Source organism: Accipiter gentilis, chromosome 10, assembly GCF_929443795.1.
Source record: "Accipiter gentilis chromosome 10, bAccGen1.1, whole genome shotgun sequence".
Lineage (NCBI taxonomy): Eukaryota > Metazoa > Chordata > Aves > Accipitriformes > Accipitridae > Astur > Astur gentilis.
Window position 1 is genome coordinate 6,166,802 of NC_064889.1, and position 72,089 is coordinate 6,238,890.

At 41.3% G+C, this 72,089-nt stretch overlaps 1 protein-coding gene across 27 annotated transcripts; it reads right to left on the reverse strand.

Annotated features, from left to right (window-relative positions):
- Positions 1-5,973: 5,973 nt before the first annotated feature.
- TPM1 (tropomyosin 1) lies at positions 5,974-26,556 on the reverse strand. Of its 27 annotated transcripts, none has more exons than XM_049812976.1 (10): positions 26,221-26,542; positions 25,441-25,566; positions 25,135-25,260; positions 18,588-18,721; positions 17,224-17,341; positions 16,704-16,774; positions 15,820-15,895; positions 15,194-15,256; positions 14,865-14,934; positions 5,974-6,918 (listed from the first exon to the last, which is right to left on the reverse strand). In XM_049812976.1, the coding sequence occupies exons 1-10, from the start codon at positions 26,332-26,334 to the stop codon at positions 6,836-6,838; spliced, it is 981 nt and encodes a 326-aa protein (XP_049668933.1). In that variant the 5' UTR covers positions 26,335-26,542; the 3' UTR covers positions 5,974-6,835. The 27 variants fall into 27 exon arrangements, with proteins under 27 accessions (XP_049668933.1, XP_049668913.1, XP_049668915.1 ...); XM_049812964.1 differs by lacking the exons at positions 5,974-6,918; positions 25,441-25,566 and adding exons at positions 11,904-12,024; positions 13,509-13,587 and having other exon boundaries at positions 26,221-26,541; XM_049812978.1 differs by lacking the exon at positions 5,974-6,918 and adding an exon at positions 12,031-13,587 and having other exon boundaries at positions 26,221-26,551.
- Positions 26,557-72,089: the final 45,533 nt, after the last annotated feature.

Consider the following 72,089-nt stretch of genomic DNA (forward strand, 5'->3'; position numbering starts at 1 on the left):
TGTAGATTCTTAAACAGGAAAATAAAATATAAAATAAAATCCCCATGCTGTCCGAGAAATGCATCTATAACTGAAACAAAGTGACACACTTAGTTTTGCCGTTCACAGTGTAGTAATTTCTTCATTATTGCTTCAAAGGCAAAACAGACATAGGAAAAAGAGGAACAGGGAAAAGAGATTTCAGAACTTTCTGGGTTTACTGTAGTTTAAATAGGGATTTTGCAATCTCCCATCTTTAATACAGTATGTGGGTGTCCTACTCAGATCAAGAAGAACTGCTCAGCATCTTTGAACATCAATCTCTTCAGAAAATGAAATATAGCATTGCAATCCTTACTGCGGACAGCCGTTTGTTTTTTAAACCTACATACCAAATGCCACATTAGCTAAAGACCCAGCAGCTTTGATGCAAGAGAGAACTACTCATTGTGCAATGACTCCATACAGCTTGATTCTACAACACTGAGACTTTGCTCTAATGGAACTGCTTGTTTGACTAAGGCTTAGTCAAACAGGCAGGCCTTAGCTGTACATACTCTACATATCCATATGGCCAAAGTTGTATATGCACTTGTGTGGTTTGGTAAAATGACCTTTAAAACAACTTAGCTAAAATGACACAAACCCCTATATAATCTGCACACAATTTAAACTTAGATTTTATTGTTTTTCCTTAATTAACTCCAAACTGTTAATAGCAAGTGATTCACAAAAATAATGGATCCAGAGGAAACCCCTCCTATCAGTTCTTTTGCTAGCTGTAGCGTTCCTAATGCTAGCAGCACATACACTGATGGGGAAGCAGATGGAGGAGTCAATAACTTAATTGCTCAAAATGGCAATAAACTCTACTTCTCCTCCACAGAGACATATAGGCACACATACTTTTTATTTCAATTTACAACAGTAATTCTCAGCACAGAGCGCCTCGCATGGATTAACAACCAGTTTGTGTCCCTTGGGCTGCCTCTTGTATCCACAATCCTTCCCACCCAGCTGTTAATCTCCAGGAAATGCCTTGCACTCAGACATGGCTGCATGTGAGTGTAATAAAAGCAAACACACATTTGCTGCATGTTTGCTAACTGCTGAAAAGCAGCAAAAAATGGTGGTTTTGTCTTTTTTTTTTTTTTTTTTTTTAAGTGTCATGATTTCCTGGTTAAGGTAATTGAAAATAAAGTTCTAGCAAAGAGGAAATTTAACCCAGATTCTGCTGATGTGGCAAGAACCACTGAGAGAAAGGATTGTTATTGATTTTTACGGGAAAAGCTCCTGCATATTGTACTTTAAACCCAGATGTGGGGTAACAAAGAATTTGCTCCTACCTGGACTTTGCCAGCCACCTTCCTCTGCGGCAGAGGAATGCAGTGGCTGCAGGAACACAAGCAGAGGCTACAGGAGCAGGACAAGGCATAACTACACAGTAGCATTTAGAGGGGGAGGATTCATTCTTCTGTAGATCACCTTCATGCTATCTATACCCTCCTGACTGGCCTCTAGCCCCCACGCACAATTCTACCTCATCATTTCCCTTTTAGCTGCTTTCTTGCCTAGTTCATCTTCTAGATATGTTCTTTTTTCTGGACAGCCTGCACAAATTACATCATCTCTTTAGTCTATTTTATAGTCTATATGTGTACAATAAATAGGGAAGTAGTACAGCAATCCAGATTACATGGAAAGAAATCTGGCAGGGTCCTCTTTGCTGGCTACAGAAAACCATAATCCAAGAAAGATTTCGAAGCTTTTTCCCAGGCTATTTCTCTAACTAGTATTCTTGTCAAGACAAACATGCAAACTACTGGTGGACCTGCAAAAAAATGCTCTATTTTTAAACTGGAAACTCACACAGATTTCCATGTTAATATCAATACCCATGTATCCTAAGCAAGTTATAACAACTTACCAGAGCCTTGCAGTTTCACCTTCCTGGTTATTCTTTCACAAATTCTGCTGTAGGAACACCAGGCCTGCATCATTTTCCTCAGTGGCATTAACAACTATCACTAAGTGTTAGGCCTTTGCAGGTTTTATCCAAAGAAACACCATTTGCCATGAGCTTTGACTGAGACAAGATCACACGGACACTTCCTTGACATTCCTGTTTGAATCTCAGGGCAAAAAATGAAAACAACATTGATGAAAGGAATAATCCCAAGAAGCAGATCATGGTCAGGCCCTGGAACAGAAGGCATTCAAAATACTTGGCAGGATCCTATACCCCAAACATACTTCATCCCTTTATACCCATGATCCATATACGCTTGCTGTACACAAATGAGAGAAATGTTCCCACAGCCATGCACGCCAGTATGTTATGATGTGGTACTATCAACTACAGCTAGGTCTGCAGGACTTTTTTTTTGGTGTTGGCTCTATTTCTTTTTTTTTTTTTTAATTAAAAAGATGCTGTTTAATCTTTATCCAGCCATTCCTCAAACCAGTAAAGAGATAGGAAGAAACCAGTGCTGAGGTGCCCTTAAAGGCCATAATATTCAAATCCAAAATACTACGTAATGTCCTTTCATTTCAGTGCGTTATGAGTCAAGAAATAATGAATGTGAAGGAATAGGTTTTTATGTGTCTGTAAGACTTTTATCTGCTGCTGTTTCCCATTGTTTCTGCTCTCACATAAATTAACTAACTGGGATATCTAGATTGCTCACTAAGCTGCTGTCATTGTGAGGGGTATCCTGCATTTATGCAATTCTCAGCAACTGCTTACAAATTGGCAGGGATATGACTTACAGAAAACTAGATAGGTTCACAATTGAAGCCAAGAAGATTACGCAAACTTGTACAGATTTTCCATACCTTGGAAAGAATACTACACACACTGAAGAAACCAAGTTACACAGCTTCCCTCTATTCCAAGGAACTATTCCTGTGTGCATTTTCAAAAGAACTCCATGAAGATAAAAAGCATTACCCTCTTCTCTACTGCTTTGACCTTTTTGCTGCAATTCCCACTTAATCTTTCACTGATGCTCCTGTGTTATTATTAAAAAACTCAGAAATTAAAAAAAAAAACCCAAACCCAAAACACCAAAATGAACATGAGGAAAAAATACTGTATTTTCCCAAGTGCTGAGCTATGTAAAAAGTATTCCCCCCCCCCCCCCCCCCCTTGTTTTTAAATGTTTTAGTTGGCTAATCACTTTCTTCTTTTGCTGCCACTAACAGACATTACAGCAGTTATAGACAGCCCAGTGTAACAGATATTCCTAAAATATTAACAGTATAGCAAAGTTTGCCAACTTAATCCAGATTTTGAGTAGCATCAATGACAGCAGAAATTGGTTAATATGCATAATAACTTACAGATTCAGATTTCTCACTCAAGTGCTAGAGCTCTGAGAGGCAGAGCTCTATAGGTGCAGGCTACTGCTGTAGCCTTGTTTCTTAAAGAAAAGGGACTTACATGTCATTCTTACCTCTGTGTCTCAACCCATTCAACAACTCTTGAACTGATTGACTAGTTTTGACCACACAGAAATCCAAAAGAAAAATTATGTTTCTTCAAGTTTTGTCAACGTAAGGAACCATTTAACATAGAAAGAGCATGCTTATGAGCATCCTGATGGAAAGGCAGGCAGGGCTTGCATATTATTAGACATCAGAGAAGTCCCATAAGGGAGCAAGAGACAACACAAATATCTCAGTATCTGGAAGAAAATTCATTGCAAGGTTACAACCAACCATGAGACATGAATCTGCAAGAAGGCAGGTTTTGCCAGTTCTGGTGCTCTCAGAACTACTCATTTCACTGAGAAAGGACAACTCACAAAACAACCAAGATGATTACATAGCACGGCTGCATGATAATGGTATATTTCAAACTGCCAAATGTGTTTCTGCATTGAAGAAAAGGGCAAATAGCTCTCCAAACCAAGACACGCATCTTGAGGAATGCTAAGTGATGCAGGGTTCTGTAATTTAACACATTTTTGGAGTTAACATTTTGGGCAAAGTAGCTGCAAGAGGGAGAAATTCCCATTTGTTCAGAATGGGGTTAAATCAGAGCCCAATTTATTTATTTTTACAAGCCAATGCCTTCTAGCTTCACTGAGTTTTGTCTGATTAGGCACTGCATGCTAAGAACCCATAAGGGGTAGTGGCTTATGGTATGTGGTAGAAACAGATTTTCCTGCTGCAGCAAATACATCCATATGCTTATTTATATGTCTGTTGTTAGTCAGCAAAAAAAAAGACACTTGATGTGATTCACCATTATGTTCACTGCTCCCTTCAGCTCTCCTTGGAACTGGAAAACTTTTATTTACCTATTATGAAGCTTTATGGATTCATCTACAACAGTGCACTTTGGGGAAGTCCATACTACAGGCAGATTTTTTTCAGATTAATTCTTATCTCCTTGCTTGCACATTCTTGCGCTATTAATGGTGACATGATCTCATTAAGAGACATGAAAACCACAGCCTCCTCCTTACCCTTACAGACAGTAAGGGGTGAATTCAGATCCCCCAAACCACAAAACAGTTTGTGGTCTCCTGGAAAGCAAGCAATTTTAAGCAGCAAACAAAAAGCCTGACCTCACTCAGACACATTGTTTAGGACCCAAGCACAGACCATGGGCCGGTCAAAGCAATCCAGTGGAGCAAGCAGCACACTCAGCTGTATAAAACTCATGGCCAAGTGCTAGGAACTCCTCTGTTCGGCTCCCAGCACAGCCTCCAACTCTCTGGGTAGCCTTGAGCCCTACCCTACAGACTACGACCCAGCACGGCACTTCCTACTGGAAGCAGCCCTAGTGACTCCAGCTGTAAGCACCACTCAAAGCCAGCAGCATAGGAAGGCTTGAACTCTTAGAGCCCCATTACCTGACATTTCATCCTTGTGATAAGCAAGGAGAAAAAGATGATAACTTACCTCTGCACAACTGTTACTTGGAATTTTAGACTGTCGGCCTCCAGTACAAGCTTAAGGCACTGTAGGAGCCTTGTAACGTATATTTTACTTCCCCAAAACACTTAAAGGGACAGGTGAAACCAGGGATCTCATCCTTTCCATTCAGGATGACTCGGCAGCATCATGCAAAAGCTTGTAATGTTACTAAGTTGTCCGCTTTATAACACAACCAAAAAAAGCCAGAGACTCACACCAGTACATCTTCCCTCTATGACTCCCATTTAACCTGAAATTTTTATGTATCACTTTACTCTTTCACCACTACACCAGCTGCTGAGAAAGTCACTTGTTTTCAGTTGCTTGCTAAGGGTCAACTAACGGAGATTCTTTGACGATCTGGAAGGTTATCTATACCTGTCTCCTACTGAGCTCCTTGCTGCTAGAAGGATGGACAGCATCCACTTCCAGCAACGTACTATAGAAAAAGGAGGAGTAAGAATTATTTCTGAAGTTCTGAAGTTGCTCTTTGACAGACCTCATAATTCAAATAAAGATACCTGGATGTAGAAATTAGCAACCAGCAGTGAAAAGCTGGGTGAAAGGATCTCTCCTGAACTTGACACATCATTTTGGAAGGTTTATCACTGTACTGAAGTAAATTAACACATATTAATAGGCAAGATATACAAATACACAGTAGCATTTCCAAGAGCATGGCCTTTAGGGCTCACTTCCTACAGAAGTCTATGTGAGCTCTGCAATGATCTTACTGAAAACAGTTTTGATCAACAATGAATACTTTTGGGAAGCTCTGTCATCCATTAGGTGATAGTTACATTCTGCACCCGTCTGGGAATACAATCAAGTGACAGGGACAGGTTTCTGCAATATAACCCTCAAAGGGCCCCTCTTAGCTGCAGATCCACATCAGTCCAAACCACTACATTTCACTGCCTTTTTATACATTAGCCTAACAGCACAGAAAAGACTGAAAGCCAATGTGTTAACAGTGTATCCCAGTGAGAGAGACAGTACATATGCATATTTTACACAGCCATACACAGAAAGGTAACGTGATGAAAAACAAATCACAGGAGAGCAAAATTTAAAAAATGTCCTAAAATGTGCATTTTATTCCATATCATTATACAATGTTTACATACAGGTATAGTTTTAAAACTGCTCAAAGAAAGTGTGAAAAAAAGTGAGGCGAATATCAGTTTATAAATTCCTCCCCCTCCCCCAAATCCACACAAATAAAATACATTTTAAAACAATCTCTTCCAAATTTATGTTTTCTCCTGAATTTATTGAATCTTTCATTTCAACATGAAAAATACAATCGAATGAATACTCAAGGTGAAATGCTGACCTACACTTCTGTATTGAGTTGCAAGAACACAATTTAAAACCTCCAGAAGCCTTCACTTTTCTCTGTTACTTACATACCTTCATTTTATTGAATTAGAAGGCACAGAAAGTCCAAATCCCCACAGATCAATAACATTCTGATAAAAATAAATTACCGTGCTGGACAACTTCCGACTTGTCTGATATCAAACAAAAGAATTCAGTAGAATGTTTTGTTCAAAATAGCACCATTTCCACCTGATCTCTTCTGAATATGAATCATGCTTGCTGTTAAAAATTGTAGTTGGCACTTGAGGTGGGACACTTTCTGCCACAGCTAGGATTCTTCAAAAGACTAAGCATACTGAATTGCTGAACTCTCTACAAAGTGTAGGTAACATTTTTATTGGGAAATGGCACATTTAAACCATAATGTAATGTAGCTTAACCCGCATATGGCTTGCCCATTTTGTTGTTTCCCTGACCCCTGCCTGATAATTTAGCAGATGTTCTTGTGACTGTGGTGAAACTAAAATAAAGACATGTTTATGGGGTTTCACGGCAAGCAGGTGTAAAAATAATAAAACAAATAATGTGGTTGCTGCTAAGAAGGTTTTCACATGTTGTTTAACTCCAGTAAAGTTTGATCCAGCATCTGATGCATACTAAGGTTTTCTTCTTTGGCATGCGCCACTTTCTCTGTTGTGGAATTAGAAAATTAAAACATGAATAGCAGTTCTTTGGAGGCACTGATTCTCAGAATATGAAGGCATGCAATCATCACTTCTATTGAAGGGTTTAGACAGTTAAGAAATGTGCATGCTCATAAATACCATGTCCCCAGACAACACAACTAGAGAGAATTCCAAATCAATAAAACAAGTGGCAAGTAATGCAAGTTTAGAACTGTTTACAGCTGCATTTGTTAAGAAAATGCACTGCCAACAGGGACACAATTCTTGCATGTTCTGGAAACTCTTTGCTTATAGGAATGTGGGACAGTGAATGGTGCTTTTTTTTTTTTTAGTAGGGTAATAAAATAATCAAGTTCTTTGCATACTTCAAGTTTCATGTAATTCAGAACTTGCAAAGAACAAAAAAATTAAAACTAATGTGTTCTTCAGTGAAGTGACCTTTAAGAAATTTATTTCTTCTAGAAAATAAATAAAACTGAAGTTAGTAGCTTTATATTGCATGCACACTTTTATAGGACAGTCATTTAACACGCTTATTTGATACAATAAATGAGCACAATGTTCTAGAGCTGCATCCTACCAGAATCCAGTAATAGTAACTTCATACTAATGCAAGCATACCTTTAAACTGATGGGGTATTTTCAGATGGAGATCCCATTCTTAGGGTGTTTTGTTTTGTTGGGTTTTTGGGGGTGTTTTTGGTTTTGTTTTTGTAAGTCAAATACAAGCCCAATTCATAGTAACGCAAAATTATTGCATTAAAGACTCCAGAAAACAAAACGGCTATAAGTATCCTTTATGTAGGTTTTGTAATACGGCAATATGAACCCTGTGAACATTTTTCTCTCATCCATGTTCCAGTAAAAATCTCAGGGCCAATTATGATGTCAGGTAAACTGTCTCTCTACAAGGCAGGCTGTTACTTTCTGGATACTGCTAGCTAAATGCTGTAGCTGTTCACTGAAGTAGAGAGGAGCTATTGCACAGCCAAAGAGCTTACTGCTCCTCCAAAGCAGATATGCATACAAATAATGAAAAGCCTCATCCAGAAGAAGCTTTTTCATATTTTTCCAACAGAAACTGAGAACTTCCTCCATTAATTTACCACAGAATCAACAGCCTGAAAAAAACCCAATTTCTAGGTTTCTTGCTTATTTCTACATTTACCGATTCATTCTTAATGAAATTTGGAAGAAGCAGTTTTTAAACAAGTTAATAATATAGTCACACTAAAGTTTAATCCTCATTCAATGCCAGCTTTAGTTCATTAGTTAGGCGACTGTTTTGCTCAAGTTGCTGGTAGAGTTGGTCTGTACAGGCAGCAAGCAGGTTAGAAGGGAAAAAAAGAGGCAGAATGAAGACAGATTAGAGAAAACAGGTAAGTAAGAGTTAATAAAGAAACTGGTCACACCACAGACAGTTCAGTAACATACAGAGAAACATTTTACCTTTGTTTCTAGAATACTAGTAATTAAATAGCCACTCCAAGAAACACCTATTATAACCTACAAAGAACTGGCTAAGACTCCTGTTGTGGGGAACAGCTGTGAGACAGGTGAGAACAGAAGCGTAAGAACTGCAGCTATATTCCAAAAAGAACCAAGTTCTGCTTTAATCTCTACGTACAGTGTGGGGGAGATTTGAGTGACATTTTTCTCTGTAAACTATTTAAGATGTGGTGGAACCTCATCTGCCAGTGGAGGGAAAGCAACTGCGTCACAACCAGGGTAAGTAACAGCAGGAGAGATGTTGATAGCCAACTACCACTAGGTCTGACTCAGCCTGTACTCCTTTCCTGGGGAATCTGACAGCTGAAATGGTATTTTTGGTAGGGAAACACACTTCTGTTACTGGTATCAGCACGCTTCAAGACCTTTAAATTGTCCAGTAGTACTTTGTAAGAAAACAAACCCAAACATTCGGTGAACATGAAATGGAAGAATGAAAACCTGTGTTGTTCACATACAGCCGAGAGGACAGTTCACAGTCAAAGAGAACAGCCACAGCTATGTTGTGGCAGTGCATTTAGCGAGAGTTGTTCTGCAGAGTGAAAGAACGTTCCATGACGGTTTTTGACCATCTTGTTTTCTCAAATTGTCCATATTATTCCCAATAGTGTAGATTCAAACTGCACTCCTGACCTCTTGATCCCAGATTATTCCCCTACAGGAAATGACTCTTTCTGATTCTTTTCCACAAGCTTCCTAACAGCTTCCACAGAAATCCTGCTCCGCTGCAGGCTCTGGACACAGCAACAGCAAAGCTGTGCAGTGAGCTGCTCTGTAGGACATACTTGTGCGGTGAGTGGCAACGCCTCACAGCTTCCTCCCCAGCCCAAACTCCAACAGCCAGCTCAGTAAAACCATGGCACATTTCAGAGCTCTGATCCTGCACTGGTAACAACAGGGTCTTGTCTCTCTTATCAGGATAATTTCACATATACGTGGAAAAAAACATTGAAACCTCAGAGTAACTAAAATTGCACTTTGTTTGGCAAAGCGTATTTAGTTGTTACTGAAACATGACAACATTATTTGAACTAAGAACTTGATGCTTACCTTCATCACAGAAAATTCCTCTCTTTAATTGAGGCAGAGATTTACAGTATTTCTCAACATCCAGAATGAGACTAAAACCCCCAGGTAAAGCATGGAAAGCTACCCACATGTAGTCTGTCTAGGTTGCGATTTATCACAGAGAGAAGAGCCAAGGGCTGGATCTGTAGGCAACCACCTTAGGCCAAGCAGGGAGTTCAAGCTCTAGTGCAGACCCAGTGAGGCTCGGCCTCAAGCACAGCAGATGAGACATCAGGCATCAGAGCCAGCCTTGCACTCCTGTCAACAAGCCTCATGTACATGACTAGCTACACATGGCCAGACCTTGTGGGATGTACAACATAATGCACAGGTCAGGTCCGACGGTGACAAGACTGCTGAAACACACTGCAGTGAGAAATCACAACAGCTCTGTGCAGCAGATCAGTGCAGCAGGGCCAGCTAGGAATTCTGTACACAGCTACCTGCATTGGATTGCCCATTTCCAGTACTCTGTCCAGCAATTCATCACCCTACAGTGCAGAGAGATGATTATGTGTGTTTGAAGGAAAAGGGAAAATTTAAATACTGATGTTCAAAATTACTGTGTTGAAAATTACCAGGTTCCTACGTTGGATTTTGCTTTTTTTACTTTTCTTAAGAAACAACAGTACTGCAAGGAATTGAGGGGAAAAACAACACCGCTGCCACAATAGACCAAAACACACAGTAGATTAAGGGGTCGGAGTTGCTGTAGCGTAGAGTTATCCTGGCTCAGCTGACAAGTGACAGCTGACCACATTCCCCATAACTCTTGCATTTGTGAAGTTAACCACATTAGCTTCAGTCATTTTACAAATACTCTTCCCATTACATTTGGTTAATCTTCACACTAAACATTTTACTTCTCAATTGCAATATATACAGTGTGTAAACCCACTTATTGTATCTCAATTGCTGATTAGTAAGTCATTGAACTTTATTATCTGGACTACCTGTGACTGCTTATAGACATACTGTACTTGGACTTCTCCCCATAGCCAGTAACATTAGGACATGTATCATGGGTTAAAAAACTGGGATGAGAAGTTATCTGAGGATGGCAGGGGGAAGATAATAGATCCATTTGCAAAAGCCTTATTTGGAAAACAGGTTTTGGGGAGAGGAGGAAATCTAGGCTACACTGCGCTGCTGAATAATCCTGAAGTTGAATAAGAAATCCACATTTACATTATTCTACAAGCTAAAAACTAAAACTCAGCTATGTTATGATGAGTTTATTTAGCTGCTGTGACTTAGGAATTTACCAATACATACAGTGACAGGCATAATCAGAAATTAATCCAGTTTAAACTGATTCACTTTAACGTGAACTGGAAAATAATTTCCTTCATTGTGAAGAAAATGAAGTTAAAGTAATGCAATAAACTCTCCAGTTGCAAATAACAGTACAAAAAAGCAAGGGTCAGTATTTAATGCTTCATCCTGAATCAGGCACTGCCAAATCAGCTGAAAGCCAACGTTTACACTTTCAAACCTGAAATCTCTATGTTCTACTTGGCAGCAGAATCATTTCATTAGTAGTGTAATCATGAGTTTTCCTACTCCAGTTCTGAAACATTTCTCATGAGTCTGCAATTCAAACTCACAAGTCTGAGCTAAGCAAAAGCGTGGAAAGCTATGGAAATCTCCCTCCTAAAATTCCAATTCTATCATACCACTCGAGCAGTATATTGTGTTTAAAAAAAAAAAGTCAGCAAGCAATGTCTTTGCTGAGCAATCGATGTATGAGAAAGGGGGACTTTTTTGAAATACATTTAAAGGACTGATTTGGGGTGAAAAAAAATAATTTAAAGGTTTTGATATTGTCCCTTTAAATCTGTCTCAAACATTTAAGTTAATACACACACATTTATATAAAAGACAGGAAGTCTTCCACATCAAGCTAGGAGAAAATTTCAGACTTTAAAGTGACAAATCTGGTGTCAAGGACTTAATTTGCTCTCTCAACCATGCTCCTATGACCGAGTGACCCCAAGGAAGTAGTGTCCTTGCAGATGTTCGCTTAACAACAACTGAAAAAATTTCCATTTCATCTATTTGTCATTTTATCTGCATCAGATTTTGAGAAAGACTATGATCATAACTGGTCAGTTTTGACCTCAAAATACCAAGAGTAGTATCCTCATCCCATATACTGCTATCACTGGCTTTGCATTGTCAACACTCAGGCAAAACTGTTTGCAGAAAAAAAAAATGGAAACACAAAAAAAATTTAAACCCCTAATGGCAAAAAAAGCAATTTTTTATTAATAACTGAAATAGTTATTTAAATAAATAAAAGGCAAGGGAATAGCAAAAGGGATACAGCTGGGATGTTTATTTTACACTGAGAGATGTAGAGTTTCTGTACAGCAGAGCACAAAGAGAGCATGTTCTGAGACAGGTGCTAGAGGAATAGAGTCAACTAAGCTAGAAGACAGGACAGTGAACCCATGAAACATCCAAAGCTTGGAAAGATGTTTTATCCAACCTGATGAAGATGTCTTTGGAGAAGTGAAGCAAAGAAAATTATCTGCATGAAAAGAAAAAGTGAGATAAGGTAGGAAATAAAAAAGGTGCAGTAAAGACTTCCAAAAAGGCAGCAACAGCGCAACAGAGCCCAGCATGCCACAATGACTACTAGAGAAACACCACACCATGCTGGGACTGCATTGTTACAGTAATGTCCTCATGTACCAGTAGAGTACATTTGAAAGTTTGTTTTCCATTTAGAAACATCCCAGATTGAAGAAATACTGTAATCTCTGTACACAGGAGAAAAAAAGAAATTCATTTGCTTGATAAGCCACTGAGCAAAAGCAGGGGAGAAGGGGGAGTGAGCGGGCAGATATTTAAAAAAAAAAAAAAAAAAAAAAATCGAAGCATACAAAGCAGAGTACATTAGACCCTTACTAAAAAGTTGGGAGAGAGAGGAAGGGAAGTAATGAACAGATACAGGGATGAAAAAAAAGGGCAAAACATGGGTGCATGCAAAATACATTTCAAGCTCTGAGCAAAGCTTATACCTTGCTGAAAGCATGCTAGCTTCCAAAAAGATATGCTGGGACTAAACATCGCACCTCACAAGCACTTGAGAGCCACAACTCTTCCTCTTTCCCATGTCAACTGCACTGGGTTCATGCAAGTGAAAGGCATGAGCATGGGAAGGTGGATTTAGCACAGTTGACCTCTGTTCAGAGTTTTAGGTTGATGGAAGAAGAGTTAGTTTGTATCAAACACTGCAGGGATTAGTCACACCTTACAATTGATCACTCTCCTGCTTTCCTGCTGCCTAATACACTATTTTTCTCCTTATGACTAAAGTTGATGTTACTGCATTTTCGGTATATGCAAACTAAATTACTACTACCCTCCACAAAATATGCAGAAGCAACCTACAGTTGCCACTTTTATGGGTTTAAATGACAAAGTATTTTAAAGCAATTTCCACACTTGTAATTTAGTGATAATTTAGTAATTTAGTTGAAATTTTCATAGTAGTTAAGGAAATTCAGATAGACACTTTCCACTGTCATTAATAAAGAATACAGCTAAATCTAAATTTCTTTGAAACTTTTGTAGGAACTCTGCCAGAGAAGAACTGTGACAGCGGAAGAATACACTCTGAATGCAACTCATACCGAGGCAATTTTCTTTGGTAAACTGAACACGATGGGCCTGGCAGACAATGCTTGAACAGAGGTGAACTGAAAGGATAAATGCAGCGCTACAAACAAACGGCAACCACAAGACACAAGGATTGCAGATGCAGAATGAAACAGTAAATACGAGCTTATTAAGCAGCTTACAAAATAACCATGAGTATTTACCAGGCTAGGCACAACACTCACCCACACTTTGCCACGGTAAAGGAATTGTTCATGGTATTTTGTACACCTAGTCTCGCTAAAGGAATGCATCTCCCGCTACAGAGGGAGCATAATTTCACAGGGCCGGAACCGTGCAATCAATGAGGGCAGGGAAGCGGGTGCAGGCACAAGCTGGGAAGACATTTACATGGAAGTCATATCATTGAGAGCGTGGTCCAGCTCCTCACTGATGGCTTTGTACTTCAGTTTCTGAGCATATAGCTCATCTAACATTTCCCCAAGGGAAGGCAGAGGTGTGCAAGGAAATGGAGCGTAGTCACGGGATGGAAGGTGAAAGTGGTGGCATGGGATACCATCCAGAAGCCATAGAAAAGAGGAAGAGCGCACAGAAAGAGGTGTTGTGACAGACAAAACAAAACAAAAATTACAAAATTAGAGAAGAATGAAAAAAAAAAATGAACAGCAAATAGTTTTATGTGACAAGTTCACTAACTACACTGCCATGGGACAATGTGTGATATAGAGAAAACAAAGGAAAGAAAGTGTACAGGGAAGCAAAATTCATGTTTCACTGCCCTGGATTTTTGTTTTAACGCACATTAGGAGGGCGCCCAGGAGCTAGGGAGAAAAGATCCAAAAATGGGGCTCCAGGAAGATGCTACCATTTATTCTCTACCAACTTTTTTTTTTTAAAAAAAAACCCACTCTGGTTTGTGTGATGTCATAAACTCAGTTTCTTACAGCAATTTTTGTTCTTTCTAAACACTTACCTTTCTTCTCTGCTTCCTTCCTGAGACAGTGATCATAAATTTTCAGCAGCTTCCTAGATATTTCATACCCTTTATGCAGAAGTCAGACTGCCATGCCAAGCAATTAAGCTTCTTAAAATCCTAAACTTAGAGTAATGCATCTAAATAGTAAACTCCACGTAACTTTTAATTACAAAGCACTACTGAATTATTTTCTCCAGAGGGAGAAATCACATTCTACTACTCTACTGCAGTTCTAGAATATTATCAAAACCTTAAAAGAAACTCACTGAAGTTAAATAAGCTGTCCTGATTATGTATACAAACCACTGGCTTTACTAAAAACAGCAACTGGTCTATGTCACAGAATGCCTGCCCTGACCCACACTTATCACAGTAATAAATTAGGTTAGCTTGCTACATTCCTAATTATTATAAACATAACACAGCTCTTCATCAGCTTTTTAGTAAGATAATAATAATATTTATCATCTGATCATTTACCCTATACATTTACATACCTCCAAGTAGAAGAGTATAAAGCAAAAAAAATGAAAGGAGTCTTGAGAACGTGAGAGAAAAAGGAACAGGCAAGAGCAAAACCTGAAGCATTTAAGTTATTAATACATTTCAACTGGAAAACATTTTGCATATTGTACTCTTTAGGCAGACCTATTTATATAAGCAGGACAAGTTAGGTGAGTAGAATTGGGTACTAAAAAAAAAAAAGAAAAAAAAAGGAGAGTAAAGAATCTGTATTTCTGTAGTAAGTGAGAAAAAATAAACCCCCTTACCTTCTAGGTCATCAATGCTCTTCTCCAGCTTGGTTACTGACCTCTCAGCAAATTCAGCACGGGTCTCAGCCTGAAGTTGAGACAAATACAGACTACTTTAGGAAACACACACATAGTACTTAAGAACAGAGGAGCAACAATTCAAATGAGGAAAAAAGTACAATGACAGGAGGCAAATAAGAGGGCAATATTAATTTTTAAGAGAAACATTTAACACTAAATTGTCTCCAAAATGGCACGTTCATCCTTAAAGCATCAAAGTAGTGTTTACAGTAAAAGAATCAAAGCTGCATTGGAAGATCCGTTGTAAAGAACAGCTCTAATTTTACCTCCTTCAGTTTGTCAGTCAGGACTTTAATCTCCTCTTCATATTTGTCTTCCTTCTGTGAGTACTGTAATTAGAAAGACGATGACCGATATTAGACCAGGTATTCTAAATATAGGAAAAAATACCACATTCGAGACTCTCTTCTAATAGATCAACTGTATACAAGAAACTAACATTGGTAGAACTAAATTAATTCCACTTACCAGACTGCGGTAATACACAGTTTATTACAAGATCAAAACCTCCCTTGAGTTATATTCCAGTGGTATATGGTGGGAACTTTGAGTAGAAATTAGTACTACAGTTTTAAAGAGGAGTGGTATTTGAAGAAATTTAATACTAGCACACAAGTGCCATTTTGAGGGACATTCTATAAGTAATATTTAATTCTCTCAGACTACTTAACAGAATGTGGTCAAATAATACTGACCTATTTGGAACTAGAAGGAATGCTAGATTCCAATAAAAGCCAAATATGAATTGAGTTGCAAGTCCAAATGCTTCTACTGACAATGGCCTTGCTGAAATGCTGCAAAGTGATCAGCATGTAAAGAAAACCCCACGGGCCAATCCAGATGACAAAGTGACAACGTAAGGGACACATTCTCACGTAAGTCTCTAGCCTACCTTCTCAGCCTGAGCCTCCAGCGACTTCAGGTTGTTGGTCACAGTTTTCAACTCCTCTTCAAGCTCAGCACATTTGCTGTTATTTCGGAAGGAAGGCAGGAAAGGGGCGGATGGAAGATTCAGTCAAGCAAAAGAAACAGGAGGAAATAGGGGGAAAAGATAGAGAAAAATGAAAACAATTACAGAGCAAAAGAACGGCCTCAAAAGCAGCTGAATCCATCACAGATTGAAAGCAACTCTTTACAATGCCAAATTCCATTTCAAGTGTACATTACGATGACAACCAGACAGAAGTTATCTACAGCCCTTGGCTTACACAGAAATATTTACATAGCCTTTACACGTGAGACAGTTCAGCTTCTTTTTGGCTGCACAAGAGATCAGTTTTAAAAGTAAAAATGAATAAACAAAAAAGAGACCAAAGAAAACCACAAAAGCAAGATGCAAAGAGAGTAGAGAGCGTAGCGAGGACATAATTTGTTACTACTGAGTGAGCTAACCGGCTATGGAAGCTGAAAGACTTGGGTTGCAGTTAAACCTAAAAACTATTTATTAGTATCAGTACCTTATCCTCTGCAGCCATTAATGCTTTCAAGGTTTGATCCATTATTCTTAACTGTTCTTCCAGCTGTCGGACTTGGCTGTTAGTGAACACATGAAATGCACAAAAGCCATTCACAAAATCAGTGTGCAGGTACAGCATGCAGTGACAAAACACACGCGCACACACATATGAACACATTTACTTTGGTGTTGACCATTTATTTCAACCATTAGAGTAAATGAGGAAAACATAGCTTTGAGCTGAACACACAGTGTACTGCCAATGTCTCATGCTGTTACAGTTGTCTTGTAGCACCTCACACACATCTCGGGGCACTTACCTTTCTGACAGTTCAGCACGTTCCTCAGCCCGCTCCAGGTCACTCTCAATGATCACAAGCTTACGAGCCACCTACAGAAAAAGGCAAATGACAATCAGGGATATTATGCTGGTGCAGCACACATTACCTGTTTCTAGAACCTACAAAGCAGGCAGTTGGGCCTCTTCCCATTTTCTGGTCAACCCATGAGTTTTGATTATGTGACATCTTCATTATTCATTTGAGTCTTTGTTGTCTGACATTTTCAAGACCTCTCTTTCATTCACCGAAAAGCAACTTAAAAATATTTTTTTCCTTAAGAGACCAGGGAATACTCTCAACCACTTTCATGCAGAGATCTGAGCGCAGATCTCCTGCCACCTTGTTCCCTGAGGTATCCGGGTGCTCACTTTTCCTTCCACAGCTGCAAAGAGTGGTGTTTGTGACCTTTTGAACTTAAAAGGCAAAGGGGAAAAACCCAAGAATTACAGGCACAGCCTAAAAGGCTTTAGAAACAGATGACCTGCACTCAAGAACTGACCTCTTCATACTTGCGGTCAGCCTCCTCAGCAATGTGCTTAGCTTCTTTAAGCTGGATCTCTTGGATTTCCATCTTCTCTTCATCCTTCTGGGCTCTATTTTCAATGACCTTCATTCCTCTGAAAGACGTGAGAAACAGGAAATGCAAGGTTCAGGGCTTGCCAGTTTATCTCCAGCTCTACTACTACTGGAGTGCTACTTTCAGACAGGTGTATTAAGGTGAACAAAGCACATCAGATACTTGGTTCTTCACACCATAGACCTAGTCCTCTGCATTCACACTTCAGAAGTTCAAAGGAAAGAAGCATGTCTTAGGAAGAAAGAAAATTTAATTTGTTTAGCTCTTACCACAGTTCAGCTGTACTATTCTTTTTCATTTTAAATTGAAAGAAAACCGATCTTATAGAAAGGTAAATAAAGGGTCTTGCTTCTGAAGACCTATTAAGATGGCAAAAGACATCTGTCCTTTTACACTTATTGTGAAGCAGCATGTTACAACCCCTGCAGGACTGACAGGCATTATGTTTATGGGCCAGACAGATTCCTCTGAGTTTTGCCACGTCAGAGCCCTAGAGCACTGAAGCTCTCCGTGCTCTGCATAAGCAAAATTTAACTCCTTCATAACAGGAAACATTGTGTATTGCCCCTTCCATGCATGTTTGTCCCTAATGCTCTTAACTATTTCACAAAAGTCTCAGGCACTCTTCAACAGGCTGCGTTGTTAGTGAGGTAGAAATACATATGCAGAACATAAAAGGATTCTTTCCCAATAAAAGGCACTATCACAGATATAAAACACAATTTGTAGAAGTAAGAAAGAAGATCTTCCAAAGCCACAAATCTTGAGTTCCTAACTTATATTAAGTACTTCTGGAAATCACAGCCTAAATCTGAAGGAATTATGCTCTCACTCCTTTGCTCACCTTCATGTACCAACCTCACCAACAGAAGAACCAATACCTCTTCCAGCACTTTACTATTCTCCAGGTGAGATTTTTCTACCCACAATGAAATCAAGAATCACCCAACAACACAAAAGTACAGATCACCCTCAAAAAGTTGTCTTCCAAATACAGAAGGATGGGCTGGGCCAAGCAGTTTTTCCAGGACGTGGCATGATACACCAAAAGCCCTAACCCACTTAAATCCTATCTTTACAATTGAGACACAAAAGAGGACTCAAGCCTACACATTTTGGACATCCCTACAGACAAGATGTAACTCAAGTCCATGTAGGCAAAGGAAGAGTGGATTACACATGTTCAGAAACATAGGAGTGGTTTAATTTACTTCCCCAACCCACACCCTGGCAATTATCATCTTTGTCATAAGGGTAACAATCCATTCAAGAGTGGCCCCACCCACCTTTCACTCTCATCTGCAGCCTTCTCGGCCTCCTCCAGCTTCTGCAAGGCAGTAGCCAAGCGCTCCTGAGCCCGATCCAACTCCTCCTCAACCAGCTGGATGCGTCTGTTCAGAGAAGCTACTTCGCTCTCAGCCTAAGCACAGGGAAAACAGAAATTAATTCATAATAAGGCACACATCACCTCTTGTGAAAGATTATCCCACATACCTGCTAGTGCCATTTAACAGCACTTTAGTAATTTCTGACTTCATCCACTAAAAAGGCCATACACAGAGATGTACGTGCTCTCATTGAATTGTGAAGTTATTGCTTAATGGAGGAAAAAGTGATTAATGCTTCTTCTAAATGAAGCACATTAAAGGACTGTACAATTTGTACTAGAAAGAACTGCACTGGAAGAATTATGCATCGTTTCCCAAATATTTTCTGTATTGTATTTGCAGACACTAACTAATTATATTCTTCCCTCCCCCGTTTTTTTTTTTTTAAATCAAGTCAACACAAACTAATTACCCCATTCTTCTATGTTATCCCAAATTCCTTATTTATGACCTTTTGCCATATTTTGATAAGAATTTCCTCAAGTTCCATAAAAAGGGTTCAGTGTAAACATGCAAAAATACACCTAGATCAGCATTTGCGATGAGACAGCTGACACAGAGGGAGCATGAGAACATTTAAGAAATGCCCAAATACTCACAAGTTTTGTTTACAGGCAAGCTATGCAACAGCTGACAAAGAAGGCACCAGCAGAGGCTACATCCCAGAAGGCCCCCGGTACAGGCAACAATCACGTCAAACTTCTCCTCCCCTCCCCATACTACCATCCTCAAACTTTCCCCAGATTTGCCTTTCTTGCACTACCTGTTCACTTAATCTTCTGCATAACACTTGCAGCAACTCAGCTGCCTCTTTTCATTACAAGCTTTTACTTCTGACATTCTCAAACCTACACTTGCCAAGTAAGTTCTAAAACAGCCTTCTCATAGTAACCTCATTATTAAACTTTACTTCTTTCAAAAAAACGATATTAAGCTCAAAATATATATAAAAGGTCATTATTCTAAAAAGTTAATTACTTTCAAGAGTAACAGTTATTCTTAATCAGTAATGAAAATGATCTCACTATATATGAGGAAGTACACATCTGAATTTCCTATGATGTTGAGCTGGGGCGGGGATGGGGGAGAACCAACCCTCTATCAAAAGTAGATACCGAAAGTATCAGTTTGGTACTTTGTCTTTAAATAAAAATTTAAGGAACTGCTATTTGTTGCTTTTACTAACCAGAAGCAGCTGGGTATAGTTGACCACAGCTAAAATTTTGTTGTACATAATACAAGAAAGAATAACTTACACACCAGACAAGTGAAACCACCTTTGATGTAACAGTAACATTGCCCCACTAGAATGATTGGAAGTAACACATAAACAGGGAAGCAAATATGTATTTGAACATTAACGAGTATTGACAGTGAACATATAGAACCAGGAGTAGAAGAGACTTCATCTTTAGACATCCACATTAACCCAAATATAAAAACTTTAGCTGTGTAATCAAGCAGCAGTACTCCAAACTTGTATTTTCAGACTTCTGGCTTTAAACAGTAAGAATTCGAACATTCTGATTTGAGAAAGAAAACCACCTTTCATAAATGCTACCCTTGGGAAATTTGTAATGTTACAAGTTAATTATTATCATGTCAAGACTCCTCATCACGATAAGAGCATACAATATGCTTAGAAAACACAGGGTGACTAAAGTTCAAGTTTTTACTTCCTGCTCTAGTAACTTAATAAGGGTTTACCAAACAGCCTTATATGGCCCAAGTTATTCTTCTGCAGAGCAGGACTTCTCTCCTTATATGGTAAGGAAGGAAAAAACCCCAGTGACATTAAGGGGCACTCCCACAGCTAACACACATAACCTTCTGCGTTTTTGCCATAGCACTTATAGACCACATATTTTTACAATGAGCGATGACATGGATAAGTTACCATCGGGTGTTAATTATTACTGTTGTAAGAGAGATTCTGTTTTCCAGAAGAAGGAAGAAAAATGCATTCTGAAAATGTGATTACCAGTAGCCCCTTGAGATGCATGCACTGAAAACAGAAGAGATTCTTTTTTAAAGCAATGGCTGCTAGTCACCATCTTGAAACCTTTAACGATCTGGTTTAACAATCAAAAGCTGTAACCTGTGATATGTTCTGACCACAACTTTAGCTTTTTCATTGTTTGCGTATCTGTACCTTGCACAGGAAGAAAAAAACAACACCAAAACCCCAGAACAACCCTAGCTGGTCACATGCTATACGTGTAAGATATTACACTAAGGGAAGGGTCAGATTCACACCTCAGCTTGCTTTCTGCAACATTCTTAAAGCCTCCCTTCTCAAGCATGCAGAAATACAGCTGTGGCAATAAAAATATCCATACACAGCTAGCATTATAGAAGAGGGACAGGTCTACACTTGCCTGTGAGTTCAGTTTTCTGCCTTTATTCACCCCAGCACTGACCCCTCCAAAAACTTAAATACCATGTAAATGTACTCTGCAAATTCCACATCATCCACATAAACCAACTCCAGGGAAGAGATAAATATTAACCTGTAGGATCCTAAGCCTTATGGCAACGTGGCCGAGCTCTAATGGGAAGACTTTACCAGCAAGCTGTAATCACTCTTCCAGCGCTACTCCTTCTGCTACAAAACGCAACAGCAAACTTCCCCATTTTAATGGGAATCCCTTACTACATTGTTTAAAACAACGCATGTTACTGAAAGTAGAAAAATTAGTGTCCTTTACCCCATTAGTCCACAAAGCTTAGAGGAGTACAGTTTTTTTTAAAAGACAGAAGCCCTTATGAAACAAGTTAATGACTGTGACATGATCCCTCACTGAAAAAAAAAGGGTATGTGAAGTGATTTGCAAGAATACCGTGGTTACACAAGCATAAGGAGCCATACTTTGCTCCTTGGGAAGATCACCTGCAAGTAATCAGAAGGCTCTTCCTTTGAACTTGCTGCCCAGAATGTGCAGAAAGTCCCACATTATAAGGAAATCCAATAATCACCATTTCTTGTGTTGTAACAAACTACACGAATAAGAAATTTGTTCTTTTGCGTCACTTGTATGCTAACACCGAAGCATACCACACTAAAACCACCGCAAAGGACACTGTGCGTTTTATAGCAGCAAACATTAAGTTACAGCTGCTAGAATTCCCCAAGGTCAGCGGTGAGGCAAACAACAGCCCTATCAGTGTTTTGCTGTAACTGCCACCCATAACTACACCTCTCCGCTATGTGAGTCTCTGCCTAAAACGATGCTTACTGTTCCCTTCCCATCTTAGCTAGGGGTTTTGACAAGCTAAATGTACTACAGATGTACAGGGACAGGGGCCATATGATCACAGCACTGTTGTGTTTTCAGGTACTGTGGGCAAGTACTCGGGTGTGGCCATCTCAGGTTCAGTCCTAAGTACATAACCTCTTAACAGTCGGCATGCTGATTTCCCAGAACCGAACTCGTTTGGACTGGATAAGCAGACACCTAGCGCTTGCAAAAAAAACCCCCAAAAAACCCCATAAAAGCTTGCTCGGAACCCAACACAAAGCATCCAATCTCAAACATCTCGCCTAAATATAACCTCACTCCAGCTTCGCGTTTTGCTGTTGGCCAGCAGACCTAGCGTGGTCTACCCCGGCACCGCAGCTTCCCCTGCCCCACTGAGGCTACCGCGCCGCGGAGCACAGCGTTCCGGGCCGAAGACCGCAGCGACCCCCTCTTCACCTGCGGCGCCGGGCCTGCCCGCCGGGAGCAGCGGCCTCCGCCCGCAGCGCGGGGAGGGGGGCACCGCAGCGGCCGGCAGGTAACCATTTTGTGGGAGGAGGCGGCGGCGGCGAAGGAAGAAGCCGCCCGACCCCCCCGGCCGGGGAGCAGCGAGGGTCAGCCGTCCCCGTCCCCTTCCCCCCCCCCCCACCGGCGGCCCCCCTCCCGCTCCCACCGGGCCGCGGCCCCCGAGCCGAGCCGAACCGAACCGAATCGGGCCGGGCCGAGCCGAGCCGGCGGCCCTACCTCCTCCCGCAGGGCCCGCTCCTGGTCCACCTCCCGCTGCAGCCGACCCGCCCGCTCCTCGGCGGCGTCCGCCTGCTCCTGCAAGCTCCGGATCTTCCTCCGCACGGCCTCCAGCGAGCTCATCGCCGCCATAGCCGCCTCTCGCCCGGCCTGCGCCGCCTCCCTCCGCCCGCCCAGCCCGCTCTAGCCCCGGAAGTCCCCCCGCGCCGCAACGCACCGCGCACCGGGGCGGGGCTGCCGGCACCGAGCTGGGAGCGGCGCGGCGCGGCTCGGCTCGGCTCACCGCCGGGGCGGGCACCGAGGCAGGCTCCAGGGAGAGGCAGGCCCCAGCCGGGAACGGGCTCTGAGGCGCGGCGGGGCCGGGCCAGCCGGGCGGGGCAGGGCAGGGCCGGGCCGGGCCGTGGGGACCGGGGCGCGGCGGCCGCCTCCAGGTGGGCGCGCTGGGGCGGCGGCGCCCCCTGGCGGCCGAGCGCCCCAAGGCTCCGGCGGACCGTCCGGGAACCAGAGCCCACCTACCCCTCAGCAAACCGCCCCGGTATGAGCGTAATAAAACGACACCGAGCAACCCGCCCCCGCGCCGCTGCACCTGGCCTAGCTCCTGAGACACGGGGAGGGGAGAGGGAGCTGCGGCTGCCCCCATCCCAGGTGAGGCGGCTCACAGGGGATGTGCCCGGCTTTTGCGAGGTGAGCGATACCGGCGAGTTGAGGTTTCCTCATCCCCCCCGTGGAAGGCGAGTCGGCCCCAGGGAGCCGGCACGCCCTCCCCTGCCCGTGCCTTCTTCCTGAGGCTTGGAACTATCCAAACTAGTAGGGCAAATACTGGGTCAACTCTGCAATGCCCCAAAGATACTCTGCACTGCCAAAAACCCAAAGACGCCCTTAAAGTGTCAGACGTATTCAATGCATGCCACTAAATACAGCATTTACCTTGATGAAAACAAGCCAGCCGCTTGCCTACCCTCCACCTGAGGGATGACTGCAAATAAAATTGCCCTCAACTAGCTTTCAGATGCTGTTTTCCAGCAAAGGAAAATGGGATTGGTTAGGAAGACCTTTCATTTCAAAAAGGGAATCTAGTAGCATTTCTCCTGCCTTCATCCTAGGCGAGCTATTTCCAAATAGTCTGCATACTTTTCCTTATAAGGAATATCTCCCCTGGATCTATATGCGGCTCCTTTGAACAAGTTAAATAAATGTCCTGCTAGGAAGCTGCCTCTCATCTATGCAGCTATACACAGAAGACAGACATCTGATCCGCATTACATGCAGAACCCCTCTCTCCCGTTTCTATGCACGCTTATGTTTGTTAAGTTCTTGAGTTCTTTCAAAGCTGTACAACTTAATTGCCATACTGAAGTTAAGCCTTTTTTTTATCCTTTGTTCATTTTAGAAGTAAAATAAGATAAAAGCATGTTGTCTTTCATGCAAAGTTGGTTTTGTAACACTTCCCCTTCTAAAACTATTCTTCCTCCCCTAAATACTTGGCTTGCTTCATCTGTGGCAACTCCTCTTTTTATTATGGCTTTGAGGTTAATTTTTAAAGCTGAGTTATAGGAAAAGGATGGTCATTGCTTTGGAAATACTGTGGTTTCACCTAATCCTGTAATTCAGACCTGAGATTTACTCAGAGAGAATTGGATTGTACAGCAGCAGCCATAGAGATCTGGACCTTAAATGCAGAGACAATAAACTCGCATGGTTCCATGCATGCAATGCATTAAATGCATGTCAGGGGCAGACAGGTGGGTGGGATGAGGGCCTGGGAGAGGCACAAGCTCTTGCATTATTACCATATAAAGTGCTGAGCTATATATATCTCCCAGCTTGCTCCCAGGATCCCTGTCCTCTGAACTGCAGACCTAGCAAGTATCGTCTTCCAGACGATTTTCTCTCACACGAGACCGGACTTTTCTTTGACAAGTGAAACAGTTCCAGTGATTTCCAGAAATAAAAAAACGGGAGAGGATCTTTTATCTCAGGGACCAGTGAGTGAGCCAAACTAGTATCTAGCAGCAGTTCTAACACACGCATGCCGAGGAACATGTCTTCTCTTGAAGACAGAACTAGCAGCCCTTGCTCTTCTGGATCTCCCCCTCCTAGATCTAATTGCTATTAACTCTCTGCTTCTGTTTCACTATCAAGATAGTGTTGTTCCAGCCTGAGCCGTTTTCCCCATCACCTGAACCGACGATCCACCCTTTCTTTACTTTCACGTCTAGAATGGCAAGTACACATGAAAAGCACATGTCAAGTGAGCAGAAACCCAATCAAATGCCTCTGACAGTGTGCAAACCTCATGCAAGGAGGCAGTGCTGTGTTTCCCACCTCCCTGCCCAGGAGGTGCCTGGACTCTGCCCTCAGCAAAGCTTTGGAGCGCTGCTTAGTAGGAGTCCTGGCTGTCCTGTGCAGAGGGAGTGTGTGGTTTCTGTACTGGCGTGGTGGTGGAAGGGATGGGGATAACTTACATCTGTGGCCTTTTTGTCAGCCAGTTCCAACTTTTCCTGTGCATCTTTAAGAGACTCGGAGTATTTGTCCAGCTCATCCTCAGTGCTCTTCAGCTTCTTTTGTAGAGACACCAGCTCGTCCTCCAGCTGTGATACGGGTGGAAAGTGGTGGAGAGGGGAGGGCGGGCAGGAAAAGGTGCAGCAGGCAACGTGATCGTGCAAACGGAGAAGTGCGAGTGCAGAAGAGACAGAAAAGGACAGACGGACAGAGAGAGAGAGACAGGAGAGACAGTTAGATTCTCTTTGCTTGTGGCAAGGGCACGATACCTTGGCAGCATTCTCCTCTGCGGAGAGGAGACTATCCTCAGACTTGTGTAGCTCTTCCAGCACTTGGTCCCTTGCATCCTCCGTCACATGCAATTGCTTTTCCAATTGCACAATGTCATCCTCTAACTAGGTGCACAAGAGGAAATACAATGCACAAATATGTTTCTCCCTGGGCTTAGAAAAGTAGGAAATAAATTTTTAAATCCTTTCTCTTCCTCCCTCCTCCTTCAGGATCTCCCAGAAATGTGCCACCAATGCGTCCCCCTCCCCCAAATGAATAAAGCCCCAGGTGTAAAGAAGGGGGGGTTGGAGAAGGCCAGAAAAATGGGATACACATCTGGGGGGGGGCAGCTGGAATCGGACAAATCTGCTGGGTGGTGCTGGAGGCGGCGAACACAGCTTTAAGTGTCCTATGCCAAATTGCAGCACGGCTGTCCACTGCTAACCAGGTGCTCGAGGCAGCCTCTCCCAGCCATGCCCCTACGACAAAGGCAGAGAGGCCATGCGGCTGTCCCAGGGCCCCGCTCCCTAACTAGGGTGCTGGGGGCAGACGGAACGACCTCCTGCCGGACCCCCGGGAACCTCCAGCCAGGGGCTGCCAGGGTGAAGCTCCTCCTTGGGAAAAGTTCAACCAGTTCTGCAGGGGGTGAAGAGGGGGGAATACAACAAGGTACATTTGGGGGGGGGGCGGAGGGGGGGGGAGAAGAGAAGAGAGAGAAAGGAGTCGTCTGGAAAGACTTGCGCCCCGGCGCTGGCCGCGCCCGGGCCCATGGTGCAGACCTGCTTGCTTCTCTCCTCCGCCGCCTTCTTGTCCGCTTCGGCTTGCTCGGCTCTGTCCAAGGCGTTCTCCTTGTCCAGCTTCAGCATCTGCATCTTCTTCTTGATGGCATCCATGGCGGCGGTGGGCTAGGGCGCGTCCCCGCGCGAATTGCAACCCGAAAGCAAAACTTGAGAAGCTGCGGGACAGCCCCGAGTCAGAGACCCAGCCGCGGCCCCCGAGGGAGCGGCGCGGAGCGGTGCGGAGCTGCCGGGCGGCGGGGCTGATCCGTGCGGGACGGGGCGCCGGCGGAGTGCAAGCGGCGGGCAGGGAGCGCCTCACAGATATGTACTTTCCCAGGGGGCTGACTGCATTCCTCAAGACATCCAATACTTTTTTGGAAAGGCTTTTTTTTTTTTTTTCTTTCTTTCCCTCCCTCCTCCGTTCGTCCCTACCCCTTTCCCTCTCTCACTCCCCCCCGGCTTTTTTCGGAGGCTCAGCGCTCCCATTCGCTGCTGCCTGCCATTTGACCGTAGATATGACTATATATGGGATGCGATGGGCGAGGTAAGGCGGGGGAGCAATTTGTTCCCATTTCCAAATAGGCAGGACGGGACGTTTCGCTGCTACTCCTGGGAGGGAAAAAAAAAAAAAAAAAAAAGAAAAAGAAAAAGAAAAAGAAAAAGGAAAAAAAAAAAAAGCAGCAGCAAGCCGGAGTCCGGGGAGCGAAGGAGACGGCCGCGCAGGCTGCTCGGGGCGCGCAGGGAGTCTGGGTGACACCAGCCCCGTGCTGGAGCCGTCCCCACCCGTGGAAATCGATCTGTTTTAAAGCAGGAGGGTGGCGGAGCCGGCCGCACTAGACGGCAGGGGAACACGCGGGGCTGCGGGGGGCGGCTGGAAGGGCAGTAAGGGGTTAACTGCATGCACGTACGGAGCGAATGCGTTTTAAGACCTTCCCCCCGGCAGCCAGAGGCAGGGAAGGAGGAGGAGGAGGAGGAGGGGGAGGGGGGGGTATCTCTACTGAACGGTCAGGCTGCACAAGTGCGGGCGGCGGGGCGCTGGGCCGGCCCGTACAGCGCCGAGCACGAAGACCGGACTTCGCGGCGAGGCCTTGGCCGGGCGGGCAGAGCTTCCGCCGAGACCCACACCGAGGGGCAAGGGGCTGAGGTGCGACCCAGAGCCCCGGGGCAGGTGTCCATCGGGGGCACAGGAGGGCTCTCCGCTCCTCCCCAGGCGGTGCCGCGGCAGGGCAGAGCTGCCAGCGGCTGCCAACGCTTCCCATGTCTACCGCCCTCCTCTGCAAGGACCTCACCGGGACTTCTGGCTTTGCAGGGAGATGCGCCTCGTTGCTGCCCATGCAAGGGGAGCAAACACTGAACTGAAATGAAAAAGCAGAGGAGAGTTACAGTGCCCCTCAACTGGGACAGTGGCGGGTCAGCTGCCCTCCTGGGAGTAGCCAGAGCTGCGAGGGATGGAGCCCAGGAGAAGCTGGGACAGAGAAACTGGCTGGAAAGGCAGCTTGCACTGTCCGCCTGCAATGCCGAGAGACAGGCAGCAGAGAGAGAGACAATTAACGAAATAACATATAATTAAGTGAAGACCTATTTTCGCTCCTGGCGGGTCTCTCACAGTCTCATCAGCACAGCGAGCAAGACACAACACGCTCTGTCCCCACGACGCACGCTCCCTTGTACAGTGCAGAAAGCACATGGATGTGCGCGAGCCCCACAGGATTTGGGTTGCACAAAGAGAAAATTAAGCAGCCTCTTTGTCTGCGCTGAGTACATGCAGCAGTAAATTCCTCCCTGGTGCTGTCACTGGATCAGCTGCACTGATGTTACTTTGCAGCAGGAGGGAATGTCCTACGGCTTCCGGCCTGCTGTACTTGCCAGGGCAATAAGGGCTGGATAAAGCAGGCCTTGGAAGCCAGCTCCTGGAGAGCTTAAACAAGCTGCATCACGAAGCTTCAGCTCTACAAGATAGCAAAGCCCGCTGATCAGGGTTCAGACTAACAGTTACCTTACCTTTCCCTATTGAGAAAGGCCATACTCTGAATTCAGCTATGAACTATACAAAGTTCAGAGAGGCTTGCAGCTAGGCGCAGGGATTCCTGTGCATTGCTACTAGAGAGCACCGAAGACCATTGGCAAAGTAGAAGCTTTCCTTATGCCTACTTAGAGAAAAGATGATTTCTCACTTCATTCCTTTCTCGCTGCACTGGTTTCATAACCAAACTCCTATGACAATAATGGTAAAATAATAGTAATAATAGTAAAAATTATGAAGTAAAATGTTTCTAGAGGGTGAAATTATCTCTCTCCTATACAATGTTGTTCGTTCATCCCTATCCATCAGTTCCAAAAAAATACTGTTTAAACCCACCAAAATATAAACAGCATTGCACTGTCACGGAATGTTTAAAAACACCAGACAACAGAGTACAATAGTTACATGTTGTTCAACAACCTGACTGCATTATGAAATGTATCAGTGCGGGAGCATAATCATGGACTCAACGACAGATCAATATGATCATAGTTGAAGACCCTTTACTAGAGCATCAGACATAACTTTATACATTGGTTAAATCTGTACATGCGCTTAGCTATTTTACTTTTAGTTACACACATTATTCACATGCTGTCCATACGCCTAGTTACACTTAATGATTGGTTATATCAACACTGTACATGCGCATAAACATAAGACATAATTGGTTATACTAACTAAAACATGTGAAACTTGTCTCAGTCTAATTGGTCAAGATAAACTGCCGAATTGAGGTTGGTTGTGCCAAGTTCCCTTTATCGTGGAATGCGCACCTGTGTTCTTCTAATTGGCATCTTTCTTTTTTTGTCTTCTTGTTTATTCTGTTCAAGGCCTTCTAAAGGCGTCTGGAATCCTCTTGTGACCGTTAGCTAAATATGTGTCCACATATCAGTATGTTTTGCTCCTAGTTTAAGAGAACTTAGCCTCTGCCACAAAAAATTCCTTAAAAAGTGTAGACTATCGTGGCTGGGAATTCACTGAGGTAGCTTGTCTGGCTTTGGGGAAAGCAAATGTCTTGCAAAATTAAACAAACAGTATCCTGTCTGGCTAATTTAGGAGTGGTGCTGATAGGCTCTTAAAGAATTCCTGTGCAGCTCCATTCTTCTAAAAGAATGTCAGCCATGACATGGGAGCCTCTGGGATACATGAGAAAGTATGAGATATGGGGAGAAGGAAAGGAAGTAAAAAGTTTTTTTAAAAAATACCTGGAGGATGCTATCCCCTCCACAGAAAACCAAGATCTTGAGGTTCCACTACTTACATGAAAATGTCCAATTAATAAGCTTTGTCTATATCAAGATGACCCTGTATCCATGGGGCTGAACTGGCGGATGATGATGTAATTTTTTTTTCCTCCCTCACAGAGAGAATATGAAAAGTACAGACACGTGTAAACATGCTTGCTATACCTTTCATTAACAATTTCAATTGCTTGGAAATTTCTGTTCCAGCTGGCTAAGATAGGCTTGGAAATCAAATAGCTTGTATAGTCTTTCCCCCTTTAATTGATATGTGAAGAAAGACTGTATAGAAATTATTTTCGCATAGTGAAGAAAGAAGGCAGCACAAACTTTGCTTTTCTGACATAATACCAATTCTGTAATGTTACTTGTTAGCTTTTTTTGGTTTTTACCACAGCTGCTATCTCATCTCATCTGTCCCACTGACAAATGGTGCAGGAACTCCCTAGCAGCAGTTTTACCTGCTTCTGGGGAGTACCTACTGCATTTGTTTTGAATTCTGTTCATTTCATCAGGCTCTTCAGAAAATCAAGACGGCCAACACAACAAACCAGAGAAGGATATACTAATTTTGAAATTCACTACTCCTCCTATAAGTAGGTGATGTTGCACTTCAGGCTTACTGACAATATGGTATCATTTCCCAGAGCAAGGCTGGAACCTGTTTATATCATGATGCTTCTGTCATGTCAGATACCCCTTGACATGGGCAGAAATTTGCCTTGAGAAGGACCTAATTTTTTTCTGCATGGATTGGGCTGGTCAAAGGGAGTTCACACTGTTGATCCTGGTAACAGTGACAGACAAGAGAGTAGGTGGATATATTCATTTGGAAAAACTTCAAACATACCCTTGCAGTTGCTTTTCCTTTTCTTTTTCTTCTTCTCTCTCTCTTTTTTTTTTTCATAAGCAATATGCAGGAAATGACACCTAACTATACTACAACTGGTTCTGCCAGTTCTATGAAAACATGCCTCTTAAAAGATGATTAAGGATTCAAATTAGGTCAGAGTGAACTCATAGGCCTGTAGGTGTCATTTGAAAAGTGGAGTGTTCCCTCATAGGGAGGCAAATATAAATAAAATACAAACTAATTTCTCTAAGGTCTCTGAGACGTCTGCAGCCCTTGTAAAACTGGAAAGGTTCATTTTAGACAAAGGGAGCAGCAACACAAGTATGGCATTATCATCAAAAAAGAGGAAATAGAAAACATCTGTATTCACCTGGAAAACAAACAAAGCAATAGATACTGATGAAATAAGGCAGGGTTTACCACTACAGTTAGTGTATTTTATCCTGTAAGGATCTCTGACAGCTTTGTGCTAAGGGAGCTGAGGGACAGTATTTCCACGAGAAGCATATAAATGGCAGAACTTCCCCTGAAGGAACTGGTCATATATGTGCCAGCCATAAGGCAAGAGAAGGCCCTAAAATAGAAGGTAAGAATCCTGATGGTCAGTTCTCTGCACAGCCCAGTAGGCAGCAAATAAGTACAGAAATATCCCTGAACATGCCAGTCATGTTTAATAAATACATGCTGTAACTCTGTAAAAGGTTTTCTATAACATTTCTAAGGTAACGGTGAAGAGCATTTTAGCTTTTATCATTAAGAACTATGGGATGACTTGTTGGAAAATAAAGCTTTAAATTCTTCTAAAATTTAGATTATTAGTTCTTCAGAACTAATATGTTTCTGTCTGGTTTGTCATTAAAGAAATTTGTGAACTCCTTAAGGGTAAAAGTATTTATAGTACAGTCTTCTGCACCTGCCCTGATCTATAATCCAAGGGTCTACTCAGATACCACACCAAATGCTAAGAAGCTCATGACCTAACTCATGACCTAAGATCTTAAAATAGCTCTGAGAAGGTCTTTTTTTTGTCTTCCCCCCCACCCCCCCCACCCCAAGACTCCTTTCACCCTAATTACACTTCTGTTACTCACTACTTTTCAGCTGAGCAAACAAGTCTCCCAAGGTTTTGTATTGTGTTTCCTTTTTAAATCAGATTTGCTTTAGCTGGTAGTTATGAATGACTAATGTAATTCTCTGAAAAAATAAACAAAAAACAAGTAATGGAAAGACAAAAAAAAAAAATCACTTTTGGTAAGCTTTTTTCCCACATCCCTCTTTTTATAGCTTCAGAGAATTTTAGGCCAAAAAAGATAAATAGATAATTTAAAACTGTTTGCTTCTATTTATACATTGTTGGATTTATGTTCCACTCAGTGAAGTGTATACTGAAGCCACTTACTTGAATTTGACTAGAGTAATCTGGTGTTTAAAAAAATAGTCTTGGCAAAAAACACCCAGTCCATTTTGATTTAAAGCATGCTATTGTGAAAAGGAAAAGAAAAACGCTGAAGAAGACAAGTAACAAAAAAGGGCAAGTAATATGTAATGTGGGGGGAAGAAAAAAGAAAGACTAAAACTAAGTGTACCCAGATACCAAACTGAAAAGAACTGTGAATCAACAAATCCAAAAGGAAGTGACTCTCTCCTGGTGAAAGAGCCCAGTCATAACCTTACACTGGTGCAGAAATTGCATTACATTTCATGCATCTCCTCTGATTTACACTAGGACAAATTATATCAGACCCAGTTCTACTGACTGTAAGGTGAGAAAAAAGTTGTAGAAAGACCCACTGACCTGGACAACAAGGTGGCCTATACCTTCAAAAGACACAGTTCCATCCTTGTTAAGCAGTTCTTTTGCCAATGCTTTGAGCTATATATAGATAAATACACTATCGTTGTAACATCTACTGCCACATCTACACGATTACAAGTTGTACTGAAGTATAGCCTTGCAGTTTTGTCGGGCATTCTTTTTTTTCCTGGCAGAACAAAGAACAGTTACCATTACACATCCTTAACAGATTTATGTTACTGATCTTATTGGTACAGTAACATGTGATGACAGTAAATAGTAGAACAGAGCAGCAATGGAAGAAAGGAGACAAAAAACCTACTAGTATTTCTGATGTCCACCCCTTCACACAACAGCACAGAGGCAGATGCTGTAGACACATATCAGGGCAGACAGCTATTTCCCTTCTCTCGGCTGCAGCTGAGAAAACTGAAAGTGTTTTACAAATGTCTTGAAATCATATTGCAGAGTTCATAGCAGGGAAAGTACAGCAGTAGCAACTCCTGCAGCACAGAAGGCTAGAAAAGCAAAAGCTGTTCCAGTAAGTGAATCAGCAGAAGCTTCTGGGCTGTATATGTGAGCACTCCTCTCCTGCCAGGAATTAGTTTTTGTTTTGTGGAGGTTCTCAGTTGTCACACAACAAGCCATCCATCTGAATTTGGACAAGGTGTAGGAAAATATGTCCACATTCATGCAGCCTAAATTCAACCTACCTGCCTATGACTGATGACCTAGGAAACTAGATAGAAGTCTTCAGAGATTCCTAACCAAGAAATACCAGCATGGGGAATTTCTGCTGTGTGAATCTGGCTCTGGGAAAAACATATTTTCTGATAGCAAACAGTTATCATTACACTTGATCTTCAGCAATTATTCCATTCCAGTCAAAGACTGTGTATAGCTCAAGAAAATAAACGAGTAATTAAATTGTCAAAATGCATTATATAAGCCTACAAGGTACAGAGGTTACTTCTGGAAGACAGTAAACTTTCTTATCTGATCTGAATATTCACCCTTCTGGTGGGAAGATCCTGAGAACCTAACTCACTGTGCCTTTAAATAGTGTAAATTTTTGCCATCAGCTAACCCTGCCAGGTCTGGCCAAAGTTTTCTTATTGCCATCAAGACTACATCCACTGGGGAACAAAAAAAAAATTCAAAAAAGAAAAGAAAAATTGTCTACTGAATCCTAGAGAAGTTTTTTTCTCTAATCTGTTCTGAGTCTTTTTTCTGGGAGGAGAGAAAGGGAAGAAAGGTGCATTCAGCCTTATTTTATAAACTATCATTCATCATGTAGCAGAACAAATAATACTTTATCCCCTTCACTTCAGGCCTTATATTTGTACAGCCTGAAACTTGCTGCCACAGCAAGAGAACTGTGAAAGTGCTTAGTCTCAGTTCAGGAAATAAGAGTGTAGCCCAGGTGCCAATTCTATCCTTCCGACACCTATCTCCATGTATCCCACAACCTTAGCTTGTTTTTTCCTATACTCCCTGATAGCAAACATTTATTTCATACCACTGAGATCTTTCAGCTGGCAGCTTGACATGTTATTAGCATGACAGATGAGTTTCAGCAATAGTAAACACAATAAATCCAATCCACTGGAATAACAAATACATATTCATCTGTCCTCTCATTAGTTCCTTATCCTTTTTCTTTGTAACCCTAAAACCTTTCACTAATTACTTGGCAGTTAATGCTTTTCTAGTTGAAGAGCTTACTTGATGTTCCCATTAGTCTTCATGCTATTTTTGCTGTGGAAAGCTGTTTGGACAGAATTCATGGGTCTGTATAATTTACATTTACATGCTCCTCCCTGCCTCAATGAAATAGAAAAAATAAATTCCCAGATAATTTTCCTGGAATTAATCCTCATTTGAATGTACTTCCTCAAACCTCAGAAGACATACTTTTATGTCCCAATGTAAGAACAAAATTACCAGATGCAAAGGGAGTATCTGATATAACAAGTTGTTGAATTCCATGAAGAATACCATTTTTCTTCAGAGTTAGTTAAAATTATCTTACATACCATGATGCCAAAATGAATAGCTTTCCATTTGCTTGGGAAATCTCCACAAGAATGTTGGATACAAGACTGCCATGGGATTGCCATACAACTGCCCTTGGGTAATAGCAGAGAGAAGATCCTCTGCATGCCCATCGCAAAGGTACTATAATAGTTGATGCAGTAACCACATCACGCATATTTCAGCATGCAGGTGGCAGTTTCAAACACTAAGATCATTGCAGATCATTAGAACTCACAGCTCCTTTTCATTCTGAAGGTAAAATGGCATCCGTATTTCAAATTTCCAGATCAATTTTACTGAGCAACACATTGTTTTGGAATCTGTCTAGAACCTGGTGTCACACCTCTCCCAGCTAATCACTGGCACTGTAACAGCGGTTAGCAAAACATCAGCTTGCAGGTGCTAACAATAAAACCATTTGAAGCGGTAATCCTCTGCATGTCAATGTGTTTCACATCCATCTCAACCATCCCATGGTCTGCATGAATTGTTACTCAAGTAGAATTGAAAACTGGCACTCAAATGGCATAGCTGCTACAGCTGGATAACAGGCTAGGAGCCAGCCAGAAGCTAAAGTTTCATTAGAAGTTATTTTAGCATTCATTTGTCTACAGGGACAACAAGCTTAGCAAACAATTAGACTTTTGCTAGAGCCCTCTGCCAGAGTGACTCTTGAAAGTTCATGGCTGAAGTTAACATTTTACAAAGAATCAACTGCACACTTTTCCAGTGCAGCCAACAGTGAGTTTAAGCAGCGGCAGAATTCCCCAGTGGCCTTTATTGCAGAAGTTTTACTTTGTTGATTACAATTTCACTTCAGTTGTTTATGAGGAAGGATAATAATTTCTAACTGAGGCTGCATGACTTTATGTTCTACTTCTGACACCAGCGTATCAAACACAAATCCTGATGAAGCTGAAGGCTGCTCACAGCTTTTCTTCTTTAGCATGCATCTCTAGAGTAAAGGCTTCAAAAATACAACTGCTCAGAGTTAGTGAGATTTAGATATTCTGGACTCATTCATCTGGGCTATAGAGATGAGTGGAACTGCACATTCTGACTCATTTCATCACCGACGGAATGAGATTCTGCATGCCAACAGCTACTCCCTCTAAAGACCTTGTTGAAAACCAACAACTGCTACAAGTCCAAGATGTGTGAAACAGAGGCAGTTTTTGGGTCCCTGACAAGTTGCCAGTTCAACTTTTGTATAGGTAGCTTTTATTTTTTGCTGTTGCCCCTGATAACCTGAATGGTTTTCAAGGCAAGATCTGGCCAGCGTTCACTCATCGCTCCTGCTTTTATTAATAAAACTGGTAACATTGAGCAGATATGTAACGTGCACACTGATGCCAAGTAAACACTAAGGAAAAAAAATAGTGAGTTTTTAGACATTTTACCAATATATTTGAATTTGAGTGTGTAACAGGTGAGTTGTGTTTTAAGATCTGTTGGTTTGCTGAAATAAATCCTGTGTCAAATGTTGGGGTTGATGCTGAGCAGATAAACCTTAACTTTATTAGAAAAGCAACCCACTGTGCTGTTGTCAGGACTGTTGCACAAAATAGAATTGTTTCACACATTATTTTCCTCACAAAAGCAGAGCATTAATGTCATTCTGTTGTTTTCCACAATGGCTCAAATCAGAAAAGTACAATGTACACATCACATATGACGTTCACACTAAGTACTTTTCAAACTACTTTGCTATAAAGCAAGATATACATGCCTGTTCCTATAATACTCCAGGGTATAAATGCATTTCCTGTACTCAAGGCAATGATATATTTAAAACTTACTGGTATTGTTGTTATTTTTTTTTTCCCTTCCCACAGCATCACTTATTACCAGCTACACTTTGCAGACCCTTTGGGCATGTATGTATCGTATAATGAGCACCCTGTAAAAATCCCCAAGCAAGTGCTAACCAAGTTAGAACTGAAAGAAGTTTAGCTGCACTAGTACACCAAGGTATACAGGCTAATTAGCACTTACAGCACTGCCAGGTCCAAACTCTGCTTAGTATCTCTGCATGATATTATGCTGCCCAATGTAGAACCAGCAGGTTGCTTGGAGCTAAAGCTGGGATTGCTAATATGGGGCTCTTCTCTGCAGAGTAGACCTGATCATTGTTTTCTCTAATTAAACAGGGTATCTGCAGGACCTCCTCTGTTCTGCAAAATTACAACCTCAGGATGAATCTATAAGAAAAATACCAAGTTCTGGCTGTTGAGTGCTCTACAAACAGGGAAGATAATATTCTCCTGCACCGTATGTTAAAAATAGAAAGAATAAAAGATAACTTAGTCTGAAGTGTTATGTATAGGATATTTAATTTTAGTGAAAAATATATTTTAAAACAAAACCAATGGGATTCTTCTACCTCCAATCTGAGGTGAATTAATTCTCAGTATTAGTGTAGGACCTTGGTGTTGAGAATAAGCTCTTTGTATTTCTTTTTATCCTTTTTGAACTTTGTATGACTTTAAATTTCACTCCTTCCAACACATAGTTTATTTTGTTTAATAACTGGTTTTCAAAGCATGAAGACCTTGAGCTCAAGTATTTTGACAAAATGGTTGGGGGAGAATGTTTTGGGCTTTTTTTTCCCCTAAATAAGTAATTTATTCAATAAATGAAAATGGCAAGCTTCAAAAGAGCTTTGAATCTTGTTCTTTAAATTTTAATACGGTAAACTAGGACAAATGTAACTGTTTTGAGGGATTGGATTCTAAAAATAGTACATAATTTTCTTAATTAAAAGAGAAGTTTTATAAAAGCTCAAGTAACATTTGCAGCGATAAGAAGGAAGGAAAGAACCCTATTCTGAGTCAGAGATTGTCACTGATTCGCAGTCGGTGCCTCTGCCATGTCACTTACCTGCTTTGTGCCTCTAGTTCCGAGTCTGTATATTGTGAAAAAGTTTGAAACCACTTAAAAAATTGCTATTTGTGAAGCACTGTGAGAACTGTACACAAACTAAGTATATTGTCATCTTCCACAACACTGCTTGCTATCAAGGACATATCCTAGTTATTTCCAGCAATCTGTACAGCCCATCTTAGCATCAGTATCAAAGGAAGAGGGAGAAAATGTTACTAAAAGATTAAAAACATCAACATGAAGTATCATCAAAATCACTGGAACTAGAAACCATATGGAATCACACCAGTTCCTTTAACAGTCTTGTCTTCAAGATAATACAGCTGGTGACAAGAGGCTTAGACTAACAAGGCATTAGACTACCAGGCCAGACTCTGGTCAGCCTTGCCACAGACTATCTGAGCAATCTCTGACAAAGCAAACACACTCACTCTGGGTCTCAGTAAAACAGGGATTGCAGTACTGCTCTTCCTCTTTTATGATTCAAATATGAGCACTCATCCCTCAGTGCTCATTTTCTCAGATTTTAGGGCAACAGAACCCCATTTTGCACCACAGACAGCATACAGTAATAAGTAATACTGTAAGTTCACAGGCAATGGATGATGCAAAACTCAGACCCAGAATAGTGGATTCTTTGTTAGCTCGTGGCACATTTCTTGTTTGAACTTACAAAAAAATCTCAGGGTTTATGTTACTCGGTAATGGAATTCAGCATAGAACCTACATTGCTTATTTTTAAAGCAAAACTAGACACGCAAGATAAAAAGAAAAATGAACAAGTCACTGAGTGATTTTCCCTGACAGCCGAGCATTTTGCAGCTCACAAAATCTTGAGTGAACCCTCTATTTGGGGGTTCTTAATTTATAAGAAAATTGCCTAATTTTCTTTTTCTTAATCTCTCTCTAAATTAAGGAGTTACTAACTCCTCTTCTGAGTTCCCTTATTATTTTAAATTAAGTCATGAAATATTTGCTATGTAAAAGCTAAATTTTTCTTCCCCAGACTAGCAAAAATTTGGCAGTAGAAACATGGCTGCAAGAGTATTGGGACTAGATCAATTTCTCCTGCTACTGTCTTCACAATAGGTCATCTACTCCAGAAATAGCTGAAAGCCTATCTGTCAGAAGACAGTTATGATGACTGGAGAAAAACGATGACTTTCAGGACATCATGGGGTGCTTAATTTATATTACACATGGGCATAAAAAGCACTCACTGAGGACAGCATACATAACCAAGCCGCGATTTTCCAGACGTTCCCAAAGAAACACTATCAAAAGTCAATAGCCATAACCAGTTACGGGCTTTTGCAAATACCTAATTGAATGAAAGAGAAAACTGAGGAAGAATAAACCTACAACTATACTTTTATCTGTCCCTATCATAGGCTGTGATAAAGTGCAAAAACATAAGAACACAAAATAGGTTTGCTGAAGAGAGGCAGAATGGGGGCAAAGTAGGAGGCAGAGTCCTGTGGCCCCTGTTAGTTCCCTAAATACTCCCTCTGAAACCAGAACTATGTTAGGAATCTCTACCTTGAAAAACACAAAGTCTTTTTCCTACTTAAAAATGGCCAAATGGATTAAATTCAAATTTAAGGGGGAAAAAAAATCCTGGACTGCGTCTTTTAATGCCAAGTTTCTGCCTGGAACAAATTTTTGTGGTTGCATATTAATCCCCTAAAAACAGCATAGAAATGTTGACAGCTGTAATAGTTATTTATACTGGTCCTTTACTTCCACAAAGTTGCTAAAATCTTGTATTTAATTATGAACGCCTAATTATCCTGCCAAAATTAAAAAAAATATATATCCCCACTCCCTTAATTTTCAAGAAAAAGATCCAGTATCTGTCTGTAACACCAACATGGGTGATCTTTGGCCACAGACCCCCAAGCTCTTCATCAGTACAATGCAAAAACACAGGGCTGGGGGAAACCCTTTTGGGTTCAGGGACACTCGTGGCACAGAGACATCTTGTTCCACTGGGAGCCAGCTGCCCCCAGTGGAAAAGGGGCCTCACTACCCTATTTCTGCCTTTGAAAATCTGCACATGACCTAGTACAGCATCCTGCATTTACAGGTGTTGATCACCTCTCCCATAGAAGCTTGCGGTATATGAATTAGCCAAAAATACTGCTCAAAACAAGGTTCAGCAGAATAAAAGACTCAAAGACACTGTAAGTTTTTGATTTGAAAAACCCAGTGTAAATCAATTTTAGCCCGTAGGTGGTGGGGTCATATGACATTTGATTATCAGCAGGGAGTTCTCCAAGGTTGCTGACAGTTCTCTTGAGAATAGCTGATTCAGAGTTCTTTTTAGATGAGGTTTTGGCATACATCGCTAGAACTCGCTTTAACATATGCAACTTATCTACTATGTTACCATTTAACTACACTGACTGGTAAAACAAGGTATTTCTTATCATATGTGTCTTAAGGTTGGCAACAGGAAAATGAGTGTACAGTGTTAAAGCTATCACGCAAGCAAGTTTAATAAAACAATGTGGAGGGCCAGGAGTCTTTCATTCTTTATTATTTAACTAGTTTCAAAGCACACCCAAAGGAGCAGGGGATGCAGAGCGTGCAGGAAGGAACCGCATCAGTGTCCATTAGTCATGGGGATAGAAATTTCCAGACTTCAGGCTGAGCTAATATGAGAAAGCAGGAGCAGGATGGGGTAGGGATACACCAAAGGCAGATTTTAACTGGAAACAATCTGGGATGTTAATGGATAGTTTGACCAAACCACATTAAACAGCTTCCAGCAGAAAACAAATAATGATAAGTTAATTTTTTTCTGAACACAAGCTCTAGATGATGCAATGAGGATTAAAGATTCAATACCTTAGACATTTTAATTCCTAATTGTAAAGTACAATAGAATATACACTATTTTAACTTGTTTTTGCTAACACAGAGCAGTTAGGGTGAAACAAAACCAAAGCAAAAATTAAGCAGCCCTCTCTTGGTGGAATTATAACTGAACTTTTTACAGAGGAGTTTACCACAGGACAGTGCAACTGAAATCTGAAAGGTCTGCAGGAATATATATATACATTACTACAAAGTAAAACTGTTTTCTTCCTGTTTTCCCTTGTTATTTTAATACCACCAATATTCTACAATACCGTTAAAGAGCCTTACTATTTATTTTTTTTCACTCTGCTGGAAATTTCAAAATCTGGGTTTTTTTGTCCAATTTGATTAATTTTTTTACTTTGAAACTTTTCTACAGAACAAAAAATTCTGGAATGGGGGTTTCTGTTGACAAACAGGCAAACAATGATGATGTGTTCCAGTTTGACTGTGAATGGAAAAATCATATTAAAACAGAATTTTAGAAAACAGACTAAAAAAATGAGGAAGCTCATCATCAAAGAATATTGATTCTAAAAAATGTGAAATTATTCTGATTCATAATCCTAAATTCAGAATGATTAAAAGACCTTAGATTCAGCTACTTCAACAATGACAACTTATTCACAGAAATCATCAGAAATTGTTAAAGATTTCCCAGTTAAAGTTTCTCTCCTGTAATATTAACTGGGTAGAAATGAAAAAAGTGGACAGACTAACATCAGGCAAATTCTTTCCTTTTCAGAGAGAAGTAATGTACTTTGGAAAAAATTTTCTGAATTTCACCTATTAATAACGGAGTATAACTACTCATGGGGGCCAACTGTTGACAGTTCTTTTAAAATCTCTATTCATTGGGCTGATGAGGTTAAAAAGGTTAACACTCAAATGGAAAAGAAAATAATTACAATATTAAAAGGCTATTTGAAAGTGAAAGGGGTACCTTCACCTGTATTAGTGGCTTCAGTTCTGGTGAGCAAGTGGGCAAAAGCAAAGCTGAGGAGAGAGACTGGTGAGAGAACCAGATGAAGGAAAGGAAAGACTTCTCTTTGAAAAAAAAGCATGGATGAAAGGAGCATAAGTTTATTTTAGAATGGAGATGAACAACATTAGGCTATATAAAAATAATAAATAGTGCAGGAAAAAAGTGAGGAATTTCTTTTTGACTACTCTCATGTTAAAAGAAAAATGAGACATTCAGTACAGAGCTGGAAGACAGAAATTTTAAAATGGATGAAAAGAAAACTTGGATAAAACATGATTAATTGATGAAACTTACTGCTGCAGATAAAATTGAGGCTAATTCTTCAGCAGATACAAGTTAGGACCAGCTATGATCATCAGGAATCCAAACACCATAGGAATTCTGCACAGCAGTATTTTAGCCCTCTATGCTGTCCCTTCCCCTCCTCCAAAGAAACAAAATCAAACCAAAGACTTGGAATATGAAGTCCCATGCTTCAGGGAGGAGAATCAATAATTAAAAAGAAAACTAAAACACAGGCAGGTTATGTCAGAATTGTTCTTTACAGATTTGGGGTATTTTCTTTGAAACATCTAGCTCTGGCTATAGAGACAGACTTCTGGACTACATTTCTCTGATCTAGCATGGCAAGTTTAGCTTTTGCCTTTATATTGTGTGTATTTTGCTTTTCTGTCTCCCTATTTGTTAGAGACACAGTCAAAGCTTCCTGTGTTTATGGAATGTCTGCAAAACCCACTAGTTTTCTGGGTGGGGAAAACTGACCACAAGCGCTGAATGTTCAGAGGTTGTCTCAAAATTCATCTGATGATTAAAAACAGGTTTTGGGAACAGAAATCTCTCTCTCTCCCTTCCCCAAAATCGGTGTGTTGATTCAAATGCATGCATTTTTTAAAAGGAAGATGAGTGGGGTTTTTTTGTTTGTTTTGTTTTGTTTTTTTTTTTTTTTTTTTTTTCTAAAGGAAAAACAGATGAACTTTTTTTCTCCTAGTAGGAAGAACTTGGATTGTATCATCTTTGAACTTTGCAAGTTCTATTTCATTTGTGTTTGGATCTCAGCTGGGCATCTTCTCCCACTGTGCACACACATGCAAATAATCTTCAGCATTTTCTGTGGAGAAGGAAAAATAGCAAGCAAAAACCCAAAGACCCTCCCACTCTGCCCAAAAGACTCACTAACTCTTTCACCAGTCCTTTGAGGAAGAGCCACCAGGCTGGCTTGGGTCTCCCTTTCTTATACTCTGACCAGAGAAGTGAGAACTGAGTGAAGTCTGGAAAAGCATTTGCTAGAACCACAGGCCAACATTCTCAGCAAAAAAAGAGGAACACCAGTGCTTCAATGATTCCCACCCAGTGTATATCCCCTTGAAACCAGAGTGAGCTGGTATTCAGTACAGTAAGCTCTAGCAAGGCAATGCTGTTAGCCTTACCGTAGAACTGAGGAGCTGAGGCACAGAAAAGCGAAACCGCTTACCTACTGCTGAAATTCGCCTGAGAGAAGGAACTTATACTGAGGTCTCCTAAATATGAAAATAGTGATCCAGTTGCTGGAACATCTCTTCCTGGAAGTCTATTCACTCCCTACCTTGCTTTCATGACTTCCTTATTTAGCTGAAGACTCCAGCCAGATACAGAAAAACATCATGTAATATTGAAAAAATAACATTCCTCTTTCCTTTGTACTTTTTTTTGATGTAGTGGGAAAGAAAAAAAAAATAAGAAAGAGAGAAACCATTTTATATTGTAAGGACTTCATAACACAAAGCTCAGCACAGAACTGCTGTAGGACAAATTGTCATGAGACCATGAGTCCAGTAGCTTTCTTTCCTCATGACAGTTGATCACATAACAAATTTCAGCGAGATGCTGCTCACTATATTTCTTTCTCATTGCAATGAAGATAGGTATTGGACTCTATAAAGAGCCGTAGGGAACAGTGCTACAAACTAAATTTATAGGGACAAACATTCCCTCTCTCCTCCTTCTCAGAGAGATTTGCTCATCCAAAACAGAGCTAAGAGTTGGCATTTGCCATTTGGTAATTCATGGGCTGCACAATTTAACTCAGGAAGTGAAGAACATGTTCAACTGAAACTGTAGAGGAATTTTAAGTAGGAAGAATATAGTTACTCACAATGGACTTCAGCTAGAAGACAGGAGTTACCATCACTTGAAAAAAGTAATAGGTAGCTTATACTACAAGAGATACTGGATGCAACATGAAACAGAAGTCTCCTAGAGCCTTCAGTAATGACATGCCAAGGAAGGAAGACATAGGAATTTCAGCTTCACATTTGCTGTTGGCTCCATTTTCCAACCACTGCTATTACTGTCTTTGTTTCTATAAAAGCAGAAAAACATTAAAAGTGGTGGAGCATAATCAACAAAGCACACAAGATCAGCAGCAATAGTAAAAACTGGAGCCAAAGCAGTCTAGTTCAATTGCTGGAAAACAGAAGAGGGCTTTAGCACATAGATCTTACCCTGAGGGTCAAGTAATTTGTGTAGGGCCCTCCTACTAGGATGGTCCCATATTCCCTTTAACAGTCTTGCAAAAAAGGTTGCAGAAGCCAAAATATAATTTGTTAGAAGCTAGGGTGAAAGCAACTTTGATTATAAATGGGGGGGGGGGGGGGGGAGGGGGAATAAAATTGATCCTTCCATTTTTCAAGTACTGCTTTTTAAAAAGTCAGTTTTACTAAAACTTCAGACGTTGCTCCCTTAGCAGACTGCCTGTGGAGCCATTCACTAACCAAGGGTATTTTGGAGCAGCTGGTTTCCTTTAAATACATGCATATATTAGAAGTTGGTGTTACTCCCTCCCTTTCCCACTGCGACTCCTCTTTGAGCTATTCTTAAGTGCCTTGGCCAACTTAATTAGTCCAGTCAGGCCAGGCTCATTTCTCCGGCACCAGCATTTAACAGCTCTGGTCAGCAGACAGCTATTTGGGTGTAGGTTTCATGTGGCTTCATTTTGAAATAATGAGAGAGGGAAATTTAAAAAAAAAAAAGAAAAAGAAAAAAAAAGGAAGGCTAGCTAATGGAGGTGGTGCCATCCCTCCATTTGAGATGTAAACAGAATGCAGAGCAACTTGATCCCATACTTCGCACTTTCACTTCTGCAATGCTAGAGCTAATGTGACAACTGACAGCAGTAAGAGCTGTGTTTTCTGCAATAATAAACTGCAGAGTAGCAGTTTAGTTGGAGATGTGGAAAGAAACAACAGTAATGGAACAGTATTCTTGGACTACGGCATTGCCAGTAGAAGTAAGGCTGTTTTTTTTAAAAGGCATGAGCCCAATACAGTAATTCTTCAACTGCGTAAGCTACCAATTTATTACAATAATTTTATTTCCCATTTATAATTATGTGAAAGGACAAGACAGAACATACCCTGAAGATCACAGATAGTCTGCAATGGGAATGCTATTTTACATGGAATATGTTCACATTCTGCGGTGATGGGCAGCAGCATAGGCCTCTAATAACTTGACCTCTTTTAACACCTTCCAGCCTTCCTTCTTACAAACATATTTTTTAGAATGCAGGTATTCTTTCAAATACTTGTGCTTCTGGAAAGCGTAAGGAAAGAATAATAGAATTATATCTTTAAACTGATAGACCTTCACAATGGGAAGACATTAAAATAATGAGAGATTATTCTTCTGGAACAATCATCAAGGGTAAGTGAGAGAAACCCATGAAAGAAGCACTAATGAAGAAGGGCTAGGAAACCAACAATAGGCTATATTTGAGGTGATAAATTTTTGAGAGACTTCAATTAGATTATTCCCAAAGAAAAACTGTCTGGTAAACAAAATTATTCATAATTAGATTATCTCATGATAAGTTCCTGTTGAAAGAAACCAGTTCTGTAACACAATTAACAATGAAAAGACAAGAATGATCCTCCCACCTGTGAACTAGACAGGTTCCACTGAATTTGTCTTCCAAATACAAAACTCTTTAATTTTGGCTGTTCTGAGGGTGATACTATGTTTTCAAGCAATACAATTAATTTTGAAGTATCAATGGGATTTTCTATCAAATATCTTTTAGTAACCGATGGTTTGAGCAATACAAGATGTGAAATTATGAAGCCACAATATACTGAAGACCCAATCAGAACATTTCACTTCATCAAATATTCAAGTGCAAAATTCTCCTTGGGGATTCAGAGACTTTTATGTCATACTGTTGTTGTCCTTAACCACATAATTTAGTAAGCAGAATTAATTCAGAAGATTTCTCATTATTCTTTGGGTATATAAGTATAGTGTAGAGCAAATGCAATCAAAAGTTATTTGCTTTGGCATTGACTACAGTACTGTCAGCCACTGGGAGACATAACAGGTAAGTCAAGCAGAAAGAAGACAGACAAAGGAGACAACAGTGGACAACTTTGCTAGTAATCTGAAAGCACTCGGAGACCTTCAGGCACAGAGGTCTCGGTATAAAATAACAGAGTATTACATTCAAAGTAGAAGCTACAAAAATGTGTATATTTAAAATCCTGACACAATTGTTAAAAGGTTTTACCCCTAGGGTCTTTTGGATATGGACTGTGATACGGTCTTTTATCAAAACATAAGCCAGTTCCAATCTTGGAAGTGGAAAAGCTTGCATTTTCCTGAACCACACCAGCTAATAAACTGTGTTTCTCACCACAGCTAATACACCTGGAGGAGTGCAGCCTTCTTGTGGCTATATTGCATCATGCTGTGTGGGTGCATCCTTTGCATTGGACAGGCTGAACTTATGAAAGAGAGAACAGGAGGTTTCACACCCAGCTGACAGTACAAAGCGAAGAATGTCAGAGCTAGGACTCAGAGCTGTGCCCCAGGAGAATCTCCTGTTTCCACTGCATTGCTTTCTCTCAAGCCAAACCCACATTTTGATATCACTTTTTAACACCAGTAGGTTGTGTAAGTGACTTTTAAGCACATGAATGCGGCAGCTAGTTAATTAATGCAGGGCTTTGGGACAGATAGCAAATTATAAGGCAAGCTACTGTTCCTCTAAATATTGCGATCCAGGTAGCCAAATAAGAAATTTCACGTGAGCAAGAAGAACAGTGAGAGGAAGACTTGGGATCAAATACTTACCTCCCCGCCCCCCAAATCTAAAGTTAAGATTATAGAAGAAATCACTTGGAAAAAACCCAACCCAGCAAATGTGCCAATTCCCTATGAATCAGGTATCTTAAATCAAAATGCTGTGAAACAGCATCTCCTGTAGAAATGTCACAGCTAGATAAGAAAGATATATCTTGCCTGAGGCTCTCTCTGGCTTAAGACTCTCTAGCAATCCCAGCAGTTGATGCAGTGATCCTATGAATTTCCCACAGCAGGCAGTGGGAATGACAAACATTCTTTTCAAGGCTATCCTCAGCAGTGGACCCCTCGTACAGACTGCTAAAAACAATCCCTTAATCCCCTCCACTCAGTGCCGACCTAAAGGAACAGAGGATCAAAACACAACCTCTGGAATGACCTTAGCTTGCTCTGTAACACCTCACCAAGGGTCAGAGACGTCAAACAGCTCCCTGTGGGCCTTTGCTGTTCTTTAAGGAATGTGCTCTTTATCAGAAAAACAAGAAAGCTCCTATAGAAATACGTAACACATACATGGGGACTACTAGTCACCTTCCTTATGAGATCTACATGCAAAGAAGGCAGCAAAAATTACATGTATACAATCAACTCACCAAGGCCACATTTTTTCAATGCTTACTGTCTGAATTTCATTCTCTAAATAATTTCTGTAATTTCTCAATTTCCCAAAATGTAGCAGAAGACACTGAAACAGTAACTGCACAAATCCAGATTTGAAAAAATAGAAAATCTCAATTTGAAGCAGCAGCAGCCTGCCCCCATTTTTAAACCTTAGAGACATGGAATACAGCCTAGAACACAAGTGCAGAGGACTCAAGACCACAGAAAGAGATGCAGATTTGCTCCTGTTCCTTCATGCACAGGGTCAAAAGAGAGTGAGAGAATTTAAGCAGTTTTGTAAATATAATTAAAATGGCTCTGACAGAAGCCTCTGTTCAACTTGGTTGTCTTGAAACTAAACAAAGTTGATTCACTTTTAGGAAAACTACAAAGTAGCTGCTTGATTAATTATCCCATTTATTATGTCTCTCTCTAAACTCAGTGACAGCAATAGAGGCACACGTATGTGGTGGCAAAACATGCTTTACTCCCTTTGAGGTATTTAAGTTAACTTACAAGCTATTCATGGCTTTGAGGATAATCACTTATCTTTTGGCATAATTTTCTGTTACACTGTCAGGATTCCCTAGCTATCCACTTCCTCAACAAGAGACTTTTTTTGCTGAAGACATAAAGTAGAAAACCTGGATATTTTGAACCAGTTACCAAGATTCTGATCTGTTTCAGATAGTTTATAGCATACAGAGCTTGTGACAAAGCTCAGGTTAATGAGCAACCACTGCTCTATAAAAATCCCATACCTGCACATGGAAAAACTCCTCAGTATTCGGACTCCATTCCCAAATGGAATTTGTAGGTGGCTAGAGGGACTCAAGGATGACAGCATCAGGGAGACGGACAGAAAAGCAGAAGTTAATTCAGAAAAAAAAAGAAGAAGAATGGAAATAACATCACTGCAAAAAGTCTTGGAAGCATATAACTTTTCTACTGCTTATCATGTTAGTACAGAAGCACACTTTTACATGAGTGTTTATTAACCTGTGCTCCCCAGACTACTGGCAGTCTGGGGTAGACAGGAGAAGAAAGTCTGCAAAATAACTGGAAGAAAAAAACTCACAAAACAGAACATGCATATGCACATTGCCATGTACTTACTTGAGGAAGGCACCAAACAAAATGACGAGCACTATAAATTACAGAAGAACAAAATGACGAGCACTATAAATTACAGAAGAACAGTTCAAATTTAGCCTCGTTTATCATGGTGACAATGTGTGTGGTGTGTGAGATGGTCTTTCTTTTGTTTTTCCAAACAACTTGGTGGTCCTTGGACAAACAGAAAAACCTGCCCTAGAGCACTGTTACATTCTAGGATTTGCCAGCATGCTGGGCAGATCCAGCCAAGTGTACCATGTACTCTTAGTACACAGTGTATGTGATGTCACAGCTCATAGCTTGCTTTGTCAGTTCGAGGGAGTGTAGAGCCATGCTGTGACCCTGCTGCATCCCTGCAGAGGTGCCAGTCGTCTATCTGCTTGATGTCAGTCTTTACTCCAGCCCTACACACAAAAGACAACAATCGCTGCCTGGATCTGTCTGCTGTTTGCCAGAGGACAGACAGGCTGTGGTATTCCTTTCTGCAGCAACAGTGTCTCAGCGTGTCCAAGGAGATTAAAACAAATTCACCATGATGCAAACTAAAGCTCTGGAGACAGAAGATCACGGAGGAGTCTTGTATATTGTTCATGGCTTACATATTCAGGAAACATGGAGACACAGTGTGGAACTCACTTCCACACAGCCTGGAGAGCAAATCTTTAAGGGTTCAAAAGCAACTAGACAAACTCAGAGGAAAAAAAAAATAAATCCATTGTTACTGAACACAAAAGCACTGTCTTTGATTAAGGTGATCCTTGCACCACAGATTACTGGAGACTGGGGAAATACCTGGGGAAGGATCTCTACAACTGTATCTTGTTCTTCCATTTTCTCCTATGCATCCACTACTATGGAGAGAACCTTATGCTCAAAGTCAGAAGAGTGTGGCCATTCTTCCACCATTACAGCAAACTGCAATTCCTGACCAGAAAAGCATTTATAGACAAAGGACAACCCTGCTGGAGTCTAGGGAAAGCAGAGAATGTCAGTATCTTTTGAAAGGTATTTCCTTTCCTGCTTCCACAAAGAGTAAGGATAAAGGCAAGCTGTTAGTAGATTTGCAATCCTTCTGGGACATTTTTATGCCTTTATTAAAACAAGTACAGAGACCATTTAAAAATGGGAGGGGGCTTTATAAGCACAATGAGCAAATGGTCACAGAACCCACCTTGGAAATAAAATATTTATATCACCTAGAGAAGATTATTTCAGACAAAATACAGGATATGAACTGGCAATAAAGAATGGAAGCCCAAAGCAGCTTGGCATCAAATTGTCTGCCACAAACCCAATATTCATGAAAGATCACAGTGGAAAAAAATGGCATAATTCTGAACTACAATACTAATCATCTCAAAATTTGACATAGCAAGTCACCATTCTATTATTTACAGTGCCTGCATCTTTGGCCACTGTTCCAATAAACTTCCGAAGAAGAGCTGTTATATTGCCTGGTACAGGAGAGTCTTGTCCTTGGCCAGCCCATGGGCATCACTCTTATCCAGATTAGAGGAGTAACTGAACACTTCATTTTTGATGTAATGACACTTTATATGTTGCCACAAATAACCAAAGATGATGTAACACAGCATGAGCATTGCTGGTTCCAAACTTCACCATCAGATAAAGACCAAAATGCTGCAACAGCTCTATGAACATTATCAAATATTACATTATTGCACAAAAAAAGGATGCCCCAGCCTTCCTGCTAATACTGGTAGAAAATGCTTAAGACTCCAGTTCTGCCCGTTAAGTTGAAGAAGAATAATTTTTTAACTGTCTCAGAAAATGGGATGAGGTGGGAAGTTCTGATTTGAGTCCATAAGTAACAATAATGTACGACGTATCAGTATGCTACAGATTGAGTGAATGAATGAAGCAAAAAAACTGCAAGCTTTTCTTTCTCTCCAGCTCAGTTCACTAGCAGCTAAGCAATACACAAAATCTTCTCAGTGCAAAATGTTTGGATCTCCTGATCTCTATTCAAAGGACAGGAGATTCAGATAGTAGAAAGGGCAGACAAGCTGTATTGGACACCTACAGCTGTGAGGTTCACCACTGAAAGACAAAGGGATCAAGGGGAAGTTTCTGCCTGTAGGATTTTACTACTCTTCCATTGGGGTTTCTAGCAAAAGAAGCCAATCACAAAGGTCCCAGGAAAGCCTACAACCTAGGACTTGTTCCATGCTCTTACTATCCCTACCCTGTTTTCTAGAATAAAACTAGTAGATATGAACTATATAAAAACAAGGGTAGCATGAGGTTTGTGTCACTGCTCTGGTACATCCTGCTCTCTTCCAAGGATGGATACATTTGCAGTGACCCAAGAACCAGAAGTCAACGAATGCTAACCCAGACCCTGGAAAACTTTCAAGGCTTCCAGAGCAATTCCCTTTTCTGTCAGAGTTTGGTGTCAGAAGGAATTTAAAAACAGATTGCCACGTCCACTGGACTTAGCGTTTCCACTGGCAGAGTAGCAAATAGCATAATCTACCTCTAAAAATCAGCTTCTGGATCAGCTGACAGAACCCCAAAGGGAGCTGCTGCTTTAGACACTGTTGCTTCTGGAGATGCTGCAAGGTTCTGAAGATAGGCCAGGCCTGCGTACCTTAAGTGTTTGATAAGATCAAAGTCCAGAAGAGTAAGGCAAAGAAAGTTCCAAGTGTAGTATCAACTAATCACAAAACTCAGCAACCTGAGATGAATTCTGACTGTTAACCATAAGCCGCTAGAATAAAGATTCCTATAATGCTCTTTCCTACCTCATTATATGCCAGTCTGAATTTACTGGAAGTCCTAATTTAAGATCACATTTGCATCACAGCATTGATCTCAAGTCAGGTTACTTGTTTCCCAAAGAGGCAGTTGCCACTAGACTCAACAGATGCTACTTTCTGCCCTTAGTCATCCTGACTCACAACAAACAGAAGAAATCAAAATCTACATCTTCCTCAGCAGCTCCCACATGCCAGACCTTTCTGATGTCCATGTAAGTCCAAAACCAGCTGGCTTATTCACTCCCTGACTGTGTTTTAAAGTGCTGAGGGGCCTCAAAAATTATCAGGCTGTTTCTTGGGATGTCTTGTTTGACGCACGGAAAGGACATTGCCTCTCTGGCAGGGAGGAAGCCTCTGGGCTATGCTGCCATCATTCCTATGGCATCAGTTCCCACAAACACATCTGAGTTAGCTTGGTAGTGTTGTTGCCATGGCAGTACAAAGCTAGTTCAAGACCACAGCTTATGTATTTAGCCAGCTTCTTAAATGGATTTTACAGCCTATTTTGCCTTAGCTGTACTACTCCCAGTGGTGAAATAGCCTGTTTAAGGACAGAGGTATTAAACCTTCAGTCAGTGCATTTCATTCTAATTCTAATTTCAATTCTGGTCTAGTCTCTGGAAGAATGTCTCCAAGAAAGCCATTTTCTAGGCATTTTCTTTTTAAAATATAAAAAGCAGAGCTGGAGAAGCAGAATCATGCTTAAAGCAGCTTAGAAGGAAATGCTGGGATCCCCAGAGGGGCTGGGAAACATGTGGGTTTGGGATGAAAAGAACCAAGCCAAGTGCTAGCTGGCTACTTCCAGCTTTCACACCATAAATCATTACATTCCTTAATAGCCAGCCAGCTTTCACATGTAGAAAGAAACTGAAAGAAACTGAATACAGTAGGATGTAGCAGACAAGATACAGCTTAGTCAAGGGCACACTGTGTCAGGGATCCTTTCATACTTTAGTAGAAGCACAAATTAAAAACTGGCACAAGGCCCAGCATCTCTGTAAATCAATACAGCTGTTTATTTAAACCAAATGACTGGCAACGATATCAAGCTTTGATTGTTGTAGCCATTTCCAAAAGGAAATTAGTAACATTTCAGGAGATGACAGCAAACCCATGTAAGAACAAAAGAATTCTTTCCAACTAAGTTTTTATTCATTATAGGGCATGCTTTCAGTACCCTGCTTGAAGTCCAGTAATAGACAGTACCCATTATTAGCAGAATTGATTATCATAAAACCCAACAGATGACCAGGCACATATTCCTCCCCAAGTGTTCCTGACAGTAGAAAGCTCCTAAATATATTTGTAGTCATGAATGGCATGGGTTTAAGCTTCTTGGTAATGTGTGAGAATCAAATCCCTAGATTTAACTGCCGAGTGTGTTAAAGACTGGCACGGACACATGCTGCTGCAGTGGTACATAATCCATTGGGTGAGAAGCCAGACTTGGCATGACTCTGGCCCAAGGTCCTCTCTGTGTACAGGGGTAACTGCAGCAAGAACACTAATTTTCTGCAATCTGATATCTTGCTTTAATCCATTTTTTCCCTTTGTGGCCATAGCAGCAGATACATAAATCTCTCTGTTACAAAGAAGTAGGAAAAACTGAGAGAGGAGGAGAATTTGCATCTTTAACTTCCCCTCCACCCTATCCCAGATCACACAAATGTTGGTGGTACTTTTTTTTAAAAAGAGATTGCTTTTCATGGTACAGGTGCTCCCTTTCTATTTTCAAGGTTGTTGTTAATTTTTTTTTATTACCTCCTAAGAGAGGGAAACAGATAGTCTTAAAAAAAGCTATGACCTTCGACATTTTTAAGCTATGTTGCCACACTTCATTGGAAAGAATTTAAGATGACAGGGCAGGATAAATTTGACAACTTCAAGTGACCACTGGGAACATGAGACGAAAGTCTCTTCTTTTTACACTAACAAAATTCCTTGACTGTGGGTCAGACTCACAGTTGGTGCAAGAGGATAACACAGACATCACTCTGGCCCACTGTCAGTAAAATAACATGAACTTCTCCTTGAACATTTGTAATTAGGTGTTAGGGGATTTCTGGTTTGAGCAGCACCGAAAGATCAAGAGTGAGAAAGCAGGAGATTGAGCAAGTGTAAATTATTCTTTAGCCTGCATTTTGCCATTGCTGTTGCAGAAGTCACAGATTCCAACATATTCACATGTTTTAAAAAAAACCCTGTAAATCCTGACACACCGGAAGCTTTGCCTATGAAGAAGGTAACAGAACTGAGGTATTTTCACAAAAGGCCTCCTGAGCTGAAAGCAGGCAACATTAGGAAGTTAAGAACAATTACTGTAATTGCAAGGGCTAATAATCTGCTCTATAGAGACAGAATTCTTTTCATGCAGTGCTAACCCACTTGATTAAGAACCATGAGGACCATCTCGCTATTTTTAGGTCTGGTTTTGCAAAAAAATAAAACCTGTGTGGCTGAGGATTGCAGACTGTTAAAAAATGGCAGAAGAAAAGGTCTTTGTCACCATGTTGTGGAGATTTGTAGGGCGTAACAGCCAAGAGGCAGCATTAGGAAGTTAAGTGTTTGGTAGTTCTGTCATTCACTCCTGCACTTTCTCGTATTGCTGGAGCCTCTTAGATACAGTGATGATCCTAAAATTGGTCCTTTAATTCTCAGTAGAAGATACCTACACCTTAGATACAACTCAAGAGATTCATGGTGAAAGGTGCCAGAGAAGCAGTATTTTGTTCTGCATTTTTTTCTGTTACTGTAATGGTATTGGTAGAAAGTTTGGACGATCAGTACAAACATTTTTCTTTGGCGTTTTAAGCCTGATTATTGCCATGGTAATCTAAGAGAGAAGAAGCACTGAAGACTTTTCCATAGGTAAGGGTGCTCCAGCTGACAGCCTGCAGGACTCTCTCTAACCTGTCCCTTTCTCTTGCAGGAGCTCCTACATCCATGCTGACAAGCAGATGCCCTATTGCACCTGTGCACAGCTAAGAACCTTGAACCATCAACCACTGCCTCACAGAGGCTGTAATTGAGGTCTGAATTCCACCATTAAATGATTGCTCTGCCCTACATAACACATAGTTGGCAAACATATGTACTCCGTACCACAAATAATCTTATGTTACATCTTGCCTTCTCCTCTAACTAATGCTTCAGTCATGGATTAATCTTTGTCTGTTTCAAGAAAAGAAGACGGAACAGGAAATAAGGCCTATATTGCTTCAGGCACTACCTGAGCTTGGACTCAGAATCGCAGTGCTTACTTAAGTAAAGCCAAAGCTGTATCAATAAACAAAAAGAATTTAGAACATGAAGCGATTAAGAACAGAGATTCAGAATCTGATTTCAGATACCACAGCATCAGACTGGAAATGAGTAAGATTACTCCCTTGTTTGTCTCAAAATAATAGTAATGCTAGTCAACGTAAACCGTGTCAAGCTTCATGGTAGAGGATGTAATACCCTCCCTGCCCAATACAGTAATGCATAATTAAGTACAATAATGCATAATTATGGCTTGTATTAGAGACAGGAAAGCAGTCTATACCTCTTCTGGGGTAGAAGTTATATCCTGAAGAATCTGACTGCTGCTTTCAGAAGTCTACTCCCTCACGAAAAATGTGCTTGTTCTGGTCTTTAGTGGGGCTGTTGAAATATTCTTAACCTTGTAATCAACAATGAAGTACAGACGTAACCTTACTGCTGGTCTGAAGATATGGACTTCATGATATTGTACCTATGATCAAACACATGCAAAAATCTGCTTCTCAATATCCTGAAAAGTACTTATGATCAACAAGAACAGAAATTATTTATATGGTATCAGGAATACTGAGTGATCTTGGCCAAGAAAAGACTTGGCCAGGTCCTCACATTTAACTTTTTCAACTCCTTTCCTGACACTGATTTTCAGAACACACATCACATGTACTATGGAAGGGTACTTCTATTACATCTAGTGACAGGGGCACTGTACGACTCAGGGGAAGATCACATCACTCTAACCACTTCAGTTTCTGAAGTCCAAAATCTCAGGATCTAACTAGTGTGGTCAAAACCATACTGTGACTACAATAGCATAAGGGTAATTCACAGATGAAGGACATTCATATTTCAGTGTTTAGACAGCACAGTAGGACACATGGCAGGAAATGTGTTACCCACTCAACTTCGCATTGAAGCAAGCACGTTGCTTCCATTCAAACAACCAGGAGAGAAAAAGAAGAGGCCTAGAACATTTTAATATACACATTCTTTAACGAAGGGACCATAGGAAATTTTAGCCTGACTCTTCAGAAATCCAGTTCTAAAAGTAGCATGAGTATATGCATCTTGCTGTACACGTGTGTCTTACACTCAAATTTCTATTCATGTTCATGCTGACTGAGGATATGCTATGATTCCTGCAAGACGTCTTGTAAGGATTGTTACAAAAATAAGAACAGAGAAGACTCTTAGTTCAATTCAAACATGTTTTCAACAGAAACAAGCTCATTCTTACGCCCATTGGGCAGTGGAAGTTCAGTACCGTAGCCAAGAGCAAAGGGATGTTATTGACTTTTTAACTGTACAAAATGCTGCAGGGTCTGGCAAGCTTTCTGCTCCCATTTCTATCACACCTCTGTATGCTTTCTGAGTCTTTCATCACTTCAAAGCTGAATGCCAACAGTTACAATGTGAAACTCAGAAGAAGTCAACGAACATGGGAAGCAACGAACATCAGAGGCATGGGCTGTGCATGCTATGCAAATTACTATTTTCATAAGAAACATCAAGTAGGGGCCTTGCCTTCTTTCCCAGGCAAAACAAGACAGCATTTTCAGAGGCAACAGGTGGAAATTTGGTTTTAGACAGCACAACTTTTTCATGTTCTATGGAACATGTGGAAGACTTGGAATGGAATATAACGTTGCTTTGCCTTCAGGAAATTCCATCAGTGCTGAATGGCACACAGCTTTGAGGAGGGGGAGGGAGGAAAAAAAAAAAAAAAGAAAAGAACAGGAGCTGGCTTAGCAAAATATTATTTCTGGATTCTACACTAATAGATGCATTAGAACCACACAACTGGCAGAGCAGAAGTACTGCAGACGTGCACATCCGTATACTCTCTATCTTGAGAGACAATGTATGGGAATTGTACAGAAATTGTAAAGATTGATTTGGAAAAAATGGAAAACCAGCTCATGTCATATTTACATAGTATAAAAAATAACAGCCTCTGACATTACCATTTATATAGAAGGTTGTTTAGATTTCCTAAACTTTAGTAAGAAAGAGTTAGGTGGAACAATCAATTGTAATTATGAAAAACACATTTCCTTGCTTATGAAACTAGTATTTCGCAACAGGAAGATTTTCAAATCTGGAGTTAGTTCTTGCACTGGCGACTGTACTTTCTTTTTATATTTCCTGTAGCTGAAAAAAGAAAGCAGACTTCTCTAGCACACGGCACTTCTATCTCAATTGCCATGTACTAGTGTGTTAGGGCAATGTTTCTTGCAAAATAATAGATTTTTTTTTAAAATTAAACATTTTCATTGTGCTTTTTTTTTAAAAAAAAACCCTGTCAATCTAAGAAAACCCCAAACAAAACACCACTGTTTATAATCCACTTTCCCATATCTCCTACCCAACCCCTTTTACACAGGGCTGCTTCCTAAGCCATTTACTTGTTCTTCATAAACCCAAGAACCAGAAAGAATCATGTTGAACTAATGATCAGCTAAGACTGATGCTTATCCCCCAAATTCTCTAACAGTTGATCAATGGTCAATACAAATTGTTGCATGGTTGCCCAGTTAGTAATAAAGAAAGCCCACGGCTGAAGACTCTGTCAGATCCAGCCCATTCTGGAATCTATTCTGCAAGAAAGCAGCAGTTCTCTGGTCTCCAGTGCAACATAGCTCAGAAGATATTTTGGATCTGAAAGAAACAACTGCGGAAATACATTGTGACTGCCACTATTGAGCTCTGTAAGGTTATCTTGGTGCTTTGGGATCTGGGCCACAGTATTTGGTGGCGGTTCTTCTTAACTTCTTCCAACATTACCACCTTTATCTTTCTAGGTGAAATCTGCTGCTTTTTCACCAACGTATCTAACTTGGTCTTCACACAAAGACACTATGAACATGGTACCTGGAGGTGTCAAAGAGAGAGAACAGAACTGTTTATATTTGTTGGCTGCTTTAGGCTCTAATATAGGCAGGCACAAGAATAAAAGCTAAGTGCCTGGAAATGGAGCTGTAAATTCCACACTAACTGGTTTGAAAGGAAAGGACAAAGGCAGCTTAGTCACATGTGTGTAGTTATCTTCTTACTCACAGGTGAAATAACTGGATAGTTTTTTGGCTGAACATCCATCTGGTCACTGTTAGAGAGCAGTAAGAGATAGATACCAGCAAATGGCAAGGGGGATTACAGGATTTGGTAACATGCATCAATAAATTTTAGAATTCGTGGACACAGCAGTGATTTAGGTGATGCTGATGAAAGCTTTTTCGTACCACTTCATAATCATTCCAAGCACTTCTGGTTATTACAGATCTAAACTACAATGCCTGCATAGAGAAAAGGTCCCTTATATGTAATGATGTTCTGGCCCTTCCGCTGCTCTGGCTGGATATAATACTATCATCTTTCCAGTCTTCACAAAATTTAATGGAGTCTCCATTTGCTAACCTGAAGGGTGGATAGCCTAAGCAACCCCAAATTATATTGCACATATACACATCACAGGACTCCACCTGGAATGTGAAATTACTTTTGCAAGCAGCACTGAGAAAAGTCACTGAAACACAGACATAGTCTAGGTTTTACGAAACACTGTTTAGTGTTAAAAGCATTTCCTTTTGTCCACAGTGAGCAACAATCTTCAAGTTTATCGCCTCCGGATATGAAACGCAGGGAGGCTTTTAGCCCTGGAGACCAAAATCCCTACAATGGTATAACCACCCATCTACCCACAAAGGAGGCCATTAGAACTGTGTATGCAGTTTTCCATCAAACTGTCCAGCAAGAGCTTGAAGTTTTAATCCCCTCTGTGGACACCATGTATGTGGCAAGGAACCAAACACTCCTTAGGTGACCAAAACACTGCCAAAGAGTGACAAAGTAGGGAAAAAAAAAAAAAAAAAGATAAAAACTTCCTAGGGGACAAAACAGAGAAAGACAGAATCAGCCAACAGAAATCTGCTGAGTTGCAGTCAAAGTGGCTTTCAATTACAGCAAAGGAGGCCTTTTTAAGAACTCAGGCCCCAAGTTCCTTTCTTTCAAGAACATTTTGACGTTTGTAAAAATATTATGCATGTCATATCTGAAGCAGTTGAGAGGATTGATTTTTCACTCAAAACTTTCACGTATGCACAGTTGCACAAAAGGCTTTCTATTTCAGAGCTATTAAACAACTCAATTTCTGATTATGCTACCTCCAATCAACAGACAGTCCCTACTGTAGGCAAATACCTGTAAAGAAGTCTTTTGTGTAATACAACCTGCTAAATTTATCAAACTACTTTTGCTCTAGTAATCTTGATTATTCCAGAAAGTGGACTTAATTTCTTAGGGACATGCTAGCCATCCAGAGGGACCTGGACAAGCTCCAGAAGTGGGTCCATGTGAACCTCATGAGGTTCAACAAGGCCAAGTGCAAGGTCCTGCACATGGCTCAGGGCAACCCCTGGTATCAGTATAGGCTGGGGGATGGAGGGATTGAGAGCAGCCCTGCAGATAAGGACTTGGAGGTATTGGTGAATGAAAAGATGGACATGAGCTGACAATGTGCACTCACAGCCCAGAAAGCCAACCATATCCTGGGCTTCATCAAAAGCTGTGTGGCCGGCAGGCCAAGGGAGGTGATTCTCTCCCTCTACTCTGCTCTAGTGAGAGCCCACCTGGAGCACTGCATCCAGCTCTGGGGTCCTCAGCACAGGAAAGACATGGACCTGTTGAAGCAGGTCCAGAGGAGGGCCACAAAAATGATCAGAGGGATGGAACACCTCTTCTATGAGGAAAGGCTAAGACAATTGGGGTTGTTCAGCCTGGAGAAGAGAAGGCTCTAGGGAGATCTTATTGCAGCCCTTCAGTACTTAAAGGGGGCTTATAAGAAAGACGGGGACAAACTTCTCAGTAGGGCCTTTTGTGATAAGACAAGGGGTAATGGTTTTAAACTCAAAGAAGGTAGATTTAGACTACACATAAGGAAGACATTTTTTACAATGAGGGTGGTGAAACACCGGAACAGGTTGGCCAGAGAGGTGGTAGAGGCCCCATCCCTGGAAACATTCAAGGTCAGGTTGGACAGGGCTCTGAGCCACCTAATCTAGTTGAAGATGTCCGTGTTCATTGCAGGGGTGGGTTGGACTGGATGACCTTTAAAGGTCCCTTCCAACCCAAACTATTCTATGCTGATATACGGAGCTTAAAATGTGGTAGCAGACATACAATGAATTAAAGGAAGCACCTGACAGGTTCTCCACTGAGGTGGTATCCAAGTTATCTTGATGAAAGCTGGAGGGAAGACATGATGGGAAAAAGACAGGTGTAAGACTATTGTGTCCTTCTTTCCTTGGACACATCTACCTTTTCTTCAGAGGTAGGAGGCTACTCTGTTTGGCAGGCCTTTTGTTTCTGACAGAATAGTCATGTTGGCTGGCACTCTGTGTATTGAACTTTGAGTCTCCCAACCTAAACACATGAGCTACCACAGAACTTGAGTCTCCCAAGCTAAACACATGAAATACCACAACCTGAACTAAGGAGCTAACGCTTTCTGGCTGGGGCAACAGCTGACTAATAACATGTTGTGCATTGGGCACAGAGGGAGGGAGACCTACACCACAGGCTCACTGACAAGTTTAATTTGTCCAAGTTTTGAGTTTACTGCTGGTAAATCTACACAAAAAGAACGTGCTGACGAAAATTTCTGCCAAGTTGCTGTCAATTTGGGTAAAACCAGAGCCCTTGCAATAAAAACTGAAGTTGGAGCAGGCAAGGTACATTCCAGTCTAAGAGCCCAGTGAATTTTCTCTTTCATCCTTCCAGCCCGGTCACACCACAGGCATTTATTTTAACAAGCAGCTTGAGATACACATTTAAAACACTTATTTGCCTCAATCAAAAATTTTGGGATCAAGGCTTCTCATTTAATGCTGGGGAATGACTCATTATGCCTTAAATGTTTGACCTGTCGAGGCATTATTTACAAAAGATTTGTAACTAGCAACACTAAACAAATACACATATCAATTATAAGAGATGTTTGCTCTGCAAATGCAGGGAGGGGTCTCAGATTTCCGGTAATTCCCCTTCACCCTGTTCTACTTGCTCACCAGGTCTTTATTATTACAGCTCCAGGGATTCCATGCATCCAGGCCCTGATAACAAGAGGATGGGTTAGTGATGAGACCAAAGGGAAGTGGAAGCCAGCGTGCCAACATGCTTCTCTGCTTGGAGCTAACATTAATCCTAAAGACTTGGTATCAATTCAATCATGTTTTTAAGCAGTATGGCTTTCAGCTAACACATAGGTACCAGCATGTTAGTGATTCCCCTCCAGAAAGCTCTTTTACAGCCTGCCTGCCGGTCACAAATGCACTAATTGACAGGTAGTGTTCTGATCTCCTCTGATGCTTTTTCCATACCACTGAAGAACTCTATGTCTAGGAAGGGGACAATATATGCACACCATCTGGAAGTTGCTCTCCTGTAATGGTTTGCTAGATCTTCAGCCTGATAAGCTTAGTTCTAAACACAATTGTTTTCAAGGATTTAATCAATTGATTAGTATTTGCCATAGGCTCTGCCAAAGCAGTATGGCAGGGATCCTGCCCTGGAAGCACTCATGCGTTTTGCTCTCTGGGAAGATGTCCAGATGCTAGGGCTATAGATAACAGTAGTAAGTTTTTAGACAAGGATCTTCCCCTTGGTTATCAATCTGTGCTTATAGAAGGCCATGATCAACCTGAAATAATTTGCTTTGGTAGTCTGAATATGTTTGCACAACACTTATTTACATTACACCTGGCTCATACCAACACAATGAGCTACTTACTTTCATTATCACTAAATACATTACCAAGCTTGAAAGAATGTAGCTGTTAGAAATCAAGGAGGATCCCATAGCGCTCCTCTGTTGAGAGCAGTAAATTTTCCTCTGCAAAGCACCTGTACTTTTTAAAACCTCAAAACCCAGAGCCAGCCTGAACTGAGATAGGAAAAAGGGGATGCGCAACATGAAACCACTACAATTAGGCATTACCAAACACCATTCACACAGGCCTGTGAACTGGCAGGCTGACATTCATTTTACTTGCTGACTCAGCTTCTTAGCTTGCTTCCACAAAACCTAAAACTCATGTGCCAAAATCCTCTGTAAGGGTTATGTCATCTCCATCCAAACATCATCTATTTCCCATAATGAGCTTACAAAATACCAAGAATACCTGAATATTTCAAAGAAAAGTACTTATTTCAATGCAAGTCATTAAAGAAAATACATGTTCTAGACAAATAATTTGTGAGTTACGAATGCAATCTGTTTTGTAATTAGTGTCTCCCCATTTACAAGTGGCTTATGGTTTACTTGGTCCTCAATATATTTAAAAGGTTTGTCACCCAAAAATCTTAAGTGAAGGCTAACATAACAGTCTGTGACGTGTTTTTAACGAATAGTTATTTGTGATGAAGTCAGAAAGCATGCTTAATTCCTGAGTCTTTCTGTACTTGGAGAATGACAGTATATGATATGGCATCTACTGTATGGGGCACTGAATTGGGCTGCTGAAGATCTGGACTCCCTTCCTTACTTGACTGCATGCTTACGGACTGCATGATGTCAGTTCTTTTGACTATTAGTAAGTTTACTGGTGTTTGCATAAGCTCCTTGAGGCAGACCCCCTCTACTCACCAAAAGAGCTTTAAACTAGATTTGAAGAGGGAAAGAGATAAAACCAGGCTCCCTAGAGATAAGCCTGGGGGCAGCACACCAATGTTTGAGGGATAGTGTGCTAACAAGGTCCTTCGGTCTGCCATCTCAGTGGAGGTAGGGGATGGAGAACCATGCAGCAGCAAAGATGCAAGGGTTATTGATGTGTTAGAAACTATGGAAGTGCCTGAGAACGGTCACGTAGGAATTAGTGCTTCTCCCCCCCCGAAAGGTGGTGGGATCAATAGCCCAACTGAAGTGCATCTACACCAATGCACACAGCATGGGCAACAAACAGGAGCTGGAAGCCATTGCGCAGCAGGAAAACTATGATATAGTTGCCATCATGGAAACATGGTGGGATGACTCACACAACTGGAGTGATGCAATGGATAGCTATAAACTCTTCAGAAGGGACAGGCAAGGAAGGAGAGGCTGTGGGGTAGCCCTGTATGTTAGGGAGTGTTTTGATTGTGTAGAGCTTAATGATAGTGATGATAGGGCTGAAGGTTTATGGGTAAGAATCAGGGAGAGAACCAACAAGGCAGATATCATGGTGGGAGTCTGTAACAGACCATCCAACCAGGATGAAAAGGCAGATGAAATATTCTATAAGCAGCTGGGAGAAATCTCACAATCGCCAGACCTTGTTCTTGTGGGGGACTTCAACTTACCAGATGCCTGCTGGAAATACAATACCGCGAAGAGGAAACAGTCTATGAGGTTCCTGGAGTGTGTGGAAGATAACTTCCTGACATAGTTGGTGAGTGAGCCAACTAGGGAAGGAGCCCTGCTGGACCTGTTGTTTGTGAACAGAGAAGGACTTGTGGGTGATGTGATGGCTGGAGACCATCTTGGGCACAGTGATCATGAAATGATAAGAGTTTTCAATTTGGAGAAGTAAAGAGGGGGGTCAGCTACCTTGGACTTCCAGAGGGCAGACTTTGGCCTGTTTAGGAGATTGGTTGACAGAGTCCCCTGGGAGGCAGTCCTGAAGGGCAAAGGAGTCCAGGAAGGCTGGAGATTCTTCAGGAAGGATATCTTAAAGGCACAGGAGCAGGCTGTCCCCACATGCCAAAAGACGAGCTGTCAGGGAACAAGACTGGCCTAGCTGAACAGAGAGCTTTGGCTGGAACTCAGGGAAAAAAAAGAGTTTATGACCTTTGGAATAAAGGGCAGGCAACTCAGGAGGACTACAAGGATGTCGTGAGGTTATCCAGGGAGAAAATTAGAAGGGACAAAGCCCAAGTATTACTTAATCTGGCTACTGCTGTAAAAGACAATAAAAAATGTTTCTATAAATACATTAGCAACAAAAGGAGGGCTAAGGAGAATCTTCATCCTTTATTGGATGCAGGGGGAAACAAAGGATGAGGAAAAAGGTGAGGTACTTAATGGCACCTTTGCCTGAGTCTTTAATAGTAAGACCAGTTGTTCTCTGGGTACCCAGCCCCCTGAGCTGGAAGACAGGAATGGGGAACAGAACGAAGCCCCCATAATCCAAGGGGAAATAGTAAGGGAACCTGCTAGACCACTTAGACACACACAAGTCTATGGGGCCAGATGAGATCCACCCAAGGGTACTGAGGCAGCTGGTGGAAGCACTCACCAAGCCACTTTCCATCATTTATCAGCAATCCTGGCTAACCGGGGAGGTCCCAGTTGACTGGAGGTTAGCAAACGTTACGCCCATCTACAAGAAGGGATGGAAGGGAGGATCTGGGGAACTATAGGCCAGTCAGCCTGACCTCAGTGCCAGGGAAAGTTATGGAGCAGATCATCTTGAGTGCCATCATGCAGCATGTAGAGGACAACCAGGTGATCGGGCCCAGTCAGCATGGGTTTATGAAAGGCAGGTCCTGCTTGACCAACCTGATCTCTTTCTATGACAAGGTGACCTGCTTAGTGGATGAGGGAAAGGCTGTGAATGTTGTTTATGTGGACTTTAGTAAAGCCTTTGACACTTTCCCACAGCATTCTCCTGGAGAAACTGGCTGCTCATGGCTTGGACAGGTGTACTCTTTGCTCGGTAAAAAACTGGCTGGATGGCCGGGCCCAAAGAGTCGTGGTGAAAGGAGTTAAATCCAGTTGGCGGCCAGTCACAACTGGTGTTCCCCAGGGCTCAGTACTGGGGCCAGTTCTGTTTAATACCTTTATCAGCGATCTAGACAAGGGGATCAAGTGCACCCTCAGTAGGTTTGCAGATGACATCACGTTGGGTGTGAGTGTTGATCTGCTTGAGGGTAGGAAGGCCCTACAGAGGGATCTGGACAGGCTGGATTCATGGGCCTAGGCCAACCATACAAGGTTCAACAAGGTTAAGTGCCAGGTCCTGCACTTGGGTCACAACAACCCCATGCAACGCGACAGGCTTGGGGAAGAGTGGCTGGAAAGCTGCCTGGTGGAAAAGGACCTGGGGGTGTTGGTTGACAGCCGGCTGAATATGTAGCTGGCAGTGTGCCCAGGTGGCCAGGAAGACCAATAGCATCCTGGCCTGTATCAGAAATAGTGTGGCCAGCAGGAGCAGGGAAGTGATTGTCCCTCTGTACCCAGCACTGGCGAGGCTGCACCTTGAGTACTGTGTTCAGTTTTGGGCCCCTCACTACAGGAAAGACATTGAGGTGCTGGAGCGTGTCCAGAGAAGGGCAACCAAGTTGGTGAGCGGTCTAGAGCACAAGTCTTATGAGGAGCAGCTGAGGGAACTGGCGTTATTTAGCCTGGCAAAAAGGAGGCTCAGGGGAGACCGTATTGCTCTACAACTACCTGAAAGGAGGTTGTAGTAAGGTGGGTGTTGGTCTCTTCTCCCAAGTAACAAGCAATAGGACAAGAGGAAATGGCCTCAAGTTACACCAGGAGAGGTTTAGATTGGGTATTAGGAAAAATTTCGTCACTGAAAGGGTTGTTGGGCATTGGAACAGGCTGCCCAGGGAAGTGATTGAGTCACCATCCCTGGAGGTATTTAAAAGATAAGTAGATGTGGTGCTTAGGGCCATGGTTTAGTGGTGGACTTGGCAGTGCTAGGTTAACGGTTGGACTTGAGGATCTTAAAGGTCTTTTCCAGCCCAAATGATTCTATGATTCAGTGCTGTTACAGCCCTGAAATAAAGGGTTCTCTCCTTTGTAACCAATTCCTCTGCAGATAACTGTAAAGAAAGTAACATACAACTAGTGACCTTGCAACAAATCAAGGCAAGACTTGTAGAGTGTGTTTCTTCCTCTCATCTCTTTTTGAATGACCTCATATACCTGAAGGACAGATTCACTGATGGACATACAGTCTAAGGCTTTCCAAGGAATGGAAAAAAGTGAACTCGGTTCTGATTTCCTAGATTATGGACTAGCTATGCATATGCACCCCTCCCTTCTACATCAGTCTCATGACAGATTTGTTTAACTTAATTTCTATGTTTTGCATTACCTGGGTTTTTATTTGTGTGAACCTATGCTCTATGGATCCTAAGTAAGAGTTGGCTGGATATATGGAAAAGAATTAATTATATGAGATTATGGGGATATTGCTGATCCTTCTAAATCATGAGTCAAACTCTCCCAAAGAGGTGAATATTCTAACATCCTAATTTCTACAACTTCATAGAAATAATAAATTGATGTTGGGTTTCTCTCCAGATTTTTAATTTACATGACACTTCCAAGATTTTCACCATACACAGTAATTCAAACAAACACCCTTACCCTACCCCTGCCAAATCTGAGATTCTCATACATTCACATTACTCTAGGACCCGGGTCTTACATTACTCTAGCGGTTGAGTCTCACTGAAAATCATCCTGTAATGCATGATCCATGCTCAAATTGAGAAAGCTGGCAGACCTGATACGATAGGGGGAAACCGTCTGTGTTTCAACTGTGCTCTTTATTGCTTACCAGTTACAAGAGACTATGAATCTCTCAATACGGGTTTATTACATACTGAAGAAATAGGAGTGTTGCCCTGATTGTGAATGGAACCTAGACACAAAACTGGCATCCCAGAAACAAGCAGATTGTACACTTCCATGTCAGAGAGGGGACTTCTGACATATTCAGAGCACGCAAGTGCATTATCCAACATCTCAATTTATTTCCTGCACTGTAATTGTTTCGGAGTTTTTGGTCATGGGAATTCTGCTGTTTGTCATCCCAGGCATGAAGGATATTGAACAGACTAATCAACTGAATGAGCTCCGAAGTACAGGATGCTTTATCACATCAGAACTACATATTGCTGTTCTTATCTCTCTCAGAAACAACAACAGTTTGTCTGTGAGCATTGCAGGAGAAACACCAGTGGAGATTAGCTTTTAAAAATCTTGGACAGAGATCTGACAGGAATGTTTCAGTTTGTTATATTCACTGTTTTCATCTGTTCTTCAATGATACTCGTTTTTTATAATAGAAGATGCTATAAGGTTTCACCTGTTTGCTCACTCTTCACCGAGGTCAGACACACACACTGTGGTTAGATTTCAAAAGTAATAAAGCAGCATTAAATTTATTTACTTTGAACATGTCTGGAAATATGTGGGGCAATTTCAATTTTCTGTGAGTGTGAACTCTTGCCATTTTGCTACTCTGAACAAAACACAGTTTGCCTCATCACCACTCAACACACACAAGAAATAAGGTAGGGCAGAGATAACGTGCCAGAAGGACAATAAGCAACATTCTTAAATACCTTATGCACTAAAGTCACAGCAGTGAGTCACAGCAATGAGTACATGATCACTGGCTAGCTCAACTTTTAAACTGCCTGGTTTGCTATTGAATGAGCCGTTCTTGTACTAACAGGAACTGGTGTGGTTGGTGTGGAATAGCAGAAGCCTGATAACTAAAAGAAAAAGGGAAAAAAAGGTAACTTTCAAAGGTGTGAAAGGGAAGCTTAAAGCCCCTTATCCATATTTACTCTTATCTCTGAGTAGTTATTAGTTCATTTTACTAAGCATTAGCCTTGCTTGAAGTAGTGTAAACAAACAAGACCCTCGAACTCCATTAAGGCCAAATTTTCATCAAATGATCTTATGGATCCTTATTTAATATCCTGTTCTGCAGGGTGTAGGTGTAGCTGCATTTCCTCGCAAAAACTTATTGTCACCACATTCATCGTTTCCTGCAGTCCTTGCACCATTACTCTGGAGACTGCTAGTATTAACTAATTATGAGTGTTACTGACTGTGATTTTTGTAATTACTGCCTTCAGTGTTTAAATTTTTAATCTGAACTGCAGTGTCTGAATCACTCTTAATTTCTACTGTATGAAACAATTGTGGCTTTGTAGCATACTGCAGGACACAGTGCCCCATTTGGTTTAGATTAATAAAAACAGGTATGCTTCCCGGTTATATTCATTCACCTGCAGGATTTACAACTTTTTTCCACAATTCTTATGGTCCTCCTTCCTGACTGCAGTGACTAGCACTACTCAGCATTTAAAGAGCACCATGAATGTCATTCCACAAAATAAATACATTCCAAATCCCTAAGGAAGGGGTCTGTGAAGGGTAGAGACACACTCCTCTCTCCACAGGCTGTCATGATGGAGATTTCAGACTCGTTTCCAAACAGATACAATTAAAGTTTTCCACAGAGGGATCTCAGGAGCTTTTACAATATGTGTGTCTCAGTCCTCTTATCTCTGACTAGCTTTAAATTCAGAATTTGTAATTAAAATATCACGAGAACAGTTAGAACTAGTGGTTTATTGGTGTTCCATTATTTCCAGCAGAGTTCCTCTACTGCACAGGTGAGCTGAAAGCTTCCAAAAATTACCTGAAAAGTGAGAATGGGCGGATTTTTCACCTCATACATGTTGTAGAGAGAGGTATACTTACCTAAATCCATACTTAAACATCATCATTTTCTTGTGTGTGATGATTCTATGAGATTTTAATTTGTTTTTTGAAGAGCAGAAGGAAGAAATACTAAGCATATTACAAGGTCAGACACTTTTTCCTGTCATACAGAATACAGATACCAAGCCCTTCAGCAATTTTTGAAGGGTAACAACAAGGAAACTCACATCCAGCTCCTTAAGTTCTTTCTGGATCTGGTTTCCAGCCTGAAAATACCATTTTATATAGCTTTATTTTGCCTGTCTGAAGACCTTTAAGGACTGTTTTTACCACAATAGAACCAATGTGACAGAAGTTTCACAACCCCAGCTCATCTTCTGTTTGGGAGGGGCGTCTCAAAACTATCTCTGATATTGTAGGATTATCAAATCTACTGTAACTGGCTCCCACCTTTGACCTCATCAGCTACTCAGAAATTCCTGTCTGAACACTTTCTGGCTGGTTTTCATGCATGCCTACAACTTTGTTTCCTGTTAAGTACAACACAGAATGCAACTCCTTCTTATCTTTGATTAGCCAGAGAGCTGCACCCATGATCACAAAACAAAACAAAATAAAACAAACCACAAGTACAAGTGATGCTATAGCCCTTTAGTCTTTAACACTGTCCTGTTCACCACTCCTTATCTGCAGTTGTGCTAACTGGCTTTAGTTCCCCACACTGTGAGATTCAGAGATACTTATTTCCTTTGTCATTGCTTATTTAAGGATTGTTGCTGTCTGCAATTCATAAATGCCAAAAGCCCCGTGTCAAGTTTCTCTTGCTTCTAACTTGCCCCTAGGCACTAAAATTGGCTCCTGAAACTTTTGAAGGGAGGGAAGCTCCCCAAAAGTCAATTAAGGCCAGGAAGATGAGAGACTCATTGAGCCTTCCTCCTGTTCCCCATCTCAGAGTGCTTGTTCATATGGCACTGCTCTGAAAGACAAGAAGTACCCACTCCACATGGTCTCTTGCATTTGGGTAAGGCTGCTAGGACCCTGTGGAGGCTTCTGCTCCCACTGACTTCCATGCTTTTCTGGAGCAGGCAGTTAGAAGAATTGATTCCCCCACTCTTTCCCTTGTTCCATCAGCCGTGGAACCGACTCTTGCAGATATTTAAAAACCTGGTATGTTGCTTTTGCATGACACTCCAATGCAGAGTCACTGTGAGTCACAGTTCATCAGAGTAAAAAATTCTGTCAAAATTCAATGCACACAGCAAAATAAAGAGCATTGCACTGAATTCTTTTGGATGAAATGTTAATAATATTGAAATATTGAAATGAAATGCTTTGATACTTCTTGTTCAAAATCAGCATTCTGCACTAGAGGTTAACAGAACACACAATCTAAAAAAATTGAGAGTGAACAAAGTGTTTCAATATATTCATAAGTATCCTTCATCCTCTTCTCTCTCCAGCTTCTCAACAAAGCATTGTGGGGACAAGACTACTGGACATAAGCCCAGATCCCTAGATATAAATGTGTCTTCATACTTCAAATGATAAATATAGGGTCACAAACATATGAAAAAAATGTATTGCCACTTCAGCTACCTGTCAGCAGATGTACATATAAAATGTCAATTTTCTGCTTAGCAGTGTTTCAGACATCCTCCTTGGAACATCACACTTGTTTTCTAACTGCTCCATGAGTATGTTTACTTCGTATTGCTCTGACATCTAAATTGTGAGCTTCTCTGGAGCACAAACTGCTCTCTGAGTTACTCAATCCTGTTCAGGTTTTCTTAGCGTTATTACAACAGCAGTTCAGAAACCAAAGTGTCAAAGCATATGGAAGACTTACTTCTAGGGAAGGAAGTTACTACACCAGAATGATAAACATTTCTTATTGCATTCCCGGACATGAAGCTAATCCGTTGCTGAACAGTGGGGATACATTAAACACAACATGACTTGAAAAAATCCTTTTCTCAAAGCTGAAAAAAAAAAGGGGGTAAATTCTCCAGATTCTATAAGACTTTAAAATTCTATCACAATGTATAACCTTCTACATCTTCTTCAGGGGAGAGGCAAGAATGGAGAACATTTCAACCTTTGTCCAAGCTACGTCTGCATTCTAAGCCTTTTTAACTTTACTGATGCAGAAGCTGTAAGAAGTCATAATTCCTTCTGGAAACGTGTGCCTGCTTCATGTTGACACTAACAGATATAAATAGCTGTGAGCTGTATCAATAGCTATTTTCAGAATAGACAGAGTCAGGCATAGTGGTATTAATTCACGAGAGCAGGAAAGGGAGGCAACATAATTAGCCCAAATGAAATATGAGAAATCCTTCACGTATGAAAGGCTGGACAATGTCTTGTAAGGAAAAGCTAACCCATGCAACTTCTCACAGTGAGGCAAGATCAACAATTCTGTCTGGAATCCCAGCTCTCTGACATCACCAGCTCTTTAAATCACAGTGAGCTGAGAGAAAGGAAAATGCTGGCAATGCTTTGATGCCATCCCTGAATATGGACAACTCCTGGGACTTGCCTTCCCTAGAGGATCTAGAAGACAAGACTCACTCTCTTTTAAAAGGAAGAATGCTACCTTCCTACCCACGTTCTACATTTTTGTTTTCTCCTTTGAGAACGGGCATATATAGCTACTCCTGCTTGATTGTTACTGAAACAAACTCCTAAGTAGAGGGTCAGTAGCAGTTAGTACAAATGCTGAAACTTCAAGAGAAGGCCTCGAATTCCTTCTTCACATTTGCCCTACTTCCTCTTTTCTTTTAGAATAGCAATGCCCGATTATGGCTCTGTACCTCCTAGTCAGAACTTGGGAGCACACAGAAGTAAAAAATCCTGAAAGATAAAAGCTAACTGAATGTGGCTGATTTGAGGTTTTAGATACAGTTTCTGAGGAGTTTTTATTTCATACTTATACTCCATTGCTTGTTGCACAGTGATGCCTACATGTACTAGTTCAGAAATCAAAATCCTGCATTATGGTTGGTGCTGCCTCAGCATATGTGAGTGAGTTTCTGCTCCAAATACTGTTTTAGTTACAAATGAAAGAATCAAGCACAGGTTTAGTGGTAGTAGCATGCAAACACTAGCATTCTCATGCCATTCTTCACTCCTGCTTTGTTATCACTAAGTGCTACAGCAGAAACAAGACTGAAGGAGGTAATTGGGAAGATAAATCAAAAGGGAAAAGTATGCCTGACATACTGATGCTTCTGAAGCCTGAGAAACTGAAAAGTAGTTTGGCACAACTGATGTTAACCCAACAGACTGATGTTCACTGCTGTGTTCTGCCTCTGCCTCCAGTGCTTTATTGAGAAGGGCAATAGCATGGAGGTGGCAGGGAGCCAAGAACAAATTCCCAATCCTAAAATTGGTTTTACAACAGCCTCAGCAGCCCTGAGAGCAGTCTGATGGTGCTAACTCCCCAAGGGCTGTAATCACAGGGGTAGTTAGAATGGAGGTACTGTCTACTTCTCTCATGCATTTCTCCCTAGACTGCAAATGTCAAGGCGTAGGCCCAACTGTGCTGACTTTATGTCCGCTAAGTATCTCTGGCATGTGGTAAGTTTGTGCTTTTTGATGTTTTCAAAATATACAGCTGGACCAGAGATGTGGTTTGTACATCACTGAAAGTGGTCTACATATCCTTTGTGCTGACAGATATTGGACCTAAGGAATTCAAACTTGTTTACCCATCTCTGTTAACAAATTTCCTAAATTTTCTATGGATGCCTCTATTTTTGTATCCACCCTTCACATCTTGCTTTACTCCAAGGCTGAACACCGAGAAACTGTTCCATAGCTCCCTGTGTGTTCCAGGGGCATGGTCTTTAATCTGCAGAAGCAACAAATGATGCAATACATTTTCTCTAAGGTCATGCCCAGAAAGCTGGAACAATTATAGAGCCATCTCTTCAGTCTGGATTTGTACAGCATTTAGCACTATGCAGAGGTTCTCTCTAACCCCATTCATGCAAATTAATGAACTGTAGAAGAGCTAAAAAAGATGTAGGATACATTCCATGCAGTCTCTAGGTAGAAAATAGATACAGTATTTATGAAGTTTTCTGCATCTACCCAGCTAACCTAACAGAAGGTCACAGAACAGTTGAAAGTTACTTAGGCATGAATTTTTCTGTGCATCTGTGACTATGTTCTGCTTGCACAGTATCATTGTAAATTAACTCCTCAAAAGATAAGTACAGACAGAGTAAAAAAGCAGTGTAACAGACAGAAAAATCAGCCCAGCAGCTTCTTTCATCAGTATTTTCAGGGATACTGTGGAAAATCAGCATCTCAACATCATGCACCATCAGCTTAAAAAGGAATCCCCAAGCAAGCTGGCTGAGAGCAAAATAACAAGGCAATTTAAACCTTTCAAACATCTTGGAGAACTACCTGACAGAAAACTGTTACAAATGTCATTGCCACTGAGCTTCTCTGCTTTTATGTTTGTCACTGCAGTAAAGTGGAACTCCGAGTGAGTTCCTGAAAATTTATGCTCCTCCTGGGACAAAGCAGGCTAATTGCTTGAACTACTGAACTCAGATGCCCAGAAAACAATAGCAACTTGTGCACTCAAAAAATGGCCAGGAAACAGGTGTGAACTGGGAATATCTGGAGATCTGTGATGGTCCAGAGAAAATGGTTAAAAAACCCCCAACAAACCAACCACCAGTTTTCTAAGATGTACCCACAATGGAGACCCAGGGAAAAAAAAAGTCATACAAGACACCAAAACATTATTCTGGTACCACTTACAGACAATCTTACAGGACATTGTCTTTACTGAAGTAACACATACTGCTTTCCTATATTTCCTTTCCTATTACTGTTTACTGTCTACATATTAG

Excerpts from the sequence above, each read along its gene's own strand:
- TPM1 (XM_049812976.1), bottom strand. The coding sequence starts at position 26,334 with ATGGATGCCATCAAGAAGAAGATGCAGATGCTGAAGCTGGACAAGGAG. Across the intron at positions 25,567-26,220 it reads CGGAGGAGAGAAGCAAGCAG|TTAGAGGATGACATTGTGCA; the intron begins GTCTGCACCATG and ends TTGTGCACCTAG. Across the intron at positions 15,896-16,703 it reads CGTGCTGAACTGTCAGAAAG|CAAATGTGCTGAGCTTGAAG; the intron begins GTAAGTGCCCCG and ends CCGAAATAACAG.